This window comes from Nicotiana sylvestris, chromosome 2 (genome assembly GCF_000393655.2).
Source record: "Nicotiana sylvestris chromosome 2, ASM39365v2, whole genome shotgun sequence".
NCBI classification, from domain to species: Eukaryota; Viridiplantae; Streptophyta; class Magnoliopsida; order Solanales; family Solanaceae; genus Nicotiana; species Nicotiana sylvestris.
In genome coordinates this window covers 65718221-65790309 of record NC_091058.1, presented here as the reverse complement: position 1 = coordinate 65790309, position 72089 = coordinate 65718221, and the positions used below count along the sequence as shown (strand labels likewise).

The window sequence follows — 72089 nt, the reverse complement described above, 5'->3', positions numbered from 1 at the left end:
AGTATAGTGAACAGTACCCAACGCGTGAATAGTGCCCCCGACATTTTCTGGGCAGATTCTTAAGTTCTGAAAATGGGACTCGTCCCATTTTCCATTTTTATCAAATTGGAGCTCGGGGAGAGGCGATTTTCGGGAGATTTTTAGAGAAAATAATGGGGTAAGTGTTCTTAACTTAATTTTGGTTAGATTACCCAAATCTATTACTAGTTTTGGCATTTAATTGGTGATTTTAGTTGGGAAAATCTTGAAAAATCTCTTGGTTTAATTTGAAGATTTGAGGATCGAGTTGATGTCGGATTTTAGTAAAATTGGTATGGTTGGACTCGTGGTTGGATGAGGTTTCATATTCCGTAATTTTTGTTGGGTTCCGAGATGTGGGCCCCACGGGTGAATTTGAGTGCAATTTCGGATTTTTAATGGAAAAATGTATAATTTCATATGTAATTAATTCCTATAATTTTTATTAACTGAATCGAATTATTGTGGCTAGATTCGAGGCATTCGGAGGTCGATTTGAGAGATAAAGGCATCGCGAGCTAGAGGATTAGCCGGTTCGAGGTAAGTAATGATTGTAAATACTGTCCTGAGAGTTTGAAACCCTGGATTATATGTCGTTGTGTTACTTTGAGGTGACTTGCACGTTGGATGACGAGCGTGGGGTAGAGCACCGCTGGGAATTGTGACCTAGTCCATCCCGAACGAATATTTTAATGCGTATTTGATAGTTAATTGTTTGACATTATTATATTTTTGGGTTGTATGCTATGTTTGGGGCCTTGTGCCGACTTGTTGAGACCCTTAGGGGAATATTTACTATCTTTCCTCACTCTATTTGTTTGAAAGCATATTCTCAGTCATGTTTTACCTGTTTACTGCTCAAATCTGGCTTTATTACTATATTCTTAAAATGTGGAAATTGTTTTGGGCTGAGTTCCCTGTTTTACTGAGATAGACCGAGGGTCTGATTGTGAGATTGATGACTGAGATAGACTGAGAGTCTGATGGTGAGGTTAATGACTGAGAGAGGCCAATGGCCTAGTTGTGAGGATTATATATCTATGGATCGGGCTGCACGCCGCAACAATGTATGTATATATATATATATAGATCAGGCTGCACGCCGCAACGATACTTATATGGATCAGGCTGCGCGCCGCAGCAATATAGCGCCTGGGCTGTAGGAGCCCCTCCGGAGTCTGCACACCCCCAGTGAGCGCAGTCAACTATTTATATGGATCGGGTTATGCGCCACACCGATGCATGGATCGGGCTGCACGCCGCAGCAGTTACTTTGATTTCAGTTATTGTGAGAGATATATAGATCGGGCTGCACGCTGCAGCGGTTACTATATGGTACCAATTGAGCGTGAATGCTGAGTGCGAGTACTGATTGGTAAGAGTTGAGTCACACGTGACAAAGAGGCTATCCCGAGGGGCGATAGATATATACATGCATATGAGTGGTGTTTTGCCTGAGAGGCCTGTTTATGGATTTATTGATTTCACTCCTCTTAAAATGAGTTTCTATCGAATATGTTGATTTATTGACAGTTTTCACTCATCTTTATATTGAGCCTCTGTCGGAAAGTTGCACAAATGTTTTAAATCAACTTTTATTTAAACTGGGGTTTATGAGATGTTCAGAAATTAATCACTGATTTGACATTGGTTATTTCCACTGAGATTTTCAAGTTATGAAGTGTTTGTGATTACTGCTTTGCCCGAGGGGCTATTTTACGAACTATGCTTTGCCCGAGGGGCCGATTATGACTTTAATCTTTATTATTATTTTAAATGGTATTGAACCCCTACTGAAACTGTTGGAAGGTATTTCAAAGATGATTTTTACTAAAAGCTGGATTTTAAAAGGGAAGATTGACTCGTATTATAATTTGAAAGCATGTTGTGTTTATTGAACCCAGCGTAAATGTGGATTCATTGTTTCTTACTGCTCAGCCTTTATTTACTTTTATTACTTACTGGGTTGGAGTACTCACATTACTCCCTGCACCTCGTGTGCAGATTCAGGTATATCGAAACCCGGTAGCGGGTGTTGATAGCTCAGCCGCGGAGTCATCAGAGTTAGCAAAGTGGATGCATGACGTTCGTAGCACCACTTCCTTCCCCTCATTGTTGTTACTGTATTTAGTACATTTTTAGACTTTTTTTGTATTCAGACCTTGATAGTTGCTCATGACTAGTGACACCCCAATGTCGGGCTGGTATTTTATTCCGCATTGTTATTCCAGGATTTTATTATGAAACATTGTTTAATTTAAAGACTTAAAAATGACTCTTAATGTTTAAAGGGTTAAGGTGAGTGTTGTGTCGGCTGGCCTTGTCTTCACGAGAGGCGTCATCACGACAGGGCTGATTTGGGGTCGTGACATCTTTTTGATGGAAGGGAAGATGATGATTAATGTGTTAATTTTATAAAACTCCTCCGTATTAGTTTGATAGAAATAATATATAAGATAAGACCTTCGTGTTTCGTGTTCTTGTGACTTATTGGGTGAAGCTATATTATTAGCTTGTTATCTATAAATTGGTGAAACTTTTTATGAGTTGTGAAAATATTATCTCCTTAACTTGAAATTTTCGAAAATGTGGGGGACCATGGTGTCCTAAGTTATCTAGCTTGATCCTAAGAAGAGGGAAAAAAATAGAAAAATTGTTTATTAAAATTATACATTGAAACCTTACAAAAATGAGATTTTTTGTGGAAAAAATTTGTATTGGAAGATCAAAAATTTGTGTATTTCTGACTTCGAAAAGTTATGTTGTTTTGGGTCTCTTAGTCATTTGGGGGAAAACAATCGTTGAACTATGACCCATTTCTTACTGATTTGAGATATTTCTATAATTAAAGTTTTGCTTTTGTGGTTAGAAAATTTTCTTTGGTACTTGACTATGAAAGATACAAAAGAAACTAAATTCTTATGCGTTGAAAGATGTTTCAAAAGGCACTTGTTCAAAAGTCAAATTTTATTTGAGAAATACTATGAGTTAGTATTTTATATGTGGAGTTTCCACTGTATTAGAAGGATATAGTGATGATATTGAATCTCTGATTCAGATGAGAAAAGCTCAGTAATGATTGTGTGATCACCTTTTGGTGGGGTGTTATGGTATTAAAATTGCCTGGAATAGAGGTTGATTAAGCAACCTCTTGATGAGTTAAACCAACAATAATTATGTCGATGAATTGTGATTGCCAAGACGCAATAACCATTGTAATCTTTCAATGGGAAGAGTAGACACATTTTTTTAAGATATAATGTCATAAAGCAATTGCTTAGAGATGAGAATTTTTATACATATTATGTGTAGTCAAAAGAGGATTTAGCCGATCCTTTGACTTATAAGTGAAATATCGAGGGGTTGAGACTTTTGCCAATTTGAGATGTATCAACAATGATGGTAACCCAACCTATGTGATCGGAGATCCTATGAAATAGGTTCATATGGGTAATAACAAGTCATTAGTTGTAACGACCCGACCAGTCGTTTTGAACTTTTGCACTTTGATCGCCAGTTCTCGGGCATGACTTGCCCCGTGTAATGTATTATGACTGATATAGATCGTTGGTTTTGGTTTTCAGAAAAAATCAGAATGAATTTGAAGGAACAGTCTCAGTTGAAAGCTTTGAATTTGAAATGTTTGACTAAGAGTTGACTTATATGTATATGAGCTCGGATCGGAAATTTTATGATTTGTATAGCTTCGTTGGGTGATTTATGACTTAGGAGCGCGATCAGAATGCATTTTGGAAGTCCGTGGAAGGATTTGGCTTGAATTGGCAAAGTTAATATTTTGGCGAATTCCGGTTGATAGGTGAGATTTTGATCCGAGGGTCGGAATGGAATTTCGAGAGTTGATTTAGCTTCGTTATGTTATTTGTGATGTGTGTGCAAAATTTCAGGTCATTTGGACGTCGTTTGGTCGACTTTTTGATCGAATTCGAATTTCGGAAATTTTGGAATTCTTAGGCTTGAATCCGAGGGTGATTTGATGTTTTGATGTTGTTTTGAGTGCTCCGAAGGTTGGAACAAGTTTGAATTATGTTATGGGGTGTGTTGGCATGTTTGGTCGGGGTCCCATGATGCTCAGATATGTTTTGGAAGAGTTTTTGGAAGATTTTGCGGTTTTGAGCATAAGCATGTAATGATCCAAAGGTCCATTTTTAGTTCTAGAGATCGAAATTTGATTTTGAGACTTTCGGAATTTTGATAATGAATTATAGGACTGATTTGGAAAGTTTGGTCTAATTTCATCAAGTTGCGATTGAGTTTTTGACACGAAATATGAGTTAATTGTTTAACGAGCAAAATGGGTATTGAACTGAGCAAATGAGCTCCGAATTGAGTTTTGACTGAAGGGCTATGTTCGTATTATTATTTTGACTCATAGAAACAAGAATCATCGAATTCCGAGTTCGTATGATAGAGTTATAGCCTTTTTAGTGAAAAGAAAAGCTGCTGCAATTTTCTGGGCAGTTTCTGCATTTTTCGCACGTGTGAACAGTAACCGCACCTGCGTGAATAGTATACATGTACAGTGTCCATGTACAGTAAACATGAACATTATCCGTGTACAGTACATATGAACAGTAGGCCAGATACAGTACCCATGAACAATACCGTGAACAATACCCATGAACAGTAAAATGCGTGTACAGTAACCACGGAAATTCTAGATAGAATGTTTTCCATTTTTACCAAATTGGAGCTCGGGGAGAGGTGATTTTCGGGAGATTTTCAGAGAAAATAACGGGGTAAGTGTTCTTAACTTAATTTTGGTTAGATTACCCGAATCTATTACTAGTTTTGGCATTTAATTGGTGATTTTAGTTGGAAAAATCTTGAAAACTCTCTTGGTTTAATTTGAAGATTTGAGGGTCGAGTTGATGTCGGATTTTAGTAAAATTGGTATGGTTGGATGATGTTTCATATTATGTAATTTTTGTCGGGTTCCGAGACGTGGGCCCCACGGGCGAATTTTGAGTGCAATTTCGGATTTTTAATGGAAAATGTAGAATTTCATATAGAATTAATTCCTATAATTTTTATTAACTGAATCGAATTATTGTGTCTAGATTCGAGGCATTCGGAGGTCGATTTGAGAGACAAAGGCATCGCGAGCTAGAGGATTAGCCGGTTCGAGGCGAGTAATGATTGTAAATGATGTCATGAGGGTTTGAAACCTCGGATTTGCACATTGTAGTGCTATATTGAGGTGAGACATGCGCTGGATGATGAGCGCGGGGTCTTTTACTACCGGGGATTGTGACTTGGTCCATCCCGATTGATGATTTTACCGCATATTTGATTGAAACTTATTTGTTATCATCATGATTTGGGTTGATTGCCATACTTGGGCTTCGTGCCAATTATTTGAATCCTTTGGGAATTTTTATCACTATTTCCTCACTATTTTGACTTATATTTAAACTCAGTCATATTGATAATTATTGTTTTACAAACTCAACCGCTTTTATGCAGATTTGAAAACTCAAATGATATTTCTAAATGGTAGGGCTGAGAACTACTGTTTTACAAATGCCCGAGGGGCTTATGATGATTTCCGGACTGAGTGAGGCCGAGGGCCATATGTGAGGATATACTGAGTGATATGAGGCCGAGGGCCTGAGATACTATTTATGCCACGAGGTGGCTTGAGTGATGTGAGGCCGAGTGATACGAGGCCGAGGGCCTGAGATACTTTATATGCCACGCGGTGACTTGAGTGATGTGAGGATATGCTGAGTGATGATGCCACGAGGTGGCTTGATATAGCGCTTGGGCCGTAAGGGGTTCTTTCGGAGTCTGCACACCCACAGTGAGCGCGGATACCCATTATTCTGAGTGATTGATACTATGCCCGAGGGGCTAATATGAGTGATTGTGAGGTAGCCCAAGGGGCTGATACTATTATGAGAGTGGGCTCGAGGGGCTGTTAGTGATCTGATATTGAGCCCGAGGGGCTATTACTGTTCTGATATTGAGCCCGAGGAGCTGGTTCTGTTGATATTATGCCCGAGGGGCTGTTTACATTTCTATCATTTTTGTTACTCACTTGTAAACTACTTGTTTTACTTGTTGGAAAAAAGGGATTTTCACTTGATTTCTCACTGCTTTACTGTTTAAAGTGATTTTACTGCTTCATTATGGAATACCTTGTGTTTTTGCGTGATTTCTTGCCTTTAGTCTTTATTTATTATTATTACTCACTGAGTCGGAGTACTCACATTACTCCTTGCACCTTGTGTGCAGATTCAGGTATGTTTTGGCTGATCGGAGGCAGAGTTATCAAGGTTTAGCAAGGTAGCTGCCGGCGTTCGCAGCACTGCTTTTCTCTCTCCTCATTTCATTAGTCTGTATTTGTACTCTCAGTTATATTTATACCCTAGTAGATGCTCGTGTTGTGACACCCCGATTAGGGCTGTGTCGGGTTGTGCTTCCGTTAATTATATCATTAAATCATATTTAAATTGTTTATTAATGTTTAACTATTTTTGAAAAAGGCGATATGGGTTTGTTGGCTGGTCTTGTCTTCACGAGAGGCGCCATCACGACCGGCGCGGGGTTTGGGTCGTGACATTAGTTGATCAAATATGCACTATCAAATTATATCTCTTCCTATGGTGTGTGCTTGTATATAGTGCAAGACAACAAGGAATGTGAGGTTGAGTTATTAAACTCTTAATCCAATAATCCATAGTCTATTGTAGGTGGTGTATTGTGCTGCAAAATACACTTGATGGATGGACCTATATGAGTGCGGAATGGGGCCGCTCCTATGAAATTTGTGGTGAAATTTCTAGAGCACTCATGAAAAGCAGGCGCGCGCATGGCCTATTAGAGCAAAATCGCGATAAACAACAAAGTGTGTTCGGGTATATTGTGATAGATAAGACACTAAACTTACAAAAGAATTCTTGGTTCATAGAAGTTTTGAACTTCACCAATTGTTCTGTAAGTTTAATCTTATTTTATCTAGGTCTGGTTTATAGTCCAAGAGACACCAGATTCGACGCATTATGCTCATTTGTGAAACCTAGTAAATTATTTTATTATTTTACTATTTTTAATATTCTTTTTGAGATATGTGAAGGATTGATAGAAAAATATTTTTGATATCTCAAAAAGAATATTCCAAAACTATATCTTCTCTCTTCCATGTGAAGAAAATTATTTATTTTCCCATACTTGTATTCCATTATCCGGAGTCCCTACAATCTTTTTCTTTTAACCAAACCGCTGAATGTTTATGAAGCCCACAAATGTGATCTGAACTTGAATTCAATTAATTGACATTCAAGATGGTCACTTAAGAAGAAAAAGGCTGATTCGACCACAAAGTGGAAGGGAAGTATTTTTCCAGTAGTTGGAGAAAAAGATCAACCACTTTTATCTTTAGTTGACATGGTGATCTCAACTCAATTGGAATAACATATTCTCTCAGACATATGAGTTGATAGAGGAGTGGATGCAAACAAACTATTATGATATGAAGAGGATGGTTGAACATTATTCTACTCTTCCAATTATCTAAGTCTCCAAGGGCTGTGAATGTTTCTTCTTCCACGAGAAGGCAAGGACGAAGCCACATGGTCGTAAGGGTCTTTGTAGAAAATTTACACTGTGTATATAGTATATTCACATAAGGATGTAAGGTCTATGGAATGGTACGGTTAAGTCGGCTCCAATTTACAAGTTCTTCTTGATTTTCAAGACCGAGTCAAGCAACAAAGTTTAAGCTGTCAAAGCAGGGTATGCTCATTTTCTATCATTATTCTCTATGCATTTATTAGAACATTGGACAAATATTCTCTCACAAAATTTCTGTCGAAGCTTCATTTCTAGGAGAGGGATGGAGCTTTAAGGTTGCTGAACAAAAAAGCTGTCCTTCAACTCCTTTCTCATGAACTATACGTATGGTACACCTTCTATTTTTGATAGATTTTTTTATCTCTTTTGTTGTTTAAGAGTGCTACAACTTTATTATTAGGCCTTTTATTCTTATCATGAATAGTTTTATATTTTTAGACTACATATTTAATCATTGACCAAGCGATGTCAAGAGGAAAAATTATTCTTCTCCATTACATGTAGTAACACAATTGATTAGCAAGGCTTGATTTTGCTTAATTAGAAAAAGTAATGATATTAACTATTTGATCATATCCTGATTTCATTCTATAACCGCGCGAAGCGCGACATATTCACTAGTTTTAAATATATTTGTAACAACTAATTTGATAAGTTTAATCTGACAATTGAATAATAACTTCTACGTTACTTTTTGAGACAACAATAATGTTTAGCCTTAATGGCTATAATTTTCAAACGTCTCTTAACCATTAAAGCAAAATGATTTCAAAGGTTCCATCAGATGTTTACATTCTTTTGGACTCTATATGTATATATATTTCTTTGTACTTATTTTGAGTGGGTGAAAAAAGTAAATACTTTTCTACTGTTGTGCTAGGTTGTCTTTGTTAATTTTTGTTGTTTCTGCTTCTAGTTATACTAGAAGAGCTTGTTGAATCCTGGGGGATACGCCTAATTATATTTATCTTGGTGTGGGCGAAATATCCTTAAGGACAATGTCTTTGACACGCCTCAAGCTAAAACTTATTCTCCATAATCTAATATTTTTCCAACAAATGTTAGCTGAGTATAATAATCTCTAGACGGAAAGATGGATAAGGAGAAGACGGGTAATAAGATTTCTTTATCGATCTGAATCAGTAAAATCTTTTCAAAAACACTTCTCATTCATAAGTAGAATTATGGCCAATACTCTGAATCCCCCTACTGCACTGCTCCTTTGTCTCGCGTGTTTTGGATTTTTTCATCGCGCTCCTTTTGGTGAGCGATCGTATTTCTTATCTTTGATCTGGGAGAGACTAGGAAATTTCAATAAAAATTCCCACAGACGGCGCCAAATTGTTTGACTCAAAAGATATCGAAACCTTTTTGAACAAATCAATCAAAATTGAAAGGGTAAATCTTAGTCAGACATAATAAATTTCAGATCAAAGAGCTAGCAGTATGGATCATATGTAAGATGAAGAAAATGTGAATGATCTTATTGAGATTCAATATTGCGTCTCCCATCAATTGATGAGGAGACAACTTTACATATTTTTCTAGAGATTAATTCTTCTCTATCAAGAATATTAGGAGAGAGCTTTTTAGCTTTAGAGAGAGATATGAGGAGCCCCCCTCCTCCATTGAAAGCTTTCCCTTGCTATATATAGTCGTGGCACCCTTGCCCTTTGCTTGGCCCCACGTCCTCTTGCCTCTAATGTGTCTTAGTCGTGCTTTTAGGCGCCGCTCTTTCTGACTCGTCGGACGTTGGGAAAAGGTTATGGAAAAAGCTAGACTATCTTTCGCTGTCCGGTCACTTAGGCAGGACGTTGGTCAGATTTTGACCAATACAGTTAATCCATCCATCTATCGGGGTCGGCAGACGGATGATGATTGTTACGAATTCAAGCGAAATCTGACTTTTGACTCTTCGTTCCTTAGTTATATTTCTTGGGTTTTTGATGGGGTGGCGGCGTTCTTTCGATTACCATGGACCGTTGTGGCAGTTTTAGAACCGAAACTTCATTTGGTATCAAAGAGTTGTTTCGTGGTTACCGCCATTATTACACACGTTCCTGGGGAACTGAAATGTTTCGTGCCCTATCAGATTCGATTAGCGAATCTTGGGTTTTGTGCTCGGGGGATTTATGTCTCTTATAAATAGAGAGAGCTTATCATTCGATTGACACACTTCTTCCCCTTTTACTTGAGAGAACTCTGCAAATATACTTTCTTTCTGATACCTCAAGTTTTTGTTTGCTTTCTTGTTCACTGAAAATTTTTATCCCTTCTTTTTTTTTTTTGGTGTGCCTTCTGATCAAAATGGCTGGCGATTCTTCTCGCACCTATCTCCATATCACTAGTTCAGTACCGAAAAGTGTTGCTCAGGCCGCATGAGGGGTAGATGCGGTGGAAGATGAGGAGATCCCATCAGTGATTAAGATCCTGCCTCGCCCTGGGAGAGAGTCGACCGACTTCAGTACTCCCGCCGGGGTTAAACTGGAACCTATCCACTCTATTATGAGAGAAAGGGACATTGTAGATTTGAAACAAAGGTGTGGAATCCCTAATTACGTTGATATACGACCGATAGTGGGGAAAGACATAGTTCATTTCGATCGCCCCGGGTAATGCGTGTTCTACGCCTACCCCTTCCTTGTAGGGTACAAACTTCCTCTTCCTTTGTTGGTGGTGTATTTTTGCATTTTTTACGAGGTATGCCCCGCCCAACTTTCCCAGTATTTGTGCAAGTTATTCCTTATGCTGCATAAATACGCGAAACTCGCTGGTCGTGAGGTCACTTTGGACTATATGCTCAGCATCTTCGCCCCTAAACTTATTCGCGGTATGATGATTCACATGCGTCCTCCAGGGTCGAGGAGTTTGGTAGTGAAGATGGACGACAGGACCAACCGTCGTTTCTACGAGAATTATTTTTACGTGCGGACTGAGCACATTGTGGCGGACCCAATGGGATTCCCTGAGAAGTGGAACTTTGAGCGTAAGTTTTTGTATCTTTAGTCGGTGAGATGCCTGTCCGTTTTCTGTTATGGTACTAAACTTTATCATGTCTTTGTAGCTGAGAGATTGCCTTTTCCGCCCATCGAAAGTATTCATGACTGGATGGGTGCCATCCTTCCCCATACAGTGGGGATTCGCATATGGTCGACCTTTCATGACATGTTCGGACGCAGGCCTTTTACAGGTGAGATGCCGTTTCTGTCTGCTATTCTTACTCTCTTTTTACTTGGCTTCTTATGTGTCTTTTGTCGATGTCAGGGAGAGTTCGGAGAGCAAGGGCTCCTCCATTAGCTTTTTATCAGCCGACCTCATCTGCTTACCCTGTCGTGGTACCCATCGCCCGACCTTCATCGAGGGCTGCTTCAATTGAGTCTATGGCCTTGGTTACTCCTGCGAGGGCCACTTCTCAGGACGAAGTCCCGACCTATGTTGTTCGCCCGATGGGTGAATCACCATCTACTGGGGAAGAGACGGAGAGTGGAGTTTGAGACTGCTCCCCCAACAGTGATTCATCTGGATGACTCTCCCACGACGAGCTCTGGAGAGGGTGTTGTTGTGGCTCCCCTCGTAGGGACGAAACCGGCCGTTGCCTCGGCTCAATAAGAAATTCTTGCCGTTGTCGGTGATCAGCAACCTGTCGTGGTGGCGAATCAGATCTCCAGGGTCGCCGTCATAATTTTGTATGTACCTTCATCTTCTGTAGTTGTTCGTGCTCCCCCTTCGGCTACCGAAAGAGGGAAAGGCATGGTGGTCGATGATTATGAATCCGAGTCGAACAATGACCCTAATGATGTCAGGATGTTTGAAGAGGGCCTTACTCACTAGATGGTTCATGAGAGAGGCTCGGCTCGTATTTTTGAGATCCCTTCGGATACCAATCTCTTGGGGGACACGGAGGATCTGGTGCCGCAGTTCATCATGTTGTGCTCCACAGCCGAGAATGCGACCCTTCGGTCCGTTCTTGATGTTGATCTGATGGATGAGGTGGCCGCTATGGGCTTGAGGGTACGTTATGCTCACTTTCGCTTTTCCCTCGTCTTTCTTGATGATACAATTTTAACATGTCTTTGCATTTTTCAGATATATATGGTGGAAGTGGATAGCATTCGCAGGGCCAACATTCTGGCCAAGATTTTCTTGAAGATGTTGGAGAAGTATCATCTCTACCGCAACAAGTGTCGCGAGATGCATGAGCAGCTGAAGGGAAACCCCGGTAATTGGGCTCTTGGTGAGGAGTTGGAGAAAAAGGGACCAGGAGTTGATGCAAGCTATCCACAGCAAGAGTGTGCTCGAGGAGCAACTTTGAATTAAGGACGAGGAGCTCGAGTTGGGCAAGGGGTTCGCCACAGAATGTGAGCATCTGTAGGAGAGATTGAGATCTATGCAGGCGGAGATGGATCAGAACTTGATCAAGGTTGAGGCAATGAGCGTGGAATGGATGGGGAAATTGACTGCGCTAGAGAACAAGGTCGCTGGGTTAGAGAGCATCGATGGTGCTTGGTCTACGGCTTCGTCGAGGACGGTAGCCCTGGAGAACACCATTCGTTTCTTCCAATCCGAACAGGAGTCGGAAAGAGCAATGGCTACCCTCATAGAGGCAAGGCTCGAGGAGCGCATCAGCGAGATCGATCAAGAGGCATCGGTTCTGGGAGATCCGGCCGTAGCACTGGAGGCAGAAAATGGGCGACTGTTGGCCCAGATGGAGTCTTCCTCCACCGCCATACCTTGCCATATGCACGAGCTTTGGGTTTACGTCGAAGCCCAGCGGGATATATATAAAAGTTTTTGGGAGGCGAGTACTGTGACTGAGGCTACCTATGAAGAAGCGCGAGTGAAAGCACGGGAGGCTCGCATCAATTGTGGGTATGATGCGACGACGCTTGAAGCTAATGGGGGTGCAAATGATGGTAATAGAGGGCTTCTTGTAGATGGTGATAGTGACGGTGATGGCGGTGATGACGTCGAATAAAGAATGTTGTCCTTGCTTGTACTTACTTTCATTCTTCATTCTTCTTTCTTCCCCCCCCCCCTTTTATATCGTTGGCTTGGGCCATATGTAAGCGGCGATAGTCCGCACAATGACTTTGTATAAAGGAGAGTTATTTCTTCATTATTTGCCTTGTACTTCACCTTTATTCCAACTATTTATGGCTTTGGTGCATGATAGGCGCCTATATGGCGTGTCCCGGTTTTTCTTTCCTTCTATTCTTCCTGATGGCTTTTGGCCTTAGTACTTCGAACCAATCGAAATAATGGCTCATCATTATTCGATCAAGGTTGAAACCTTCTCTTTCTGGCGAAGGCCCCTGGCCTTAAAGGGTGTTATTTCGAACTTATCGAAATAGTAACCCATCGTCGTTCGATCGAGGTCGAACTCGTCTCTTTTTGGCGAAGGCCCTTGGCCTTAAAGGGTGTTATTTTGAACTTATCGAAATAGTAACCCGTCGTCGTTCGATCAAGGTCGAACTCATCTCTTTTTGGCGAAGGCCCTTGGCCTTAAAGGGTGTTATTTCAAACTTGTCGAAATAGTAACCCATTGTCGTTCGATAGAGGTCGAACTCTTCTCTTTTTGGCGAAGGCCCTTGGCCTTAAAGGGTGTTATTTCGAACTTATCGAAATAGTAACCCGTCGTCGTTCGATCGAGGTTGAAACCTTCTCTTTTTGGTGAAGGCCCTTGGCCTTAAAGGGTGTTATTTCGAACTTATCGAAATAGTAACCCGTCGTCGTTCGATCGAGGTAGAACTCTTCTCTTGTTGGCGAAGGCCCTTGGCCTTAAAGGGTGTTATTTCGAACTAATCAAAATAGTAACCCGTCGTTGTTCGATAAAGGTCGAACTCTTCTCTTTTTGGCGAAGGCCCTTGGCCTTAAAAGGTGTCATTTCGAACTTATCGAAATAGTAACCCGTCGTCGTTCGATCGAGGTCGAACTCTTCTCTTTTTGGCGAAGGCCGTTGGCCTTAAAGAGTAATATTTCGAACTTATCGAAATAATAACCCGTCGTCATTCGATCGAGGTTGAACTTTTCTTTTTTTGGCGAAGGCCCTTGGCCTTAAAGGGTGTTATTTCGAACTTATCAAAATAGTAACATGTCATCGTTCGATCGAGGTTGAAACCTTCTCTTTTTTGCGAAGGCCCTTGGACATAAAGGGTGTTACTTCAAACTTATCGAAATAGTAACTCGTTGTCGTTCGATCGAGGTCGAACTCTTCTCTTTTTAGTGAAGGCCCTTGGCTTTAAAGGGTGTTATTTCCAACTTATCGAAATAGTAACCGTCGTTGTTCGATCGAGGTCGAACTCTTCTCTTTTTGGTGAAGGCCTTTGGCCTTAAAGAGTGTTATTTCGAACTTATCGAAATAGTAACCCGTCGTCGTTCGATTGAGGTCGAACTCTTCTCTTTTTGGCAAAGGTCCTTGGCCTTAAAGGATGTTATTTCAAACTTGTCGAAATAGTAACCCGTCATCGTTCGATAGAGGTCGAACTCTTCTCTTTTTGGTGAAGGCCCTTGGCCTTAAAGGGTGTTATTTAGAACTTATCGAAATAGTAACCCGTCATCATTCGATCAAGGTCGAACTCTTATCTTTTTGGCAAAGGCCCTTGGCCTTAAAGGGTATTATTTCGAACTTATCGAAATAGTAACCCGTCGTCATTCGATCGAGGTCGAACTCTTCTCTTTTTGGCGAAGGCCCTTGGCCTTAAAGGGTGTTATTTTGAACTTATCGAAATAGTAACCCGTTGTCAGTCCCAGTTTTTGGAGAGCCAGATATCTTCTGGGAGAGTCCGAGTCCGTTTAGCATTGCTCGCAGTGGAGGGTACAACGTCGAAGAATGCGAAATGTTGCAGTTATGCTTATGTTCGATCTGTGCACAAATTGTAGTTTTCTTGTCTGGCTCCTATCTTCCAGCTCAAAGGTATCACCGACGGACGATGTCACAGTTGTTTTGCAGTAGTTTTTCGTCCTTTGATTGAGGTGTTTCTTTATTCGTTCGCCTGCGCGGCCATTGTATTCCTACTTGAGCATAGATTATGAGGCAAGTTAGAATGAAACTTTCCTTGCCCCCGTCTGGTGGTCCGATGGGGGAGAACTGATTGGTAACATCGATCACCTTGTTTGGCGTATCGATGGTTGATGGGGCGAAGGTTTCTAAGCTTGATTATTTTGTTTGGCTCTTCTCCACTGGCTTCGTTGAGGGAATTCAGGAGGTTGTTTGTGACACCCACTATTGCTTTTAGCCTTGCTTCTCCCTTTCTCGCCATTGTTGGCCTTTATGAAGCTAAAGAAAAGTAATTATTTCTTTCAAGAATCTAGATGAAATCTACGATTTCAGCTATAGAAATCCCCACAGACGGCGCCAAATTGTTTGACTCAAAAGATATTGAAATCTTTTTGAACAAATCAATCAAAGATGAAATGGTAAATCTTAGCTGAGTATAATAATCTCTAGACATAAAGATGGATAAGGAGAAGACGGGTAGTAAGATTTCTTTATCGATCTGAATCAGTAAAATCCTTTCAAAAACACTTATCATTCATAAGTAGAATTATGGCCAATACTCTGAATCCCACTACTGCACTGCTCCTTTGTCTCGCGTGGGTTGGATTTTTTCTTCGCGCTCCTTTTGGTGAGTGATCGTATTTCTTGTCTTTGATCATGGAGAGACTAGAAAATTTCACTAAGAAATCCCCACAGACGGCGCCAAATTGTTTGACTCAAAAGATATCGAAACCTTTTTGAACAAATCAATCAAAACTGAAGGGGTAAATCTTAGTCAGGCATAATAAATTCCAGATCAAAGAGCTAGCAGTATGGATCATATGTAAGATGAAGAAAATGTAAATGATCTTATTGAGATTCAATATTGCGTCTCCCATCAATCGATGAGGAGACAACTTTACATATTTTTCTAGAGATTAATTCCTCTCTATCAAGAATATTAGGAGAGAGCTTTTTAGCTTTAAAGAGAGATAGGAGGAGCCTCCCTCCTTCATTGAAAGCTTTTCCTTGCTATATATAGTCGTGACACCTTTGCTCTTTGCTTGACCCGACGTCCTCTTCAATGTGTCTTAGTCGTGCTTTTAGGCGTCATTCTTTCCGACTCGTCGGATGTGGGGAAAGGGGTATGGAGCGGGCGATACTATCTTTTGTTGCCCGATCACTTACGCGGGACGTTGGTCAGTTCGATCATGATGGTCAAATTTTGACCAATACACTTACGAATCTATTGCAATATTTAACTTCAATTTAATGAGCATATGATTTAACGCTCAATGGTCGCGCCATAAATCCAAAAAGCCTGAGATCAGATCTTAATTATGACTCACCTTCGGACCAAATTTCAAATTCTTTAAAATATAGAAAAATATCCAATGAAGTGTTTTTCTAATTGTTTTAAAAAAAAAAAAAAAAGATGTGGAGATTAAACATTGTCAAGTTCAGATCTGATTATAATAATGTGTAGAAATTTGTATGTAACGTTCATATTGTTGGTATCTCTATGGAGTCTGTTAGTTGGTGGTTTATATGAAAAAAATTAATGTATTTTACCGCTGGACCATATATTATAACCACCATAATAGAATATGGTAAAATAATTGAGATCCCTTCACTTTAATCAGGAGTGTTGGATTTAAGACTTAAAAATAAAAGACATATATGCAAGTGTTTCTTTATCCTTTTATTGATTCTATCCAACGCAAATCTAAATTAACTGACTCAATAAATTTTGAACATGAGATGAGTAAATTAAAAAAATATCAATCCCATTCCCTAAGTATGCACAAAGAAAGAATAAAAAATAATAAAAGTATTAATTAAAAATAAAAATGAAAGAAAGAGGAAAGAAAAATCATACCTATCTGTGAACACCATGTGATGCATCATAAGACAGCTTCATTCAAACAGTCATCGTTGGACTATACCAAGGCATTGACTTACGTTCATTTCTGATTTCTGTCTTCTTCAGACATCACAAGATATTCTCAGAGATATGCTACCTATTCAAATTGTTTGACAACTTGTTACTTCTGTTCAATTACTAAAGAACTAGGGTGAATTCTAAAAACCTCCCTAGAGTTAGGGGTGTTCATTAGAAGGGTGACAAACGAGCAGATTGAGTCGAAAATAAATAATGCAAAAACTATCCATATTTAATACCGATTATAAAAATCAGATTAACTATGACTTCTTGAATATATGATCACTTTTGGGAGAATTTCTAGTCTCCCAAACTTGAGAACCCCCAATTTGAGGCTTTACAAATGTAAAAGTTAAACGCATTGGTTATTCATTTCTAAGTGAATAATATGGTTCTTATCCATATTTGACCCGTTTTTAAAAAACTCATCATACATTCCATTTTTAAAATGAATAATATGGATGGATAACTGTTTTCTTTCATCCATTTTGCCACCACTAGTTGATTAGATAAAACTATTCTTAATAGGAGTAAACTAATCTCCTTTGTCCAATTATAAAACTCTCCCTTCAATTGCATAAACCACCAAACTATCTTTACTATAATTGCTGCATTCCATTATGTGAACCAAATGACCTATTAGTGTATTAATTGGTGGGAATGAAAATCGATTTACACACTAAAATAAAAGTTTGTGACATAATTTCAATGTTCTTGAGCTGAAGGTCTATCGGAAACAATCTCTCTTCCTTCATAAAGTAGGGGTAAGGTCTGCATACACACTACTCTCCTCAGACCTCACGTGTGAGATTGCACTGGATTGTTGTTGTTATAAAATCTTAAAGGGGATTACATAGTAACAGAAAATGTAGTAGACCTTTATGTGATTAGGCCAAATTATTCTTATTTTTTTTTAATAATAGAAATTATTTTAAGAGAACAATAATTTAATTTTATTAAGAAAGTTAGAGTGGACTGCAACCAAAAAGAATCAAGATCTCCTAGGATTCCAATTTAAGAATCTTTTTATGTTTATAATTAGACTGCCTAATGCCTATGATTGACCTCTATAATGACTGACAAATCATGAAGTTTATGTTAGTTCTTATTAACAGAACTTAATAACTCTAAAGTAATAAATTAATAATATAAATTGTTATTGGATCTTCTTTTTTTCCTTTATTGATAAATATATTAGAATGGTGACAGTTTGGGGATGTATGGTTAGCAAGTGGGACCTAATTTCTTTCGTTGTATAATTTAATTTTAGTTTAGTACAGTATAATATAGCAAAAGGCTGTCAAAGACACATCAGTTTTCAGTCAAATTATTACTCCATTTGCCTGACAAAGAAACAGTATCTGCTGGTACAATACAATAATACCCATCGTATTACACAATGTGGTTTAACTGTTTTCGTAACATTTGAATACGGTAAAAACCAGTCTGAGAAGATGGGTGAATTAGGAAGCAACGCGTATTAATTCAATCATGTTCACACAAAAAACAAATCTGTGCCGGATAAAATGTACATACGGGATACAAATATGTGGTTGGATCAGAAACAATTCAAAATATGATCGTTATAGAAACATTACAAAACACCCTAAGATTCCTCTAGCCTTTATTAGCCCTTATGACTCCACTGGTTAATTAAGATACGACATGCGGTTTAGGGCATTTATTATTAAGAACTTGAAAATAAGGTTAAGCAAAAGAATGATGAATCTAAATATTGAAAAGACGTTAGTTCTCCGCATATTATCTTAGGTCATCTCCAACCTTGCCCCATCCCCCATAATGGGAAAAATATTTGGAGGAATTTAGCTCCAACCCTCTCTTATTTTTGTCCCCAAAATGGGGGATGAATAGTGTTCCCTCAAATATGGGGTACACTATTCATCTCCATCATTACTATTCATCACTTTTTTATTATTATTTTATTATTTAATCTTTTAATTTATCTCTTTATATATATATATCTAATTACGTTTACGTAATGTTTTTATTTTATTAATATTATATCTTAACTTTGGTGTATAATTTTGATAAATTAATTTTCGTCCATTTATTATTTTTATGTAGAAATAGCAGTAGATAAAAATCAACGATTTCAAGAATTTTTATTTCGACATAGAAGAATTAAGGACAAAGATGCTCATTTTGCATTTCGTAATGCATTAATAGATCATTTATGAATACTAGAGGTTGAAGTTGAATATTTATCTAGTATTTCGAATGAATTTTATCGTTATGTAATATGTATTTAATTAATCTTGTATCGCAATGATTTCACTTTTATTTAAATTATTAGTTAATCTATAATAATTGCTTACAAATTATATTATTTAAAATTTTATGGAATTGTTTTAATTATGGAAATTACAAATTAATAAAAAATAAAAGATGGAATTTGTTTAATGAAAATTAAAAAATGAAATTGAACTGAAAAATAATAATGTAATATAGAAGAATTAGAAGAATATAAAAAGTTTGGGAAAAAAAATGGGGGAATAATTGGAGTAAGTTGTCCCCAAAATAAAAAAAATTCCATTTTGAAAACCAAAAATGAGATAAAGTCTGGAGATGCCCTTAGAACTTTTTCAATCCAAACATTGTATCATTATGTTAGAAAAAGTAAAATAAAATGGAGAAGCCGGGTAGAGTCAAAGTAGAAGTCCAAATCTCGATTTATTAGTCAACTTGTTTTGGCATCTTTGCAGTACTAAACAAATACTAGTATAGAAAAAGCGCAATTTCCCAAACAAAAATTTTCAAACGGTCAAATAAATAAAATAAACAATCCCTAACTCTCAAGTCCAGCTAATTAAATTTTAATAAAAGAGACCCAAGAACGCGAGAAATTACTCAATTTGTTTGATCAAAAAGTGTTAAGCTTTTTTGTTAAACTAAGAAAATGAGATAATAATGGGCAAATCCTAGTTAAATATAATAAATCCTAGATTTGAGATTAATAGACGTCAATAACTTAAAACTACATTCGAGGCTATTAAATACTAAGGGGGTGTTTAATGATATTGTCATGAATGAATGAGGGAATAATGACAAGCAATAAATATGATAAATGACAATAAATGTAAATAGAGAGGATGATTCACCCAATTATTCAATGAAGTGGATGATTCTCTCTCTAACAATGATGTAAAGCAATCAAACGTGGGAATATAGAAAGCTTTCTCGGATCTGATGTGAGAAAGCTTGGAACCAACAACAAATCGAATCTTTTGTAAATACAATGTTTATAGTTACTTGAGAGTCAACTTTTCAAGAGATAACTTATCATATAGAATATTACATGAATTTTCCTTCTCTCTCTATTCCTACTTATATGGGACATATCCCTTACCTAACTGAGAGTATAACTGCAGAGAATATTCTGTAGAATATTCCTTAAAAATATCTTATTACTAAACTAGCCGTTTGGGTCGATCTGAGTACTCAACCTCGACCCTAACTGCTCAGCTCGCCAATATATTACTTCTTAAGCATGACCTCAGAGTTATCCTCTCTTAGATAAGATTCCTCCGATCAAATTTTGACCCATACAGTTAGTCCATCCGCCTGTTATGGTTGTATTTGGATGAGCTCAATGGCCGGACTTCGTCAGTTGTAATTTTGAGAAATTTGAGCACGTTGGCCGAGGAATGACCCTTTTATGGTAAGGTGATGACATGGCACTTCAAGAGCCACATCTAACCGTTACGTTAGTTTGAAATTACGTCGTTTCATCATGCGTCATTATGGCACATGTTCCCAATACGTTACGTCGTTTCTCGCGCCTCTTCCGTTTCGAAATTAATGTGGCGGCGTTTGGCTTTCTCGATCAGGGTGCCAATATTCTTATAAATAGGGATGGGAACTCCTCACTTGAGCTGCTGCATTTCTTAAGCATTTGAAACCCAAGCTTCTCCTTCTTCTTCTTTAAATTTCTTGCACCTTTATTTCTCCCTTTCTTTAGCGTTTTCCGCCATTGTTATCTCTTTCACCTTTGTACTTTCTTCTCATATACATAATCAGAAAAATGGCTAGTTCATCGTCTAATCTTGAGGGAGCCAATGATCCTGTAGCATTGGGTGGAGACATGCCTTCTCATGAAGAAGGAGCAGCCATTGTAGAAGATGAGAATTTCCCCACTATGAATGAGATAATTCCACGTTCGGGGGAGGATCAGCTCGGACTTTAAGAACCGACCTAATGACGATCCTGAACCCATCAATTTTGAGATGGATGCGGAGACGCTCGTTGCTTTTAGGGCTAAATGGAAAATCTCGAACCATGTCAAACTCGTTCCTGCTGGTAGCAATGTGGTGCAGATACATCACCCAGGGTACTGCGCATTCTATGCATACCCATTTGTCGTCAGCTATACACTTCCTCTTCCTTCCTTGGCGGAGGACTTCTGTCGTTATTATGGTGTATGTCCGGCTCAGCTCTCCCTGTATATATACAAGCTTTTCCTTATGCTCATCAAGTATGCGGAGCTGGCCAACCATTGGATTTCTCTCAGTCATCTGCTTCACCTCTTCGCCCCAAGTTTTCACAGGGGTATGATGATACACCTTCGTCACCGTGGGACTGGTGGTGAAGATGGACATAAAACTAATCACCGCTTTTGGGCCAATTTTTTCTACGTGAGGACGGAGCATGTGGTGTCGAACCCCAGCGGATTCCCCGAGTAGTGGAACTTTGCTCGTAAGTATTTCTCCCAAATGGTTGTTTGTCGTTTCTTTTTGGTGATCTGATCATTCTCCCTCTTCTTTTCTCTTTTTTTGTGTAGCCGAGAGGGATCCTCCTTTGCTAGTCACCGACATTCGTGACTAGGTGAGCCAAATTTTGCCTCATACGGCGAGGATTCATGAGTGGTCGCAGTTTAATGAGAGGTTTGGTCGCAGACCTTCGACCGATGAGTCATTTTGCTTTGACCTTAGCAATTTTGACCTTTATACCGTCCTTTCTTTCTTTCCGTTTTTTATTTAAGTCTTTCTTTGCTGGTAGGTCGAAGGGATTCGAGGAGGGCGAGGGCTCCTACTCCTGCTTTTCGCCAATCAAGTACTTCGATCGAGCTTGCTGTGGCTGCAAGCGAGCCTGCTCAGATTGTTCTTACCCCTCGGACCCCAACCTCACATGGGCCTAGCCGCCAAGCTGCTGCCCCGCTAGTGGAGATTTCGAACTTTACAGTGTTTCATTTGGTGGATGAGTCATCGCAGGGCGAAGACGAAGAGGCTCCATTAAAAAGTGAAGGATATAAGTTGACAGCGGAGTGGTCGAGGTTGAGGAGCCTACGGGGGGTGAACCCGAGTTGACCACGGCTGAACTGGGGGTGATACAGCTTTGGCCGTAGAGATTGTTCTTCCTTCGGATGTGGATATCACCTCCGTAGAAGAAGGGGGGACCAGAGGCAGCTGCGGTCATTCCGATGAGTGATCTGTCAATGTCAGGGCAGGCCGACATTCCCTCTTCGGCTGAAGAGAGGGCAAAAGGAGTGGTCATAGATGATTACGAATCCGGTTCCAATGTTGATCCCAAGGAGGTGAGAATATTCGATGAAGGGCTTGCCCTGATAGAGGTGAGAACAGATGGATCCTCTCGCTCGATTGTAATCCTTTCGAACTGTGACTTGTTGGAGGATACGGTGAGCATGGTCACTTTCTTTGCCCCAGTTTTCTCCGCCGCTGAGAATAGGACTCTTCAGGCGCTCAAGGATTCCGACTTTTCACTGGGCATATCTAGGATGGCTCTGAGGGTGAGTTTCCTTCCTCATTATTTCTGCGTTTCACGTCTTTTTCCTCTTTCTATATTTACTAATTTTTGGCTTTTTCTTTTTCCTCTTTTTTTTAGACTTTCATTTTGGAGATCGAGAGCGCCCATCGGGAAGAAAGACGGAAGGTTATTTTTCAGAAAATGGTTTCGAAGTACCTCCGGTATTGTGATAAGTACCGTGAGATGCGTGCACGGTTCAGAGCAAGCGGCAACCTCTAATCCCTTAGAGTAGAGTTGGACCAGAAAGACGAGGAGCTTGTATGAACTATTGGCAGTTGTAGTGAGCTCGAGGGGTTATTTAGGGTCAAGGACGACGAGCTCGAGGTGAGCAAAGGGGTCATGGACGAGTGTGTCAACCTTCAAGCGCAGGTGGCGACCCTGTGAGCCGAGCTTGAGCAAAGCTCAATTAGAGTTTCCAACCTGAGTGGTGAGTTGACTGAGAAAATGGCAAAGTTGGAGGGGATCGAGGAGCCCAGGTAGTGGCTTTGGCAATGGTAGCGACATTAGAGGACTTTATCCACATCCTCAGGTCTGAACGTGTAGCTAATGTGGAAACGGCCACGTTAAAGGAGGGGCGGCTTGATGAGAGAATTGGTGGGGTTGAGAGAGATGTCTCGAGCCTAAGTGATCAGGTTGTCACCCTTGAGGCCGTGAAGTCACGGTTGTTGGCTCGTCTTTCCTCCTCTTATGCTTTTGCTTTCCCCGACATTACTTGTCATTTATACGAGATGTGGATCCATGCTGAGGCTCAGCTGGACATATATAGGAACTTGATAACGGCGGAGAAGGTTCCTGAGGCTAACTTCGAAGATGCCCGTGTTAAAGCACATGACAGGCTTGCTTGTGGTTATGACCCTGCCACGTCGGGGACCGGTGATGATGAAGAGGACTTGGATGGGATTACATCTGATGCTTGGTATGACGATGAGCATGCTGATGGCGCAAGTGATAGTGGAGATGGTGTTGTTGGACCAAGCGATGAAGGTGGCGATGGCACAGGCGAAGATGATGTAGTGTGATATTTTTGTACTTAGTTTTTGTTCTTTCTTTCTTTCTTTCTTTCTTTTTTTTGTGGGGGGAGTCTTCCTGGCCCTTTGTAAGATATTTTATTTTTTGGAATGGGATGATCATGACTTTTTGTTGTATGTTTTTTGGCCCCTCTTTACTTTTCTTTGAATGTTTTTCTTTGGAAGAGCTATGTTGATACCTGCTATTTCGAACATAGTCGAGTATATCTTTGGTTGAACTTGGGTGAAATCCCATATCGTACTTAATTTGAACGAGGTTGTAAATTGAACTTAAGTCAGCATGAGTTGAATTCAAGTGTGATCGAATATGAATTCGAGCGAGGTCGAATGCTTAATTAATTTGAACGAGGTTGAATGTGAGTCAATTCAAGCGAGGTCGAATGCTGACTCTTAGTTAGTTCGAACGAGGTCGAATGTGAATTAATTCGAGCGAGGTCGAATGTTAATTAACTCGAACGAATTCGAATGTGAGTCGATTCGAGAGAGGTTGAATGCTGGCTCTTAGTTGATTCGAACGAGGTCGAATGTTAGTTAATTCGAACGAAGTCAAATGTGAGTCGATTCGAGCGAGGTCGAATGTTGACTTTGAGATTGGCATAATGTAAAACCTGGCAGAGAAATGAGAAACTCGTGTGTTTGCGTATTTTGTTTTGTTTATACATTCATTGGAGAAGTTTACATGTTTTTGCTCTGTTCATGCATACATTGGAAAAGTTCCAGTCTATCTAGTCCCTTCATTGGTCGGCCTGGAGAAGTAGTTGAGAGGTCGAGCAATGAACTTATATTTAACTTCGAGACGCCCTCTTCGTCGCCTCGTTAAAAACCTCCCCGATAAAACCCAATTGGGACAAAACTCAGGTGAGGGGAAAGGAGTGTGACTCGGGAGACGTCTATCCTTAGAAATTGAAGTATTTGAGGTAGGCGACGTTCCAATTGTTTGGTAGTAGTTTTCCCTCCATTTTTTCTAGTTGGAACAACCCTTTGCTTACTGCCACCGTGATTTTGTATGGGCCGTCCCAATTGGTTCCTATTTTGCCTTCCCGTAAATCCTTGCTTGCCTGTGTTTTGGCTTTGATTACATAGTCTCCAACTTTGAGTGGTCTGACCTTGGTTTTTTGTTGTAGTACCACCCTGCCTGTTGTTTTTGAGCTACCATTCTTATGTAGGCCATGTCTCTTCGCTCTTCGGCCTCGTCGAGGTCTTGCCTTCTGCTTTCATTGTTGTTTGGACCCCTCTCATTTGAATACCTTAGACTTGGTTCACCGACTTTGACCGGTATTACTGCATCAGTCCCATAGACTAGTGAATATGGTGTTTCTCCTATGTTTGTTTTCGGTGTTGTGCGGTATGCCCATAGCACTTCTGGCAACAATTTCGACCACAGTCCCTTGGCGTTTTCGAGCTTCTTTTTCATGATGTTCAATATTGATTTGTTGGAGGACTCTGCCTGGACATAGCCCGCAGGATGATATGGTGTGGAGAGTAATCTTTTGATGTGCCATTTTTCGAAGAACTCGACGGTCTTTTTCCCAGTGAACTGGGGTCCGTTGTCACAACTAATTTCTTTGGGAATGCGAAAACGGCATATGATATTTCTCCATATGAATGTGATTACTTCTTGCTCACGTATTTGGGCGAATGCACCTGCTTCTACCCACTTGAAAAAATAGTCAGTTAAAACTAAAAGAAATCGTACATTACCTCGTCCCGCTGGGAGGGTTCCGACGATGTCCATTCCCCATTTGATGAAAGGCCAGGGCGAGGTGAATGAGTGGAGGTGCTCGCTTGTTGAATCATGGGGGCATTGAGCGACATACTCAGCAATGTTCTTCATATCGTTCCACATACTCAGCAATGTTCTTCTTCATATCGTTCCACCAATACACATCCTTAATGTCATGATACAACTTTGTCGACCCAGGGTGAATGGAATACCATGAATAATGTGCCTCTGACATAATCCTGTCTCGTAGCCCTGATACATCTGGAACACACAAATAACCCATGTATCTGAGAACCCCATCTCCTTTGAGTTCTAACAACGACTTCTTCTATTGTAGAACTCGCTTTTTCAACTTGACTAACTCTGGATCCTCGTACTGCCTCTCATTTACTTCAACTATGAAAGATGATTTTGTAATGTTTTGGAGTACAACTCCTCCATTGCTAGAGTCTACTAACTGAACCCCTAAATAAGCCAATTGATGAATCTCTCTTGTTAATTATATTTTCTCGGTCTCTACATGTGCTAAGCTACCCATAGATCGATGACTTAAGGCATCTGCTATAATATTAACTTTCCCTGGATGGTAGAGAATGTTAATATCGTAATCTTTCAATAGCTCAAGCCTTCGCCTTTGTTACAAATTCAACTCTTTTTGCTTGAAGATATATTGCAGGCTTTTATGATCTGTGAACACATCAACATGAACACTATATAAATAGAATCACAATATCTTAAGTGCATGGACAACCACAGCTAATTCGAGGTCGTGGGTCGGATAATTCCGCCCATGCTTCTTTAACTACCTTGAAACATATGCAATTACTTTCCCATGTTGCATCAGGACACATCCTAACTCGACACCTGAGGCATCACAATACATGGCATAACCATCTGGACCTTCTGGAAGTGCTACAACTGGCGTTGAGGTCAACATATTCTTTAGCTCTTGGAAACTCTGCTCATAGGCCTTTGTCCACTGAAACTTAGTCGCTTTCTGCGTCAGCTTTGTTAATGGTGCTGAAAGAGAAGAAAAACCCACTACAAACCTCCGGTAGTATCCTGCTAAACCTAGAAAGCTATAAATCTTTGTCGGAGTGGTAGGTCTAGGCCAGGATTTCACAGCCTCGATCTTCTGAGTATCTACCTTTATACCTCCGTCAGATGCAATGTGCCCCAAGAATGCTACAGACTTCAATCAGAACTCACACTTAGAAAACTTAGCATACAATTTATTATCCCAGAGGGTTTGGAGTACCGCTCACAGGTGGTCCACATGCTCATCCTCTGAACGTGAATAAACTAGAATATTGTCAATAAAGACTATCATGAACAGGTCTAAATATGGTCGAAATAGGCTATTCATCAAGTCCATAAATATGGCAGGTATATTCATCAACCCGAAAGACATGACAAATAACTCGAAGTGGCCATATCGAGTCTTAAAGGATGTCTTGGGAATATCTTTTTCCCGAACTCTGACCTGGTGGTACCCGAACCTCAAATCTATTTTTGAAAAGCATCTAGCTCCCTGCAACTTATCAAACAAGTCGTTTATCCTTAGAAGTGGATACTTATTCTTAATAATTACCTTGTTCAGTTGCCTATAATCGATACACATCCTCAGCGAGCCGTCTTTATTCCGTACAAATAGTAATGGTGCACCCCACGGTGAGTTACTAGGTCTGATGAAACCGTTCTCCAGTAAATCTTTTAATTGCTCCTTTAACTCCTTCAATTCGGCAGGTGCCATTCTATACAGAGGGATGGATATTGGTTGCATTCTCGGAAGCAAATCGATGCCAAAATCAGTCTCTTGCTCTGGAGGAACACCTGGAAGTTCATCTAGAAATACATATGCGTACTCCTTTACTACTGGAATAAACTGAAGTGTAGGTATCTCAGCATCCGTATCTTTAACTTGCACAATATGATAAATGCACCCTTTTACGATTATTTTCCTCGCCTTCAGATAGAAAATAAACCTGCCTCTGGGTGTCGCTATATTACCTACCCATTCAAGGACTTGTTCACCCGGAAAATAAAATCTAGTTGTCTTTGCTCGACAATTAACTGTGGCATAACAAGCTTCCAACCAATCCATGCCCATGATAGCATCGAAATCCAACATCTCTAGTTCAACTAGGTCAGCTAAGGTCTGACGACATAAACTGATACCGTACAACCTCGGTAAACGCGTCTAGCGATAATCGATTCTCCGACTAGTGTAGATACCGCAAAAGAATCACTTAGTATTTCAGGCACTATACCAAATTTCCTCGCGGCAAATGGGGTAATACATGATAAAGTAGATCTTGGGTCTATCAAGACATAAACATCGTGAGAACATATGGTCAACATACCTGTCATAATGTCTGGTGAGGACTTTTGGTCCTGTCGATCTGCTAGCACATAGATACAATTCTGGTTACCACTTGAACTGGACCCTCTACCTCTGCCTCGACCTCTACCAGTCGAAGACTGAGACTCATGCCCTGAAGGGTGCACGGACATAGCTGATCATGTTGCTGAATTTGCTGGTTGCGCCTTACCCCCAGAATCTCTATTTGGGCAATCTCGCATCATATGCCCTGGATGTCCACATGTATAACAATCATCGGAACCGGCTCGGCATTGGACCAAGTGTCCTCGACTGCATATGGCACATCGCGGCGAAAATGGTCCTATCTACCTCGAACCTCATTGTCGCTGCAAATTTGACACCTGAGAGCTCTCACTTGGTCCTAACTGAGTATAGCGGTCATACTTGTAACCCTATAGTTGAGGTGGTGGAGGTCTAGGTGGCCGTTCGAAGTACTGGGGCCTATAACTACCATAAGACTGCTCTTGAGACCTGGCAAATCTCATCCTCTTACGCTGCCCTGACTCAGTCCTCTCCGTACCCTGCTGCCGATGCCTACCCCTCTCTATATTCTGGGAAAATTCCTGAATCTGGTAGATATCCATACTATCCTATAATGCAGTGGTGGCATATGCCTCGATCAACTCTGGGGCCAACCCTGCTATAAACCTATGGATCATGTCCCGCATAGTAGCAACTATGGATGGTGCATATCTAGCCAATGAGTCAAACAGAGACTATACTCTCGAACAGTCATATTGCCCTACTTGAGGGCTAAAAACTTATTGAATCGAGCTTGTCGGATCTCTCGCAGTAAGTACTGGTCAAGGAAGGCATCTGAAAAATTCTCCCAAATAGCATGAGGTGCATCACGTCCCCTAGACCTTTCCCATCCCTCGTATAAAAGGATGGCTATATCTCGAAGTCAAAAAGCTGCTAACTCAATTGCCTCTTTTTCCGTGGCATGCATAACCCGAAAGATCCTATAAAGCTGATCTATGAAATCCCGCGGGTCCTCCCTCTGATCTGTCCCCGTGAACTCTCGGGGATTTAAAGTAATAAAATCTCGGACACTTGAACTCCTAGATCCCTCATAAGGTTCTGCACTAGCGGATGCCCCAGCCTGTTGCTGGGTAGCTACCAATTGTGCCAACAAATGCACCGCACTTCTCAAGTCCTAATATGATGGAAGCAGAGGGGGAACTGGATGTGCGGTCTCCCTAGGAATCTCCTCAGGTGGCGGAGGAGCCGATAATTGCTGGGTAGGGGTCTCTCCCTGGGACTCCGATTGGGCTCCATCTGCTGGGGGTACCCTGCTAGTCCCCTCGCCTACTACTGTTTCTCTCCTCTAGCTAGTTGTAGTCTTCCTAGTTACCGTCATATGTGCATGCAAACGTCAACACGTAAGTTTAACTCAAATTTTCTATAACTCAGTGTTATTACAACACGATTTAGATTTGAAAGAAGGGTAACCAACTCCTAAATTTCATGTAGTCCCCTGCTTATATAATGTGGTGCACCACACATTTATAAACAAGACCCTACTAGACACGGCTTGTAGACTCCTTAGGAATAAATTGCTCTGATACCACTTTTGTCACGACTCAAGCCTAGGGGCGAAACCGACACTCAGTTCCTTACATATCTTTGCGTATCACTTGCGACTAAGAGTCTCTGAACATGTAATGTCATACTTTGGCCATGGGCCACATTACAAGATAATGTGCGATGCAAAATATAAAAACTGAATAGAGACTAACGCTGACTAAATGTCAACATAAGGCTAGGCCGGCAAGGCCGTCATAATTACTACAACTGACAAGCCAACAAAATATACATACAGGGCCTACAGGCCCAACATACTGCACTAACTAACAAGATATATCTACAAGCTTCTACTGATAGATGTACTGTAATCGAAATAGGGCCCCGACCTACCCATATCCTATCTACATATATACACAAGATGCACACCAAAACTTTTAGACCTGGCAACTCCGAAGGACGGGGAGCTTACATAAAGCTGAAATCGGGCAAACACCTACTGGGGAGGTCTACCCGTATGTCTGTCTGAACCTGCACGCATGAAATGTAGCACTCCCAAAGAGGGACGTCAGTACGAGATAATGTACTGAGTATGTAAGGCAATATACCGAAAGCTAAAATTGAATTGATAATATAATAACTGTCACACCTCCTTTTTCCGCGCCCGAGGGCGCAGGGGGAGTTTTTTCCAATTAAAGGACAATCGAAACGGGATTTGTTTATTTATTTCAGAGTCGCCACTTGGGAGATTTAGGGTGTCCCAAGTAACCAATTTTAATCCCGAATCGAGGAAAATAATGACTCTATATTACAGTCTGCATACCAGAAATCCGGATAAGGAATTCTGTTAACCCGGGAGAAGGTGTTAGGCATTCCCGAGTTCCGTGGTTCTAGCACGGTCGCTCAACTGTTATATTCGGCTTGTTTATCTGATGTTTAATACAATTATGAACCATGTGCAAATTTTATCTTTTAACCACTTTATTAATTATTATTATTAGGAATGTGAACGTCGCTTAAAACATGTCTTTGGACTGCGTCACATGAAATGCACCCACAATCCGGAACATATCTTATTTGACGTTTTGGGATTTGGATTTGGGTCGCATGAAATGCACACCCCAAGTTTTAAGAAAGTAAATTATTAAACACGCGCCTAAAAGACTATCGCGTTATTATTTTTGGGAAGGCCACGAAATTCACTAAGCGGCCCTCCTGAATTCTAAGTAATTTAAAACAAGTATTTACTGAGGGCCCCGCAATTTGTATTTTTATTCGGCGAGGCTCATCTCATTCTTATTTTGAAAGGGCATCCTATAGCAACTACGTTTCTTGTCGTGTTTGTCTCTATCAATCGAAAGCAGGAGATAGTCCTAATTAATTAATACTCGCAAGTTATTTTATAACAGAATTCGGAAATGCTAAAATCAGGAACAAGGCTGCGCGCACAGTCAGTCGAATAAATAATCACGGGCCCAAATCCAGCCCACGCGCGGTTGGCCAGACCTGGGCCACTGCTCGCTCGATGCGGGCCTGCCTGGTCTGTCTTCGACCTGGGCTCGACCTTCATGAGGTTGAGGCCCTGGATTTGTGTTCTTTATCTTGAAACATGGTTTTAAGAGTTATGTATGGCAATTCATTGGAAAGGAAAGAACTTAATTTACAGTGTACAAATTTCATGCTTGGACTACATTACAGCATATATGGCAAAGTAAACTAAATCTGAGATGCAACCTAATTCATTGAGACCACTTTTATCTAACAGCATACATATACAACTATCATTCGATACCCTATATTGACATCAACTAGGCTTGTAAGCTAACTTCAGTATCCCAAAATATGAGCTATTAGTCATTATATGACATTCAACACAACAGTACATGTATATAAACAACATTTGCAGATCTTCTCTTTTACACTCATTGCTCAAACTTTCGAGTTACATTGGTAGTGTAATTGTGTACCTGGTATAGAGGACAAAGAAGGAAGGAATGATCAGCTGGGTAGTATGCAGTAAACACAGCAACAACAGATACACAACAACAACCAAATAGCCACGAAGATGAAGCTCACACGTTGGTCGAACAACAGACAAATATTCCCAGGAAGCAAGATAGGAAACAAGACCAATCGAGAAAAGAACCAGAATGTTTTGTGCTATAGCCAACAGAAATTCAATAACCACCAAAGCTCAGCACACAACCAGCACAGTTTCAAACAATCAGGAAGACTACAACTCAATGTACAGCACACAAAACTCAATGTAGTAGCAATCACAGCTGAAGATACACAGGCTTCTCTTAATGGAACAGTAATCAACCTAGTTAGGATGACCAGCTTGATTTCTTATGCAGTTTTGGACAATGTTCAGTTACAGTATTTTCTGGAAATTTCTTTCTGTTTTTCTTCACTTTTCTTTAACTCACAAAATCCCTCTCAAAACTAAAATTTCCAGCCCCTCCTTATGTTCTAAAATGGCCTATTTATAAGGCCAAATGAACCAGTACAGCTGAGCTGCCTGCCCTGCCAATTGGCAGAATGCCCATACCCTTTAAGCCCATGCCTAAGCATCTTTGGTGCCAGCCCCTTTGTTCCCCACGCCTGGTCTTTGTTTAATCAAGAGTTATGGGCTCGTTTTATTTATTCATTTTAAGCCCCATACTCTTATGTCTTGCTCCCCATTAGTATTAGTTTAATCTTAATTAGTACCCTACTTGCCAGCTTCATTTAAACTAACCTTTTCTGCCTTTTTCAAACCCCAGAATACCCCTGCTTGACCTTGATTATTACTGCCCTGCCTATTGCAGCATCAGGGCATTTTTGAACTGATGGAAGTTCAAATTCAAGACTGCCTGGACTGAACCTTTTCAGTCAGTTTCACAATGCAAACAAACCATTTCAAACAATGCTGGGGCATTCAGTCAATAGCAAGGTTCAATTAGTCATGCGACATTATTAGCTCATTCGACTCATTAGTTATAGAAAACTGATCGACGACATTTATCGAGTCGACTATACTAATCATAACAGGTAATAATCAGTCGCTCACACAAACAATATGTTCAGGGACCTAAAGGGCTTCGGACAACTTGGTCAGTCACTAGGAACCTATATAAGTTTATTCATGCGACGACTATACTAATCGGACATGCTTATCATAGGATACATTTAAATCATACACAGAAACCAATCGACCAAATAAAAGGTCTTTACAGAGATGAAGAAATCCGAATGAAAAATAACAAAAAATAACAAACAAACACAACGAAACATGCTGACCACTTAATCAAAACTAACACAAAAGAAAGGAAAACTTACCGAAAATGTTTAAATCAAACAGACCCAAATCTGATTCAACTTCGAACTTTTGAGGCCGAACAAACTTTAATCAGGGTGTTCTCACATGAGAACACCTTGATTAAGGTCTATTAGACCTCAAACCCATGTCCAAACCGGCCGGATTCCCCAGGTGCATGTGTTCTAAAGTCTGGATTTCCAGATCTGATTTTTAGGGAGTTGTGGGTAGATTCGGACCAAACCAAGTTTGGTTTGGTCACGAGGAAGGTCAGGGGAGTGTCTGGTATGAAGATGGGATGGTTTGGCATAGATCCGGGTTCGACTCAAATCTTCAAATGAAGATTCGAGACGAACGAAAGTGATTCGAGGCTCGTGGTTAGTGGATTCGTGTTCAGGACAGTGAGGTGGTCCTAGGGTGTTCAGGAGGTGGTCACCGGCGTTCGTGCCGCCGGCTTTTGGTGGAAGGGAAACTAGGGCGGCGTTAGGGTTTGGGGGTTTCAGGGTTCGGGGAAGGAGATGACTGAAGGGTGGGGTTGGTGTAGGGGGCGTGGGGTGAAGGGCTGAGTTTATATATGGGGAGGATGATTGGATCTGAGCCGTTGGATCAGATGATCTCAACGGCTTAGATCTGATACTGAGAAATGAGACGGAGTCGTTTGGTAGTTAAACGGGGTCGTTTGGTTTAAGTGAGGGGTCGGATCGGATTGGTTCCTGGGTCGGGTTTTGAAGCGGGTTACTTGATAGAGGTCCTGAGCCGTTGGATCGAGAGTTTGAACGGCCCAGATTGATTTGCCTGAAACGGCGTCGTTTCAGAAGAGGCCTGGGCAGCCGGACTTGGGCTGGGTCTGAGTGCTGGTTGGGCCTATTATTTTGTTTAATTTCTTTTGGCCCAAACCAATTTCTTTCACTTTTGTTTTCTAATTTCACTTTTCTTTTAAAACAAAAAATAAAAATAACAAATAATAAAATAACGAAATTAAAACTAAGCAACAATGCAACATTTTAACACAATTATCACAAAAATATTAGCTAAAAACCTAGAACGGACGATGCACACATATGTATATATATTTATTTTTTTTGAATTTTCTTTTACTGACCGAATTATGGTTTAATCATCCTGACACACATGTTTGGTATTTTGTTTGCCAATGATTAAATGCAAAAATGGACAGATCCACAAATGACTAACAACACATGTCATGAAAACTTCAAACATTGTACAGCGAAACCATTTGTTACTATTTTTATTTTCTTTTGGAGCGATTGCTCGTAAAGCAAAAATCACGTGCTTACAATAACCGAAAACAACTGGGGGTCAAAGATAATCTGAAGATATGCTCACATGCTGATACTGACTCTATTCTCTTTATATAATAAGTAAAATAGATGTTCGGCCTTATATATATATATATATATATATATATATATATATATATATATATATATATATATATATATATATATAACTGCTCTGCCATAGTAGGCTCGCTCATATGTGCTCGACCATACTAGGTTCTGTATCTCGACCATGTTGGGCTCGCTCGTAGGCGCTCGGCCACATTAGGCTTGGTGTATAACTTACCATCTGATCAGAGGTTGCCCAATAGGGGTCTGCCCATCGATTATAGCTTGATGGTAGTTGAAATACATTAATATTGTATATATTAATTTTCTGCTCTCTTGATTGGAAGAAGAAAATACTCAATTGAATATGAAGTTCCGATGCTATAAAAAATGAATTCATTGAGGATAATAGCATTTTACTTGTATACAAAATGTAAGGATAATTGCAGAGTGCAGGTCATTTATTTATGCTTGAATAGAGATACAGATAAATGGTTAGGTATGAATTATCACCATTTGTATGATAATCTCTAGTTTTCTGGTTGCTACTTTAAGCATGTTTCGGTTCTGTCAAGAATGACATTAATTAATAGTTCTTTCACTTGATCATACACAACGTGCCATTGAAACTTAGGAAATAATTGAATCATACATATGTTTCAAACATGCAAAAGTTATGGACCAATTCAGATAACAAACACTTTTAATTACGTCGAAAGAAACTTGCGAGACTAGCAAAAATATACATAATTCAGGGATATGAATTTTTCTTTATGCTTCATTATCAACTCGTGTAACTACGAGATCATGCCAAAATGAAAGAAAGCTAAGCCTAAACTTCCTCGGAGTAGGGAATATAATATTCTTGGAAAAGATTGCACCATACTTCTTTAGAACCGTAAAATTTTGCGTTGTTATGGTTCTAACAATTCTCGTTGGAATTGTTTGGTTGCAAGAATTTTATTGAAATCTTGCTGGATGGAGTTTGAACGTAATGTCTATGAAATCAATTCTAGTTTGAAAATGTCTGGAATAGGATTTTAGGAAGAAAATCAAATCTTGGAATGTTATGAACTAAGTATTATAAGGTCTTACACTTACTTACACGTAAGTGTCTTGTAACTTTAAATGAACACTAAGCCACTATGACTAAGGGGTCGTTTGGTAGGATGCATTAGATAAAATAATGCATGCATTAGTTTTGTGTATTAATAATACCATATTTGGTAGATATTTTGAACCTATGCATTAGTTATGCAAACATTACTTATACATCCTATTTGGTATTATCCTATGCATAACTAATGCATAAAAAACCATGATATTAGCAATGCAATGGGTTTTAATGCATGCATTAGCTTAGTTAAAGACAAAATTATCCTTCAAAATTTATGCTTGATTAAAATATGCTAGTTATTATATTAAATGCAAGTTTAAAATAATCCAAGTAGTGAGAAATAAAATTATAGCTCTAGTAAATAAATAAATACTTAACATATTCCTTTTTTATATAAATAAATATTTAGTTCTATATTACAATATATGTAGACAAATCAAATATTTTTTTAAACTTTTTCATATAAAAATATTTTTCAAAATATGTCTCTTTTAAAAAGTTAGAGTGATGGACTGGTTTTGAGGGCATTTTTGTAGACAAGCAATTCTTTTAGAAATTGTGCAATATTTTAATACATCAAACCAAACAATGGATAAGAAATACGTCACCATAACTAATACCAGCATAACTAATGCAAGCATAACTAATAACAGCATTATTCTTATGCACCCTACCAAACGACCCCTAAGTGTCATAGTCCATAGTAGTGGCTTGCTGCCACGTGGGGGTAAGGGTGGGAATTATTAAATTTTTATCCACTTATTAGGTGATTAGGTAATGTCCCGTTACCCGGTAATTAACCAATTACCCGCATAATTAAGAATTATCTCAAATTACCTAAAAATACTACTCATTTTTAATATACTTTATACATCATATTATCACAGTCATAAGGTACCTCGTATGGTACTAGTCCATAAATATCGGGTATTATAGCTCGGACCGTATTTTATCCCACATCAACAACCTTTAACGAAACTCGTTTTCTTTAGTTCGTATACTCTTTACCTTCATGGCACTTACCTATTGCTTGTTATAAATAGCATAAATATTCTAACCTCAGGATAATCTCATCCCCGAGTTTACGTCAATTAACTAAAGACGAAACTTTAACGTACGAAAAACGCGAGATGCAACATTGAGCCCTTCGCCAGGCGATTGCTTAATGGTGAATATGTCGTTCACCCTCGCCTCTAATTTTTTGTCCCCCGCATGGGTGGTGATGAACTTGTCTGCTATTTCCTCGAACGTTTCTATGGTACGCGCAGGTAACTGTGAGTACCAAGTCAGGGCTCCTCCGGTCAGGGTTTCTCTAAACTTCTTCAGCAATATGGATGATACTTATTCTTTTGCGAGGTCATTACCTTTTACTACAGTGACATAGTGGGTCACGTGATCCTCCGGGTCCGTCGTGTCGTCATATATTTTCAAGTACGGCTGCATTTTGAACGTCTTTAGTATGACGGTGCAGCCTTGTCGCTATATGGTTGCTCAACAAATCGGCCGGCATCTCTTTTTGGCAGAAGTTTTCGGGCACCCGGTATTTTGTCTACCCTTTCTTGGTGCTCTTTCATTTGGCTACGGAGCATCTAGTTCTCGTTCTCCATTTCTTCCATTTTCCTCAAAATAGCCGTGAGGGTGTTATTACCTACATCACTAACATTGTGAGTAGTACCGATGCAGGGAAAGCGTTTTGTTCATCAGCTGCTGATGTGACACCAGCTCTTGTTTCTTCCCTATTCGACCTCCGAGCGGGCTTGTCGAGGAAGTCGGTTAGCGTATTTGTCAACCATGCCTCAAGTAACTTTTTCACTGTTGGTGGTGCCTCCTCTGTCGTGGATGTAGAGGCGCCCTTGCCGTCCGAGGTCGTGACGCTACTGAGAGGTGGAGACGAGCTGTTTCGCTTGGGAGAGGTGTTTGGTATTATATCTTCACCCTCCGCTTCGTCCACTTTGTTAATGGTGCCGATGAGATTGGTGGTGAGGTCGGCTATCAGATTAATCCAAATAGAGATGATGATGAAGAAACTAAATTTTAACTAGAAAGGTGGATTCTGCAATAAATGTAAATAGAGATGATGATTAATCCAAATATTCAATAAGGTCGATGATTCTCTCTCTGACAATGATGTAAAGCAATCAAACGTGGGAATATAGAAAGTTTTCTCGAATCTGATGTGAGAAAACTTGGAACCAACAACAAATCGAATCTTTTGTAAAGACAATGTTTGTAGTTACTTGAGAGTCAACTTTTTAAGAGAGAGCTTATCATATAGAATATTACATGCATTTTCCTTCTCTCTCTATTCCTACTTATATGGGACATATTTCTTACCCAATTGAGAGTACAAAGAATATTTTGTAGAATATTCCTTAAAAATATCTTATAACTAAACTAACCGTTTGAGCCGATCTGAGTGCTCGACCTCGACCCTAACAGCTCAGCTTGCCAATATATTACTTCTTAAGCATGACCTCGGTCTAATCAGCTCTTAGTTATCCTCTTTTAGATAAGATTTCTCCGATCAGATTTTGACCCATACACAAATAAAGATCAAAACAAGACGTTTGCGGTTAAAAAATATTTTACCAAAGAGGAAACAGCCAACAATCATGTGAATGTAATAAAAAAGTTTTACGCGGCAGCTTTTTGATTTTGATCTTACTCTTCACGGTATGGAAGTGAGTGGATACCAACTGATGAACTGATCTAATCAGATGATTCAGATCACCACCCATATGGTTTTCTTACCTAAGTTCACATTAATATTAAATTTTGCGAAAAACGTTAAAAAGACTACTGTGTTTTTTGTCAGTTATATTAATTTGGTTTTAACAACCTTTTCTTTTTTGCAAAAAAAGTTATTCCTTAATCATTAGGATTCTCACTACCAACTAAATGGTTTAGATGCATGAACTGTTCTCCCTCTAAACTTAACTAACCTCCACATTTATCTTTTAATAAGCAATCTTGAGTTGAAATATTTCAAATCAAAACTCATAAAAGTCTATTTAGATTGATGGCATTGTTGAGTAAGTTGAGGGGTACTATAAAGAGGGAGCTAGGGCCAAAAACTGCTCTTAACTTATGTTAGTTGTAACTAATAAGTAACTAGAAAATAATCATTAGGATAGATACTCCAAAAGTCAAAGATAAACTTCTCTTCTTTCAAATTTGATATACACATTTCCTTTTTTATTTTGTGGTAACATAATTTTAATTTTTTAATAAAAAGGAAAATTTCAAAACATATAAATACTCGTTAAAAAAGAAGTTACTCCTTCAAAAGATCGATATTTATTCGTCTCTATGCAAATTTTCTCTCGTCCAATTTAAACGATAAACAAAATAGCTCAATAGATCTTGCATTCTGTTGGGGGAAAAAAGAGGTATATATCTTGCATTCTGGTTCTTGTCCTTAGATATCGCTCTCAAATAAATTAGAACATGGTTTCTTTAGAAACATATATCGAAAGAATTGAGTGAAGCTCAAATTCTTACCTCATTTCTCCATCTTAAATTAAAAAAAGAAAGCACAACAGATCTAGTGAGCGGTCAAAAAGGGGGTGATCAAAGCCATGAAAAACTAAGGTTCAAATTAAATTTCAATCAGACGTTAGATATATATTTCTTTTACGGTTATTTAAGTTAATTTTTTTATACGACTAAATTTTAATGGACATAATTATTCAATACTTATAGTGAGGGCATTTCCAATCTTTACCCCATTTTTGGTCCCCAAAATGGGCAAATCTTGGGGACAACTTACCCAACCATTTCCCCATTTTTCTTCCAAAAAAAAAAATCTTTTTTATATTCTTCTCGCTCTTCTATATTATATTATTATCATTCATTTTAATTTTATTTTTAAATTTTCATTAAACAAATTCCATCTTTTATTTTCATTCATTTGTAATTTCCATTAAAACAATTTCATAACATTTTAAATAATATAATTTGTAAGCAATTATTATAGATTAACTAATAATTAAATAAAAGTAAAATCATTGCGATACAAGATTAATTAAATACATATTACATAATGACAAATTTCATTCGAAATACTACATAAATATTCAACTCCAATCTCCAGTATTCTCCCATAAATGATCTATTCAACTTTACCATAGTGTCAATTTTATGTATTTTAATTTAATGTATTTTTAATTTTCAATTTTCAATTTTAGCAACATTTAATATTTTATATTTATACCATTAATTTTTTGAGATGATTATATATTTTTTGTACAATTATAATTTATAATAAAATTAACTTATAATTTTACATAAAAATAATAAATGCACAAAAATTAATTTATCAAAATTATACGCCAAAGTTAAGATGTAAAATTAATATTATAAAGATATTACATAAACATAATTAGATATATATAAAGAAATAAATAATAAAATATGCATGAATAATAACGGGGAGAACACTATTCATGGGGCAAAAATAGGTGACGGTTAGAGCAAAAACGGGGAAGGTTGGAGATGGGATGATGAAAGACAATACATATGTACCTGGTGGTCTAGATGCGCTCAAGTTCATCTAGTGAAGGATATACTTTGAAACTTCTCATCAGTCACTCTTTTCACATTGAATTTTTTTCGCTCTTGCCTATCTCATCCTAACACTTGTCTTTACAACAATAGTATATTAATAAAGCATAGTACCATACATAAAATATTAACAAAAAATAACGTAAAATATATCATTGAGACTATCAAATTTCAATCTCCAACGAACCCCATCTTTACCAATCACCACCTTTATAAATTAAAAACCTAGTTGGCCATTTCCCTTCAGTACTCCTCTCACACCCTCTCCATTTACCCATTTCTCAAACCAAAACTTGTCTCACCTATCCATTTTGTTTATTTAATCCTAGCTAGCTAAAAATTCTTCATTATTGCATAAACTAGAAAACCAAGAAAATGACACAAATGGGACGTCAATGGTGGCCGAAAACCACCACCGGAGCCACGGCGGTAGGCACCCTTTACGGCGGTGGTCGCACCACCAGAAGTTGTAGTTCAACATCATCAGAAAGTAATGCTGCAACAATGAGCTCATGTTGTGGGCTATCAAGATTAATGAGGAAGTTGAAGAGACGTAGCAATAAAATGTTGAAAACAGCGGCGAGTAGTAGTACGTATAGTAGTCGACAATCATCGTTCCAATGTCGGTATGATCCACTTAGTTATGCATTGAACTTTGATACTGGAAGTTTATTGGATGAAGATTATTACAAAATCTGTGCTTTTTCTTCAAGGTTTGTTGCTACACCAAAAGCTGATCATCACTGTCAAAGTTTAATGGCTGCTGCTTCCCACTAATTATATAAAGATCTAGTGGGGAAAAAAAAAAGAAAATTAAGCAAAAGAAAAAAAGGAAACGTATGTACCATTTTATCATATTATTTCTTTTAAACTTTTTGGATGAAAATGTTGTATACGGCTTATTAATTTGAGGATAATTAAGAAATCCCAAGTTTTGGAGGAACGTAAAGGAAATGTCTTCAATCTTTACTTTGTTTCTTGTTCTTCTCTTTAACTTATATTATGTATATGAAGTATATTTGACTACGTAAATGATATTCTTTTTAGATAAATTCGAATCGTCTTCTTTAACCCAAAAAGAAAAACAAATCTTCTTTTAGGTTTTTGTGTTTTGATAGACGAAAACAATCGACTGTAAGGGTGCAGAATCCACAAGCATTAATTGGATTCTATTACGGAATAAAAGGTTTTACACAGTTAAGTTAAAATTATCTCAGGTTAATGTCTAGACTAAAATTTAATTTGTTGATCTAGAAAATAAAGTACACCATATGGTGTAACAGGTTAAAATACACGATAGTGTCTGTATTAATTTAATGTAAAATGTAGTGGTGGTTTTGTACTAATGACTGCAGTGGTAAACAAATATTTATGGGTTAAAGTTGGGAGGGTAATATGTAAGCAAGCGTATATCTACCTTGTGAAGATAGAGAGGGTCTATCTCTACCTTGTGAAGATAGAGAGGTTGTTTCCGAAAGAACTTTGCTCAAGCTCTACCTCGAATTTGTTTTTCATGACAAACTTGCTTTATACCTTTATAAATTCCATAAAATTAGCTAAAGAACTTTTTAAATAACAATTTGCTCATTTAGTTTTCTGTGTTGGAGCGTGAGGGATGGGGGTGGCTACAAATATTAATAAAAAGTGTGCATGCATGTTGGTTTGTACAATTGTGTGTGTGTGACAAAGAAAATGTTTGGTGAGCATGTGAAAGTTCCATGTGCTACCAATTCCAACAAATGTAAAATTATTATTAAGTGTACTATGTTTCAAAGGTCAGAATTCCGTGAACAATGGACCACCAAACATGGTGTTAACAAAAAGGTTCCAGCAAGGAAATCACACTTTAAAATGAAAAATGGAGTACTCATTAGTACAATTCTTAAATAGTCACTAGTAGTTAATAAAACAGGCTTTTGGTTTTTAATTTAGGATTATATAAGCTAATATAAAAAATGAATATGAACTATATTCCGTCTACCCTCCTGTGTCTTCAAAACAATAAAAACCACTAACTAGATTTTAGATTTCACTGTACTTCCAAATTAGCCACAACATCTCTACCTTCTAAATCAACAGTGATAAAAATAGGAGAATTGTATATTCCAGACACCACTTTGCATAAAATACATACAAGCAAAATTTGCTAACATGAGCCTCATTTTGACACTTAGGAGGTCCTAAATCAAATGCTGAATCCAGCTCCCTAGGGTAAATAAGTCTTACAAGGTCAAAACCTTGTGACTCTAAGAACAACGACAACATTATATGCTAACTTCTACATTTTCTCTTTTCTCTTACACAAGCTTTACATAATAATTGGTCTAACCTGTACTGTATTTGCTACTTTAACTGCATCCTGCCCTACAAAAACTAAGAATAATGGAGGCTTAGAGACTTTCAGTTACACGGCGAGAGATGAGTACAATTAACTCCCCATAGGAAAGAGCTATGGTTCACAGTCATCTGTCCGATGATCCGAGACTGTCCCTTCAGATGATATTTCCTCTATGTCCACCTGTCCAGCCCGGGCAGGATCTGACTGAGTTTTGCTAGAATCCCCACTATCAGTTTCAACTTCTTTCTCTGCCTGAATTGGACACCATGTACTAGGAGCTGAGACCTGATTTGTTTTCTGCTTTCCTAGTGAATCTTGGGTGTCAGACGATGCAACCTTATCAACAGATTTAGGGCGAGGGACCATATTTTCAAGTAAACATGAACTAGTAGCAATAGGTGGACCTGGTGCAACACAGGATGCAACCAATTGAAGCACTTCGGGTGAGGGAGACAATCCAGCACTCGTCTTTTTTAGGTGAAATGTATTAACTGAACTAGTTGAAGGGTTGGCATATAGACTTAGAGGAGGCATATTAAGGTTAGCTTCAACCGAAGGGAGTCCTGAAGTTCTGGCCATCATTCTAGAAAGCAAAGGGAATGATGGATCTTGTTGACCACTCATTCCAGCGATACCCTCACCATGTAAGCTACCCTGGACGTCACTAGTTCCTGCAAAATCTTTCTGGAACTGCCTCATCACTTGCAGTCCGTGTTTCTTCTTCTTTTTCTTTTTCAAGCTCAGCCGTGGGTCCCTGGGTCGAGATGGAGGTGGAGAAGGAATAACAAATGGAGGGAGGGCGGGCTTCTCCTCCCCATATAGCAAGCGAACTGATTGAGCAATTGCAGAGACAGTTGGTGGTAAATCCGGTTCAGGAGGTTTTGCTGGAGTATTCACTGCTTCACGAAGCCAATGTGGTAGCTTATTCTTCGGTGAACTACATTCTGCCACTTCCTTGCCCTTTGATTGAGAAACATTCTGACCTTTATTAAGTTCAGGCAGCGATGGAAGATTGCTGGATTCACCACCTCCCGCATTGTTATGTGAATCATGTGAGATATTTGATGACCTGTCAAGAAGGTTAGGCAATTTAACAAATCTGCTTGCACCAATGTCATTCTCCTTTTGCAAGTCAAACCTGTTCTGGCCACCCAAACCAAGAGGACCCAAGCTACTGCTGCCCAACGAATTCAGCAGAAACGGCGACTCCATAAGAGAACCTGAGGATGGCCCTGGTCTGTCAGAGGGTCCCACATTAAAATCTCGAGGAATGTTCACCCGATACTTGTCAGTGCTGGGAGTTGGAAGATGTGCGAACTGATTGTTATTCAGACCAAGTTGCTCACCACGAGGTTCCAGATTTGGGAAGCTTGAAGACAGATCACCAAATCCCAATTTCATATCTGTTAGGTGTGTTGGAAAGAGCTGCTCATTTAGCTTACAACCATGCAATGCTCGAGCCATCATTGCATCAGAAATGCCAGAGAAGAAGCTTGATTTTCCCACTTTGGTAGGCTTGGATGGTTTAGGTGCAGGTACTGGTGGCCCCTCCAAGATCTTGAGCTGCTCTTCTTCCCACCTAATTGACAAATCTTCAGGAGTTTTATACTTGGAAAATCTTAACTTTGGATCTCGTAGCATGGCATCCCAATTGCCCCTTCCATATCTACGTACACCAATCCAGAGATAATCCAGTTCATCTTCAGACCAAATGTCCAGTTTGTTTCTCCTTTTGAGTAGGTTGCCTGATCCTGATCCTGATCCCAATCCTGACCCAGTTCTCAGCATAATGTTTTCAAGAACCTTCCTATGTTTTTCGGGAAATGATGATGACGACGCCATCTGCCCTAACCCCAGTACTGGAGGAATCTGTTGCTCTTGTGGGTTAAACCTAGATGATTCATGAGGTGGAAGCTTGAGATTGGGCAAAATCGGCAGTACAGGATGCTCACGGATAGACTCATTCACATCTGCAAATCTTGATCCCAAAGACAAGCTGGGAAACAAGTCAGAGGGTGGATGGGGCATGTTCATGGCAGGAAATGGGTATCTTGGTAAAAATGGCTCATCAAAAGATTTGGGCAGTCCTGTCTTTGCTTGAATATCGGATAAAGTAGCACCAGAATTCTTGAAATTACCAGCAGAACGTCTTTCTGGCATAACAGATAGAGGATGCTGCAGAAAAGCCAACATTAGGAATTTACACACGCATTATTTTACATTTTAATATGCATGAAAACACATTAGACACGAGAGAGAGAGAGAGAGAGAAAGAGAGCATACAGGATTGAATGGAAGATAAGAATCAGGTAAGCTACTCTTTGGAGGCTGTTGTGAAGGATCGAGGGGAAGATCTGGCAATTTGAATCTCCCGGAGAAGCTTTCCTGGCATTTAGCAACCATTTCAGTTGAAAGCTTAGAGCGAGGCGCAATATTTGGGAACTCCAGTCCCAATCCTTGCCTGTGTTGCCGGTTGTTTGACTTTGAAAAGTTCCTCTGTGGTGCTTCCACCTGATGAGCATTAGGAGCACATAGTCCCAGAACCGGCAAAAGGTGCTCATTAGCCTCTGAATTGATGCAGCTCATCTCTTGTGCATGATTACTTAACTGGGGAATGTCTGGAAGAGGATGACCACTTGTCTTAACTAGAACATCTATGCTATCGTTCAATTTATGTTTCAACTTTCCCAACCTTAAGGTTGAGTCAGCCATGTTTTTCTGCGCCTCCGATAATTTAAGACAGCTATTGTTATCCAAGTTCATAGATGCATGTTTCTCTTCACTGGTTTGCAACGGTACATTTATTGGATTCACATCATGAGCTTGCGGAGGAAGGAGATGACAGAGAGACTCTTGTCCAGCCAGTCCTTCCATGGGGCCAGACGCTTCAATTGCATTTCTCCGGGCCAGCCGTTCTTTTTGCCTAGCACGAAGCTTAGCACTGCCCAAAGCAACAAAAGCAATCACATAAATATTGTCTTTCTAAGTTCATAATTTACAGATATAGCCAAGTTTTTCATATAATGCTGCCACAAAGAAGTGAAATTCCGATATCGTGCATGCTACTTTTTTCCCCACAGAGTCGTAAAGAAAATGTTTAATATTCAGAAGATGGTAAATAGAACCATCTCAATACACTAAAGCAAATCTGTAACCATTTAGTTGCTGATAAGAGCCCAAAGAGTATAACTCACTATTTTGCCTTCAATGCTCGTCCTGCTGCACTGTATTCTCGTTCTGGTTCAGGCTCAGGCTCCTGCTCCTCTTCCACACCACTCTGTAGTTTCAGTTATTGGACAAAATTAGTGATCTAAAACGATGTCCTAATGAGACAACTACAGAGCGACTCCCTCCTAGGGAACAATCATCCATATTAAATTCATTATTCTTCAAAAGAACAAACTATATGCTTGTGGAATCACAATACTGTAATTGGTAGTTGACGTCGAAATTTTAAAGATTGAAGACACTGATTCCGAACAATTTTGAGGGGATGGATTGAATAATTTATCTAAACAAAAGATAAAGGTTCAGATTATAAAAGTCTGCATTCCCCAAGTTATCACTTTACTGCTCTAAACATGAAATACAAATTTACAATATGGAAGTACCTCATTTAATGTTTCACTGGGGGGTAAAGCATATGCTTCCCTGTAAGAAACAGCTTTCCTTAGACGCTTGCCTCGACCAAGAGCTGCTTCCTCCTCACTCTGATATTTCTCCCATCTACAAGCACAAGAACGTGATGAAAGTGTCCAAAAGCCGCAATAAAGTTTACCACTTCAAAGGTAATCATTTAACATGGTTTTGAAAACTTGCATTCTTAAGTACTAAAGTTTGACTCCTGGGCATGAATCACTGATTCAGCCATCAAAAGCAGCAATCATGTTACTGAAAGATTTTTGTCAAATTACCAAATATTTTCGTCTCCTTGAGCCCAATATCCATTTCCTGTATAAAAGCACCACTACTATCTTTCAAGTGTTGAGAACGCAGAAAAGTTTTCTGGTACTACATCAAGCTTCTAAACTGTTCCAAGCATGTGCAGTTTAAAAATTTACATAAACCAAGATGGAAAAATTCTAATACTTCTTTCTGTGCTTTGCTCATTATTTCTCTCTCCGAGAAGAATCGTCGGCCAAAAAAAAGGGGGAAAAAGACTCCAAGACAAGTGAAAACCATCTTGAAACAACCTCTGGAAGGTATAGAAAATGATTGTAAAAGTTTTACCCATGGTTGCAACAATGCTGCACCACTAACACATCCATTGTTTCAAATACAAACACACTGGTTTCTCTCATTGTCTATTGGAAGCCAGTACTAGTGAATCCTACAAGAGTTGAATCCTGTACTTGTCTTGTGACTGCCTGTGCCACCATTGTTTCAAATCTGTAATATCTTCCAATGAACATGCAAAGTGGATCCTATAAGACAAAGCAACCTTTTGTGCCTTCTACAATGTGGAAAAGCAGCATAGCATTCAATAGCATGTGGAGCATTAGTGTCATAGATAGGCGGGTGATTGTCATCAGTCTACCTTTACCAGCTTCCTCTAATAGGAGTATAACTTGTAATAAGTGCACTAGAGAAGAACGGGAAAGGTTTTACATTGCATCGCGAATTTGAAGAAACTTTCTAGAAAATGTATTTTATGAAGATTTAGAAGATTGTGATGGAGGGTTTCTGGAGAACAAAATCTGGGGCTCACTATCATCACATGCCTTATAAACAATGCCCAAAATCAAGCGCTAGTAGAGAAGCTGAAATAGTTGGTGGAAGCGATTGGCCTTGGTAACAAGGACTGAGCTTTGTGAACAAGAAACATAGAGAGCAACCTCAAGAAAAGTCTTTGTAATTATTCTTTTTTTTTTTTATTTGTAGTCTTTGTAATTATTCTTTTTAATCTGCTAAGGTAGTAATTGAAGTAGTCAAAGAGCTTCCGTTCATTAATTACTAGAAAATAGAGCTAGCTCACCGAAAACAATTTTGCAAGAATATAACTATCAATTTTTTTTTTTTACAAGAATATCTTTAGCATAAGAAAGTGAAGCATTCATTAAAAATCCATTCACTGTAGGATTTCTTTTATTTGGACAACTGGTTAGACGTGTTGTCATAGTTACTTAATGCAAAGCAAAGACACAAATATAAGTATATAACAACAATGCCTCAATCTCCAGAAGTTGGGGTAAGCTTATGAAAAGACTCCTAGCAAATATTGGACCTATTGTAATAAAATGATCTAAGACGCAATCTCAACTTAGTACCACCTATATAGATCTTTTCTTTACATTATGCCCTATTCTTTGCTAGGTTTGCATGGATTCCAAGAAATTGTAGGTCTTTCGAGACAATTCCTTAACCACATAAATAGAAGACAAATCCAAAACATTATCCTTTTTAACCTTCAAGAAATTCATATATAAACTATGTTAGACATTTATTTATCTTAACATACTCATACCAAACGGGTGTGACAATGGTATACTTTGTGCAGATTCTCCAATATAAAGAAAAAACTGCACATATTGTTGATACTTGTGCACACCCGCATGGAATAGATATGCATAGCTGAGTCCATATAGCATAGTATACTATCAAACAAATACAAATAACGTAGCAAGAACAATACCTCACTCTTAGAAGCTTGTCCCACTCATTTTCTTCAGTGCTACCAACCAAGTTATCCTCTCTCTTCTCTACATTTTGTACACAAGTGTCTTCACTCACCACCATATGAGATGCTATTCCAACTTGCTCTTCTGCACCTTCCTCGTTCCATTCCAATGACTAACAAAAGAGACAAAAGAAAACACAACAAGCACAAGAAAAGATTCAGAAAGTCATTGGAACGATCTTATAATGATTGTTGTTCCAAAGAACTAGCACAAGAATTTCCAAAGCAGAAAAAATTACTTCCTTATTTCTTCATAAATAAAAATTACTTCCTTGTTGAATCAGAAAGCAGAAAGAAATACCTTAGAATTTTTTTTGTAAATAGCATGTCATGTTAAAGACAAATAGAATCATAAATATTTTTGTAAATAGCATGTCATGTTAAAGACAAATAGAATCATAACTGTGTAACTATAGAATACTAACAAGCACAAGAGGGTGGTTAAATAAAGAGAAAAGCTTTAAATTCACGGCATGGACTGCCAAAAAAAGCTCATTTTACAAAGATACAAAACCATAATAAATGGAATGTGTGACAGTCATTACATGCCATACCAGACCAAAAACCAACCACATCGCCATAAATATCCAACCTAATACATAAGAAACATAACAAATTTCATTTCCATGCAGAGCTCTGTTAGAACATTTAAAGTTAGTAAAGTGATTCTACATCTTTTTTAGCATGTATATCCATCCAGTGAAAATTCACAGTAGCCCATTCAAACACAAACATATTTAATATTAATACAGCTAAAACATATACCACTTTAATTGCTTTTTTTTAGAATTAGGATATACCCACTTTAATAGATTTATTGTTACTTAGAATCAATTGTACCTTATGTGCTATGGCAGTCTTCATCTTCAAGGATAAACAGAACAAATGAAGAAACTTTACGCTTGTAAACAATGTAGAAAGAGTCTGAAACACAATTTAATTAAGGGGAACTACAGTTTCTATAAATTCAGCATGTTTTCCCCAGTAGGTTGAATCAGAGAAAACTTCTGAAGAGCATTTAAATTTGAGAAAATCTCACTTTATACCCATCAATTCCAAATTATTTACCCTTTAATGCCCAGGCCCAAACTATTTACTACTCCTACCCATGCGCCCCAAATTATTTACCCGGTTTTTGTATAAACTCTTCCACAAGTACAGTGAAACAAAAAAAACCAAGAAATAGCAAAGAAAAAGGTAGCCATGGATTCGGAAGAAGGAACACAACAACCCCAGCTAGTTCTTGCGCACAAGCTCTTCCTTTCGACACACCCAAATGTCAATGACTTGGATAAAGTTCGCCTCCGTGAAGAAGACTTGGACAAACTCTTCCATTTCCCTTATATCCTTCTTCAAAAAGAAATTAGATCTGATTATCTGAAAAGTTGACCTCTGGCTAGTTTCAGTTCTGCTCCACTTTTTCTTGATTGTTCTTTTTCTAGCTCTTGCTCTTGCCTTGGCCCTTGAATTTAAAATTTTTATTTTGAAGATTTCTTGTTTGATTCAAAGTGGGTGTTGTTAAATATTGCTTATAGTACCTTCTGGAAGTTCATACTGAAATTTGATAGCATTTGGAGCTGAATTGATGTGATTGAGATCGAATTTTTCAGTTGAAAATCGAGAAGAACACAGCTATAGTATACCGCTACGGTATACAATATGATGTCGGAGTATATAGCTATACTGCAACAGTATACTAATATAGTATACAATATATTGTTATAGTATACTGTAATAATATGCAATATATTGTAACAGTATGCTATAATAGTATACAATATACTATAATAGTATACTTATTACACGTAAATTCACTTGTCTTTTCCCTTTTAATTTGTTTCAAGCTTTTACTCAGCGTGAGGGGCAAATTGAAAATGCAAAAAAAAAATATTATTGTATGATATATAATGTAACAGTATACTCTTACAATTAGATCCTTTTAGAATTTTTTGAATTTTTTATTGACAAATGATATTATTTCAGTTTAATAATTAAATTAAATTTTTTTAACTCTTTGCGTACAATTGTATACCCTGTTGGTATAGCTATATACTATATTGGTATCATATGTTAGTTAATATTTTTTGATTGTATTAGCTACATTTAATTGGTACACAATTTGATTTTTCTTTAGTAATAGTATAAAAAAAAGAATAATAAAAAATAGTGAAAACAGTAAATGAAATTAGATTATGAAGAGAAAAAGAATATAAAAAAAAGAAGCTAAATGAAATTAGAAAAGGAAAAAAGAAAAAAATAAGAAGAAACCGAGAAAAAAGAAAAGGAGAAAAGAAAAAAAGAAGCATAGAAATAAAAAAGAATTGGAGAATAAAGAAAAATTCCCCACAAAAACTATTATGGGTAGGAAATGTAATTAGTTTATGGGTAGAAAAACAAATGGATAGACAAGGGTAAATAGTTTTGTCTTTGTGCGTAACTGTGTCAAAACCCCTTAAAATTTTAAACAACTCAACAGGCCAAAGGCCAACTTATGGAGTTAGAACACAAACTCTAAGTTTTCTTTCACATCAGAAAAAATGAAAGCTACAAAACCCACAACAAATACAAAGACTGTTTCAGCGATGACAAATTACCTGCTGGATGTTTCCAGAGAAACTTTTCTACTTAAGATTGGCTGGAAAAGTTATAATTCAGATTAAGTTGACATTGCTAAGTTTTACACGCCAACTGTAGTTTGGTCATTTAGTAGCTTTCAGCAATAACAGCACAAAATCTAGTTATGGGTCTTTAGATAAACGATTTAAAATTTTTCTAGTATATCTGAAACAGCCTCTCTACTCCTTCGGGGTAGGGGTAAGGTCTGCGTACACACTACCCTCCCCAGAACCCACTAGTGGGATTACACTGGGTTGTTGTTGTTGTTGTTGTTGTTGTTATATCTGAAATACGTATTTTGGAAATCAAGAGCTAGTTTCCTTGGAGGCTTTAAGTCCCTAAGTAAGATACGGTTGCGTCGAAACTTTTGTCAAATGGATTTCATGAGAATTATGCTATGGCGTTTATGTTTTTTCACTTTCTCAAATCTGTTTCAGCTCTCTTTAATTCATGCTTCTTATTTATCAAATAAGTTCAATTCCTACTGCTGTCACTATGATGAATGAAAGTAATAAGCCAAATATGACTAAAACCCTAAATTGTAATCATGGACCCTCACGGTTGCTCAGTTTACAATTTCCAACTGTCCTTAGGTGCCCACTATCTTTCCTCACCGTTTGAGCTACAAATCAGGCCCTAATTTTCAATCTTCCACTTCTGAATAATAGAGTTGGAAAAGTCTCACTTGTCTGGCATCATTTAAGAAATATGCTTTTTCGATAAGGCGTTTAAGGTTTAACAGAACTGTGGAAGAGCTGTGGTTACCTTCACTGAACCAAGCATATCATTCTCCAGTTCTGCCTCATTGTTATCAGCCGAATCTGACTGAAGATTTGAACGGTCAAGCAATTTCGAAATGGCATTTTCATCCCAAACAATCTTAGTGCTGCCTTTGGTGCACTTATCTTTATACACATCACCCAGGCTACCAGTCCTCCTGCGCTTATGCTCTACTTCAGGAACTGTTTCATCTCCAACAGCATCGTTTTCTGACATGCTAGAGGAATCAATGAAAAGTTCTTCTGTTCCCCATCGAAGGATGTCTTCAACCTCCTTTTGGGATCCTGATTTGTTCACAAAAAGCTGATCAAGCATCAACTTCTTCTTCGCAAGCTGAAGTATCCGTTCTTCAACACTGGCACGGACTACTAGCCTGTACACTAGAAGTCTCTTTGACTGTCCGATACGGTGAGCCCGATTCATCGCCTGGATATCTGCATGTGGATTGAAGTCAGAATCGTAGATAATAACAGTATCCGCAGTAGCCAAATTGATCCCCAGTCCACAAGAGCGTGTTGATAATAAGAATACAAATCGACTTTTGTCCTGATTAAACCGCGCTATTGCTGCTTGACGATCAGCCACAGCAACAGAACCATCAACTCTCTCATATGTTTTTGGCCCAAACTCAATTGCCAAGTAATCCTCCAGAATATCTAGAAGCTTCGTCATCTGTGAAAATATGAGGACTCTGTGACCTTCTTTATGCAAACTTTTGAGCATAGAGTGCAGAAGAGTCAGCTTTCCAGAAGCCTTTATCCTCATTTCATGAAGAAATTCTAGTGATCCAGATTCAGGCTCAGTTCCTGGTATGAGATAAGGATGGTTGCAAACTTTTCTTAACTGCATAACAATATTCAGCATCGATTGTTGTGCAACTCCCTTCCCAATGTTGCGAAGAAGCTGATAGTTCTTTGTAAGCATTGCACGGTAATATTCTGCCTGAATTGAAGATAACTCAACAGGAACCATTCTTTCAGTTTTAGGAGGAATATTTTGCATAGCATCCTTTTTCAGCCTGCGAAGCATGTGCGGAGCAACAAGCTTCTTCAATTCTTCCACCTTTTCCGCCGTTGTAAGATCATTGAACTTCTCTTCGAATGACGATAGTGAAGGAAATGAAGATGGCTGCAAAAAATTTAATAAGTTGTACATCTCGCCAATGTTGTTCTGAAGAGGAGTACCAGTCAATAGCACTCGATGCTGGAACGAGAACGTGTTGAGCATGCTAAAGAGCTTACTACTAGCATTTTTAAGACGGTGTCCCTCATCAACCACAAGAACTTCCCAGGGAATCCCACGCAGAAAAGTGGAATCAACGAGAACCATTTCATAAGTAGTCAAAAGAACATTAAATTTGTACGACGTCGACTTCTTACTCAGATTACTTCTATCAATTGCATGCCATTCAAATTGGCGAATCACAGCTCTTGCTTTAGCACTCCCATGGTATTCTACAACATTTAGGTGTGGAGCCCATAACTGAAACTCTGCCATCCAGTTTGGCATTGTGGATAGAGGAACCAAAACTAAAGAGGGAAGCGCAGCATTGAACTCAGTATACAATGATGATAAGAAAGCAGAAGCTGATACTGTCTTCCCAAGCCCCATCTCGTCAGCAAGAATAACATTTTTGGATTTATGCCAGCATTTGCGCAACCAATTTAAGGCTTCCATTTGATGTGGAAATAATGCGCCTCCTTGCAGTTCTTTAGGCTGCTCTGTCAGAGTGACTATATCATTCTGATGGAATTCTCTCCTTTTGCTCACTACATCATCCTTGGTAGCATTTCTAGTCAATGCTTGGGATTCAAACTGATTGAATTGATCAATCAAATGAGATGATTTTGCAATCACAGGTTCTTCTATCTTTTCCCAGGTACATTCATCATAAGGAAGGCCAGTCCATCTCACAAAAACTTCAGCTGAACCAGCCGTACCTGGTCGAGTTGCAATTATCCGCTGAGGCATCTTCCACCTTTCATCACAAATATTTATTGTTGCTGTCCCATACTTTGCCTTGTAGTTGTCCAGTTTTCTTTTTGCCAGAACTTTCAGTTTAGATTCTGGGACCCAAGAGTTATGAATATGTGATTTTCCAACCCACTTAACAAGATACTCATAAAAGACATTTACACCATTAGAGGGTGGCAGCTTACCCAAGACAGTCTCCTTACTTTCCTTCAAAGAGCTGGTATCTGTAGTAATCATTTCATCTATCCCCTTGCCATTTCCAACTTCATGAATCCCAGATGTGACATTATCCTTCGAGTTGGCACGGCCATTATAGTTCTTCTCAGTGGAGTCATTGCTTTCTCCAGAAGTATTCTGCAAATTAGCCAGGTCATCAGCATTCACAGCAGTGTCTTCTTCATTTGTGTTGGTCGCACCTTCAGATACTGAACCTTGAGGGTCTTCCTTCAATGTGCCAGTTCCTTCTTTGCATTCTTTGCTACCCGATCTTCTGTACACTTGAATTTTATCCTTTCTGATATCATCCTTTGAGCTCCTTACTTCATCAGTAATGTCCAAAATTTCCCGAGAGCCACTGCCCGAAAACTGTATACTTTCCTCAACTACGGGCACATCACAACTGGGTTTTCCATCATTTACTTTCTCTCTATCTTCTAAACTTGCTGAATCTTCCAATGGAGGGTCATTTGTGTTCACTCCGGTGATATCATGAGAACAACTATTACTATCAGCTTGCACTCGACACGCCAGAACCCTATCAACCTGCAATTAAGCATGCGTCAGAAGTAGGAAAACAGTTTATCATCAATAATCTCGGTTTTCCAGCCCTTTTATTAGGAAATTCCAATAATTACATCAAAGAGTGACAAAAGGAGCAGAAGATTCTTATTAATAATTGATAATAAACCTATAAGTCAGTGCTTGGAACTAGTACCTGTTGAAGATCGAGACCATTATTATCATAAATCAATGGTTCACTAGCAACTTTTCCTTTTTCACGAGACAGATCTGATGGCTGAGCAGCCTCTTCAGAAACCAACTGCATTAGCAAAAAAAGAAAAAAAGAATCAACAAAAGAAAAAATATGAAGTTAGTTTTGCATATAATAACAGTTAAAGCAAAAGGGAAAATAGACATATCAGAAAATTCTCGTTTCCCTTCCTTCTCTTTTTTGCTTTTCTTTTTTTGGCTTTTTACTTTAATTCGTAAAACATATTAATCCACGCCCTTCAAACAAAACTGTTATTATTAGGAAAGAATCCAAAAAGAAACTACAAAGCTCCACTATTTCTTTTTATTTTTCTGCCTTCTTAATTCTTTTATGGGTAAGCACTCTCCATTAAACTCAAAAAGAAGCAAGAACTAGGAGTACTCTATTGAAGAAGTCAAGGACCGCTGCTGATAATCCCACAAGTACAGGGAACTGAGACGTCGTAATTCTTCCATCAGGTTATTACTATTCCCTTTTTGAAAAAGTTCTTTCTTCCAAGATAGAAATTTAATCACATGCAAAAGTGGACATGCACATTTACACATAATAGAAACAACATCAGAATAAGCAAATAATTGTCCCACATGTAGAAGAAATAAATAGAGTAAAATAGTCTGGAACTGAAAACATCCCACACTAAAAAAAAAAACATCTTTTTTAATAAGTTAAGAAGTTTTGAGAATTTATTTTGGGGTCATTATCGTTCCACTAAACCCTAGAAAAACCACGCAAATTCCAACTTTTGTAACCCAGAACCTTGATTTTTGTAACCCAAAACCAGCTTATCCACTATAGAAAAATCGTTTCTGCCTTTCTAATTTAATATAAGTGCTACATCACAGTATATGCTAATGTCCGCGCATCAATTTCTCTTCTTTACCGTGAGAGTTCTCTTCTAGAAGAATAACACTAGACGATACCACCTCATCTATTATCCATCTATCAAGCTTGAATCCCCAGAAAACATTTATTCAAAATCTGGACGATCATCTTACGAAGTAGAACCCACATTTTCTCCAAAAAAAATGAATTCATTCCTCACTTGACTTTCTTGGCCCCTCACATTACCTAACTTGTTCAGAAACCCTTTAATAGAGTTGCTCATCCTGAAAAGAGGAAAACTATTGCTGTGCGGCGCAAACGTACATGGGATAGTTAATTGAATATATGTACTGAGGAGGGCTTTTTGAGTTTTTACCAAGTTCAGCATCTACTCCATTATCAAGTTCACCACCTTGAATACCTTTACAGTAATGCCTTAGTGGGCCATTATTCCTTCCCTCTCAAATTTGACAACTATACCGCAAATCTTATGATCTTGATTACGAGCTAAATCATTTTCTTATTTTGCACTAAACATAAAAATTACATCCTTCCTAACGCAAGTAATAAATTGTTTTCAACAGAAACATCATGAATATGGTGTAGAATCAGACTCGTCTCCTCAAAAAGCACACATCCTTATGTAAACTACTATTACCCTTACTAGCCAGTTAACGAGTGAATTGTGACAAAAATGAACTGAAGCCTAGTGTAGTACTCCACACTGCCTATAATACCCATCCCACAAATGACCTCTAACATAGAGAGAAAGACGCCATCAAAACTATGTTTCTCTTTTCTTTTTTTTATAAAGCAAATAAATTCTATTGATGATGGGAAAGCCCCGTATACAAGCCCTATACTAAAAAAAGTATGAACATAACACCAAAGAATGTTCTCAAAGATCCTCTAACTTAGACAGCACATATCTTTTGTTAAAAATAGATATCTTCAAAATTTATACTTTTGGTGTAGGAACAACATGATAGAAAATGTGTCCCAGTATATTGATTCTTTGCAGCTTCTGAGGATGAATTAGTGCCAGCAATCAGCAGTACTGTAACTTTTGCTTGTTGTTTGCAGTACCTTCTTGGTACTTCATCTAACTTAGAGAGAAGAGAAGTTAGCAAAAGTCAAAACTATGTCTCTCTCTTTTTTTGGGGGGATAAAGTAAATAAATCTATTGATGATGGAAACCCCATATAATACCCCCCAAAAAAAGGAGTAGAGAACCTACACAAAAACGGTTCTCTACAAGAGAAAACCTATCTTGATACAAGTAGGAATTTTCCATAAAAGGTCCGAAGAGAAATACTGCCATGAGATTTTTGCCAGTCTTGCATCAACTCAATAGCAAATAAGTAGTAAACAGGAAGTATAAGGAACCTCAAAAAACAACCTCCAACCTAGTGATTCTACCCGTCCTTGCCATCATGCACAATTCCTATAATTTCCAAGAAGCCTACTTCTACTATCTACTCTTATATCTTGAAGTTTAGAGCATGCTCCTAATCAGACAGCTTCCTATAGCTGTCTCAGTTAAATCCCCTTCAGAGCTTTACTCAACTGATGGCAGACCCAGAACAACGCAATCTCTGTCAAAGAACGTATACTATCAGATTAACTATTATCAATTAACTAGACATGATGGTCAACATTAAGGTTCGATCCCTCTTTGGTAATAATTCTGCATGCTCCGCAACGTTGAAGGCCTTAATACATAACTACAGTCTCCTCTCTTGAAAGTAGGTTATCACAATATTTCAGCATTCATATCTTACCTTAAAAGGATAAAATAGACTGAGGACATTCCCATTATTGCATGCCCGTTTTCTTTTTCTTTTTTATAGTCTTATTGCATGCCAGTTTCGAGACATAGAAAAAGCAACAATAAAACCTATCGAGCAAAACCTGATGAAGAGGCTTCAGTCCATGTAATAGCTGTCACTTGAGCAACTTTAACGCGGAGGACATCAGACACTTGTTCTTAATTTGCATTATTACCAGAAGTCTATGGGACATGTTCCAAAACATTTTTGGGTTACAGTGGATTGAGCTACTTAGCATGAAGGATGCCTTAATCAGTTGGTGCAGTTGGAAGGTGCAAAATCAAGAAGAAATATGTGGCAAGCCATTCCTAGTTGTATACAGAGAGGGGGTGGAATCTGAGATGTCTTGAAGGAACCTCAAATTCTATTCCATCCCTAAAAGTTAGATGTCTTATTAATTTGAGTAGTTGATATTATTTTAGTAAAGCACCTTATGCAAATCAACTTTCAGAATTCATGGGTTCCTTGAGTTTAGTATAGGAACCAAGCATCATAGTTTTTGTAATACTGCATCTTCTGGATGCCTTCATTTAATAAAATATCATACCTTATTAAAAATAATTGAAGTCTATTGAGCAAAAACTATTCAGATTTGAGAAAGAATACGTAACAGAGGGATTGTACCTCATCTTTAAGTTGGACTTCGACCATATCTCTCCTGTCCCTTTTTGATGGAGCCACTGAAGGCTGATGATCAAAACGCTTACGTTTTTTCTGCAATTTGCTTGACTTTGAACCTGACTTTCTAGAATTATCAGCAGCTCGCTTTCCCTTGTCAGTCCTAGATTTGCTCTGACTGTCAATGTTGTAAAAATTAGGTTTTCTTTTCCTGTCTTTCCGAGAAGCAGCCTCCGACACAGCTACAGGTTCATCACCTGGAGATCTATCACTAGAAGGTAAGTCAGGCTTCTTTTCAGAGGCTTTTTCATTTTTCTTTGAATCTGATAAATTCAAAAAGGGTGTCGCTTCATTCATGGAAGAGCTTGACTTGTCCAATGGAGTATCTGCAGAAGGCACCTCTTTCTCCACTGGTGTATCAGAATAAGGCACTTCCTTCTCAACTGGAGTATCTGCAGCAGGAGGCACCTCCTTTTCAATATCAACACCTGCGTACGATGACTTATCATCCGCAGCACCATGCTGGGAATGATGACTTGGTTTAATATCAGAAGAAACATCATTGGGCGAAGTGCCCAGCTTCTCCATTGGGTTGCGATGTGATAAAGGTGTTTTTTCTCTTGCCGAGGATCTTCTCTTACCAGGAATGGAGCTTTCAAATATTAGGGATACCTTGGAGATTCCAGATGATCTATTTTCATTTTTTGCTTTTCCACCTGTAACCTTCGTTCTTGCTCGTTTGGTGACAGTATCTAGGTGATTAACAGACTCAAGGGGATCCTTCTTCTGATAACAACTAGGACATTCCCACTTTCCGGTCGGTATACGCTGAATAGATACAAAAATTTATCAGTAACAAAAATAAAGTGGATGGGATAAAATGAAAAGGAAAACTCAAATTAATACATGAAAGATTTAAAAGAAAAGTAAATCTGCCTTAAAATAAAGTAACTACCAAATATACCTTTAGAGGAGGATCCAGACACTGAAGATGGTAGGTTCGCGGACAGCTTTCACAACAAAGCAAATTTCCACCAAGATCACAAACAACACATTCATAATAGTACTGAATGAGAGCAAAAGAAAACAAGAGTCAAAAGCAGTTCGAAAATGCAAATGTATAGAAAGCGATAAAAAGCTCAGTTGGAAAATACTTAAATCACACTGCAAGGCAATAAATTCTCAAATAGCACTATATATTTTGGCCTTACTGTCCTGGCAAGACTATAGCAAAGCCAACAGCGAGAGCTTAAAGGTAACATGCTCGTAAAGAATGAACAAAAAACTGAGGACAACAAAAAACTTTAAGAACAGCAAGCTAAAGAAGCATGTTGATCTCTTGATCAAGGAGTAAGTTTCATTGGAAATTTTCTTCCTGAACTACAGCTCAAGTCTTGTTTTCCATGTACTGTCGCAACCATAAATTGAAAAAGAGATTAAGTAGATCATAAAGAACATACTAACCCCATCATTTCCTTTCTTCTTGCTAGAAGAAGAACGACTTGAAGTGATTTCGCTCTTCACTCGACTTTTGGATGAGTTACTTGACGATAAATCCAAGGGTTTTGAAGCCTTTTCTTTGCCATTCGATGTGTCAGGTCCAGATGGTAGTTTCCGACGCTTGCGTTTTAAGACCCAGTCTCCGTTAAGCATTTTACTGGACAGTGAACCGTTTTCTTTCATCATTGCAAGCGGGGTTGTACATCTCATATCATGACCTCCAGGCATCAAATGTTATCACATATTCCTGCAAGGTTTGTTGCTAAGAGCATTAGATCATAAACCTCAAGAACAAAAATACAACACCTTTCAGAAAAAAAGGTAAAGAAGGAAGATTCGAGCACACTGCATGAACCGAAAACATAGTAGCTATTCAAATAGGCAAAAGAATTAGTACATTTTAGTCTACATTTCAACAAAGCTCCCTAGACAAAAATCTCGCTTCTATTTTGTCCCTTCTTCTATTTTTCTTTCAAGAGGACTTCTTCGACGCTCTTAACACTATAAAAGAAATGGAGAAAGACACTTTTTTAGGATGAACATACCATACTGTGCTGGAGCTTTCTAAAACATGCATTCACATAGATTTCAACTTAGTTAACTGATTAAATACTTCATTCACTGAAAAAGTAAATCAGACACTGTTTTAGTTGCAAATAATCATTTATTACGTACATGGTACTAGCATGTGAAGACCTAGCATAATTAATGTGTAAGAAAGAAGAAAGAGGGTGCAAACCGGAATGCTGCCATTATATCCATAAAACTCATCTTAATTAATGTGTAAGAAAGAAGAAAGCTCCCTCGAAATTAAATGGTGGAAAGAACACAAGAAATAAAATCATTGAGAGCACTAAACATGGACTGATATGAATACACTATGTTGACTAATATAACAAAAAGCAACGCATATCTTTCAGAAACTTTCCGAACTAGGACAAAAAGAGAGAAGTAGCTGAAAACTTTTGTAAACTGAAGATGCACATAACGGGATATGCGAGCACAACATCGTTGAGATGCAACACGGATCAGAAATGAAGATTCAACGAATATCAGAAATTAAACTTAGTTAACGGGCAATTTAGATAATTAAAAATGCAATTACGTCACTATTACTCAGAAACCACCAACTTCCAGGACAATCAGTTTGACAGCTATAAATATAGGTATATGGGGAAAGGATTTAAAACCAAGGCCTCAAACAGAATCTGATTACAAAGGCTTATTCCAAAGTAAGACAGGTTACGAGACACGGAAAATTAGACGATCTGCTGAATATATATGTGTGGAAAGGATTTAAACCAAGCCCTCAAACAGAATCTGATTACAAAGGCTTATGCCAAAGTAAGACAGGTTATGAGATACGGAAAATTAGACCATGTGCTTCACTTCCAACTAAGACCTACGCATTTCATTCATATCAAAGCTATTGACGTAAAAAAAAATTAATATACTACAACTTAAGTCAAAATTCAACCAGTTAAAGCAAACAGCATAATTGCTATCAAGGAATCCTTAATTTCTATTTTAATAGACCTTTGAATCAAGTTGAAACCAGCCATACAAATGCTCATAGTCACTCGACTAACTAAAGCCATTTGGAATTATTAAAGCAATAAGGATTACATTTTCCTCTTTATCAATTCAGCAGAACAAGCCCTTAATCAATGTGCTATAGTAAAAAACCATCACATGCATGCACAGCTGAATTGAACCATAAATGATCATAACCTAAGCACCACAGAGGCACAGACATTCAGCTCTTTGCAAAACCCCTCAAACCATTTCACTTAGCAACGCAAAAACACACTCTAAATCACCAAACATCAAAAGTACAGCAAAATTGTAGCTAAAAACGCACAAAATTTCCCACCAATCAAGCAACACCCACATCAAAATGAACAGCAAAAGCACACAAGAATCAGCTCAAATTACATTAAAAAAAAAAAAAAAGGCAACCCCACATAAAGAATGAGACCTACCCAGATAAAGATTAGCACATACCAATCTTTTCTATGGATCAAAAACTCAAAAAAATTCAATCTTTCTATATAAGGAGCTGAATCAAGAACCACAAGTAAAAGGGGCAAAGGGAGAGTAACCCAATTTAGGGTATGAGGGAATACAAGCGCGAGAGAAAAGAGAGAGAAAGCGGTAGAAGGCAGACAAAAGATATAAATAGAGCGTGAAAGCGAAAGAGAGGTTTTAGAGAGAGGAGAGAGAGTGCATCCAAATACGGATTCACCGGGGTTATAGGACTTTGGGGGTTACACATCATAACACACAACACAACGCAACACAAACACACCCAACACCAACACTGACATAGGCAGGGGGCAATGGGGGTAGGTGGGTAGGGGGGTTCTTTGGGGTGGTGGGGTTGACTGGGGCTTTGTGGGAAGCGAGCCAAGAGACTTTTCCACTCAGAACATGCCACGTGGAGCCCTGGACGCTTGTCCCCATCCTCTCTCTTCACACTTTTCTCACTTCTCTTCATTCTCTTTAGACTTTCAAAAGACTCTGAAGATGTTCAAAAGAGATTAACAGAATCTGTTGAAGTATGCTTGTAATCCCATGTTTATATATGTTTCTCTCATTTCTCTCTCCTAAATCTAAATGTACATTCAAGATAATACTATTATTATTATATCTCTCCTCTTTCTAGATACGTATAAAGTTACCTCCTTTTTCTCTCTCTATATTTCTTTTTTTTTTTTTTCCATTATAGCCGCCATCAATTCTTCTGTAAGGCATTTGATGAAAGTGTTTTTGTTTCTGCAGCCTTTTATTACTTTTCCTGTTTCTTTATTTATTGTTTTAGATATAAATTTAAAAATATATCTCCTGAGTAGTTCTCATGATACTTTCTTACCTTTTATATATAGTTAAAGAATGAAAGTTACATATTATTAGAGGAGCAATGTAGATAGATCTTTTTGTTATCTATGATAGGTGTTATTTATAGAAAATATAAATACTGGTTTGAAAGTGACTGCATACTGCACACTTGTTCGCTCTACAATTTGGGCCTTTTTTGGATTATGATTTTTTAACCAAAATAAAAAAAAAAAGGAAAAAAATAGTTTTTCTTTTTAAAGTAAAAATTCTTGAAATTGTTCATTTGGAGGTTCTCGGTAATGTCTTAAAATGAACAAATAAAGTTATTTGAATTAGACAACTAAAATTCTTATGTAAAACAACAACAATAAATGGAATTCTCACAAGTAGGGTCTGACATGATAGAGTGTGTGCACACCTTACTCCTAAATTTATTGTAATTGATTAGAAGTATCTATTGATAATGAGTTAAATTTGTTATAAGAATCAACTGAATTGTTTAGTCAACTTCCTAAAATTATATTTCTTTTTATTCCCTTTTTTTCTATAAAAGTTATGATATAAATTTGGAAAAAAAATTATGGCATACTAGTGAAATATAATAGCATTCATTTATGAATTACGATGTAGTTAATTAAGAAAAAAAATTATATATATAAGGAAAATAAAAATTGTTTATATTACTCAATATATAGTAGCTCATCGTAATATATCTTGATCATGTAAAAATCATTATTATTAATACAACAACAACCCAGGAAAATTTCACAAGTGGGGTCTGGGGAGGGTAGTATATACGCAGACCTTACCCCTACCCCAAAGGGATAGAGAGGCTATTTCCGAAAGACCCTCGACTCAAGATAATAAGAAAAACAAGAAAAACAAAAAAAAACAAAAGGGGAGAATATTAATTTCACCATAGAAATCATAGGAAAAATAGGATCCTAAAATGCATAAGAATAATACAAGGCATAAAAGATGGCTAGTAAATAGATCTAGCACCGAAAAGAGAAAATATTAAGACACGACAATGCCCCTAGTAATTTTCGATTAAAACCTTACCAGACTAGGCTCACAATGGAAAAAAGTAACGCAAGACTCAACTAGCTCTTAGCCTACAACTGTAATACTCGACCTCCACAAATTTCTATCAAGTGTTATGTCCTCGGAAATCCGAAGTCTCGTCATATCCTGCCTGATCACTTCTCCCCAATACTTCTTAGGCCGTCCTCTACCTCTTCTCGTGCCCTCCACAACCAGCTGCTCACACCTCCTCACTGGAGCATCTGGGCTTCTCCTCATTACATGCCCGAACCATCTGAGTCGCGCTTCTTGCATCTTGTCATTAATGGGAGCCACATGCACCTTCTCCCGAATATCATCATTTCTAATCTTGTCCATTCTGGTGTGCCCGCACATTCACCTCAACATTCTCATTTCAGCTACTTTCATCTTTTGGATATGTGAGATCTTAACAGGCCAGCACTCCGCCCCATACATCATGGCCGGTCTAACCACCGCTTTATAGAACTTACCTTTGAGTATTGTTGGCACTATTTTGTCACACAAAACTCCGGATGCTAACTTCCATTTCATCCATCCTACCCCAATACGGTGTGCGACATCTTCATCAATCTCCCCTCCCCATGGATAACTGACCCAAGGTACTTGAAGCTTCCTCTACTTGGGATAACCTGTGATTCAAGCCTCACATCCTCGCCCACTTCCCCCGGCTCAGTGCTGAAAATACACTCTAAGTATTCCGTCTTTGTTCTACTCAACTTGAAACCTTTAGACTTAAGAGTATGTCTCCAAACTTCCAGTCTCTCGTTAACACCGGTTCGTGACTCATCGATCAGAACTATGTCATCGGCAAATAGCATGCACCATGGCACCTCCCCCTGTATATGGTTTGTTAACGCATCCATCACCTGGGCGAATAAGAATGGACTGAGCGCAGAGCCTTGGTGTAACCCCATTTCAACCGAAAAGTGCTCAGAGTGGCCTCCTACCGTCCTAATCAGAGTCTTAACCCCATCATACATGTCCCTAATACATAAGTAACAAAAAAAATAAAAATCTTAAACAATGCATAGCTAGATTTTAATGAAGTTCCCTTGTAGGCATAAATACTAACGGTAGTAAATGGTTAAAGTTATCAAATGAACATAAGAATTATGATTACTTCTCATTAATTTTCTTCTCATCATGCACATATTAGTCAACATGAAAGGAAAAAAGCTCTTTGATCTTAAGTAGTTACTCTTGAATTGTGGAAAAGTATGTTAATATGGATGGGTTATCACAAAAGAATTGAAGACTGGGAAGAAGAAGTGAATTAGCTAATCAAGAATATGAGTAATAGAAATCCAAAGAGAGCTTTACTAGAAATTGTGTTTGTTGCTGCGGTGTATAACATATGGATGGAAAGAAACAACAAAAGATTTCAACAATGCAAGAAGGCAATACAAGACAGAGCAAAAGAAATTGCTGTCCAAATTCAAGTAACTGGACAAATGAAACCAAAGTAGAGATCATTACTGGAAAGATTAAACAACTATCCTAGTTGTGTATAGGATAGTGTATACATTGTAATAGATAGCAACAGAAGAGTTGTATAGGTTGTTTATGATTTGTTTTGTTTTGAGATTTGCTCGAAAGTCCATAGAAAGCAGATGGTGTAACTTTGCAAAAAAAAAGGTTGGAATCAAAGTTATAATTTCGACCAAAAAAAAAAAGAATGTTATAAATTTTTAGAATAGTTTTAAATCTCGCAAACCTTATTTGCAAAAGAAGTAAATATACATGACATATGTTGTGTTTCTCAAAATTTGAATGTCATAATAAAGGCAAATGAATACTGAGTGAATTCCCTTGGTTACTTACATAGTTATACACTTTGGGTGAAAGAAAAATATTCACATCTAATAATACGCTTTAATCTCAATATCTAAGTTAACACCATTATTCCCTTTAAAATACTTTTGAAATTCATATGTTTTTTTCCAAACATGATTTGAAATAAAAGGTTCATAATAAAATTCTCCTCGCTTGTATTTTCTTTTTCAAGGCGTCAAAGAACAAAAGATATGCCGGTTAAACTTTAGCTGTCAGCCCTTTTTTTGTCCATGTTAGCTAACTACATTTTATGTTATTCACATAATTTGAGATATTAAATTAAAAATTATAATAAAATGGCAATCAAAAGTAATACGTTCACATTTGCTATAAATGACTTAAACCAGACATTAATTATCATAATCAATAATTATCACCCATATGAGAGACTACAATCACCTACATGAAGATTATATGCAATATGTAAAATTAGTCAATATATTTTTTTTTACTTATTTAATATCCGTTTATCTTGTTACTGTTCAAAATGTGGTTAAGTTGCTCGAAAATATCAAATGTTTGCGGGTAAGGGATGGAATTTGAAGGCTTTAAAATTAATAAAATGATAAATACTATGATATGCACCTCTTGATAATAAAATTAATTGATTCTTCAAGTATCATTCACGACAAGATTCTTGTAATTCATATATAACTTCTTTACTGAATATTAACTTTGTCCTTCATAAATCATTGTGTGAATTACTTTACACAAATTATTATAGGCTATTAATTATTGTAGAGTTTATGTTTAAATATCATAACAAAAGTTACCTTAAGTTAGTTTTTATACGATTTTAATATTTTATCTTCAATTTAAAATAATTTCTATTATAATAACTATACTTAATGATGTTAGTTTTCTTAAACTAAATTGTTGGTTTATATTTACGTTCATATATTGTGCTAATTGTATGTGTTGGTATATATTATATGCAACACAAAAGTGAAACCCTAAGCAACTGAACTCGAGGTTAGATCTTGGGCCCATACAAGTTAGAAATTGCACAGGAAAGATTTACCCAAGTTGCAATTATCGATTTTCACAAGTTGAGTGTGTCTAATGGTTTGAGGAGTTTGAGAATTCTAAAAAAAATAGCATTTAGTTTTATACTTATAACTTATACATTGTTGTACTGATCACGCCCAACTATACCTATTAAAAGGACACGTGGACGTTACAAATATAATCTGAGTATTCAGCCCAGAGTCGAACCCACAAGGAATCAACCTATCAATTACTTTCGTTGGATTTACTAAATTCTACGGAATCAACTTCCCAAACGTTGTCAATAACAATTGATGGTGTTTCTACTAACTAAGAATGAGAGTAAATAAGCAACTGAAAACTAACTATGATTAAGTTGTAACCAATTAAGAAAAGGTTCTAAGGTTATGATTTCCCCTATTGATAGAATCTCTTCCGGTTATGTTTCACATAGATTCACCCAATAATTATCTCTATCAATCATGGGCACTCTTATTACCATAAATCTCTCCCGAGTAATCACGATAATTTACTAAACGCACTCTCCCGAGTTACGCTAGCTGGCTTTATTTATTACATCTCACTTTAGATTACACTCAAGACTTCGTTATCCCTAACCCCGCCTTTAAACCCTCAGTTATTGATCCCTCATATACTTTGGGAGTGGTGTTGTTCAACAATTACCTAAATATGCACTCTCTCCCGAGTTATGCACACTAAATAGGCACGGCTAATTGAGGATCTTGTCAATTAACTACAATAAACACGTAGTTGAACAAATAGAGATTAAACTGGCAAACTATATTAACATCACAAGAAGTCCATCCTTCAATAAGTTCCATCAAAACCCTAGACTAAGGAATTAGCTACTCATGACAAAACAAGATAAAACTACTAAATCATTCATAATGGGTAATTGCAAGAAAATAAGAGGAGATAGAAAAACTCTAATGTTTGGTTGATCTTCTCACATTGTTCTTGCCTTCAAAATAGTCTAAAAACAAGCTTCCCCATGTCTTGGGCAAGCTTATAAAGTTTATAAGGGTTTGGAACAAGTTTTCCCTGATTTATACTTTGGTCCCCAAACTTTCTGGCACGTGAACAGTTCACCGCAGTCGCGGCTGGACCGCGACTCGACCGCGGTAAACGCTGAGCATTCTGCCTTAACGCTTGATATGTCGCGGTCGCGGTGGAATTTGCTCAATCCATTTTCTTGCTTCGTTGTGCTCGGGTACTTCTTGAGTGGGCGTTTTCTTCACATTATTGCCTCCAAAATACTTCGTGGTGCTTCCTCACTTAGAATATTCCCTGCGAAACAAAAGAATACCATTTAGAGCATTTTGTTGGCAATTTGCCTATAAAACAAGAATAAAGCATGGTAATATTAAGGGGTAAATATTATCTGTATAGCCTAATATCAACACCCCACACTTAAATTATTGCTAGTCCTCTAGCAATCCACCACACTCTATCAAAGTTCCTTCCCTAAGCTCTTCCCCTAACGACTCACACCTTGAACAATTTACCAAAGTTGCACCTAGTAGTGAACAACCTTTACCTCAAAAGTCGAATCTCTCGTACCATGCAACATTCACACTTACTCAAACTACTCTATACAAGAGTCAAGACTTACCTTTCTTTTGTGAATCACATGCCCTCACATCACACAAGAGAGTAGTTCCACATATAATGATATTTAGAACAATTAGGAACTTAGATAGACAAAACTCGCTCACTCTCAAAAAGAATATTCACATGCCACAAAGATGCACCATAGGCTTGCCCGTAGTGTACTACTCTACTAATCGAGCCCACTCAATCTAAGATCAATAGGACTTTACTTGGTTGTAATGTAGGCTAAAGGACGAGTAGGATATATTTGGGAATGGTGACTAACCTCCCTAAGCACTTTTAATACAATTACATTAACCTTTGAAACCATACTTATGTCAACCAAACACTCCACCATTTTTTTTCATTTACAACATCCCCATCCATTAGGTGCCATTGTAACAACCACCACTTATCAATTACTACATTTACTCACTCATTTTTTTTTGTGGTTCTTATTCTTTTACTCTTCAAAACTCTGCACCTTTTCTCTATTTCAATAGTTCCACTCAAAAATCAAACCACCATCTCATACTTTTGCTTTTGCATAATTTCAATACCATTCAAGTGCTCAATTGGGAGGTAAAAGGGTTCAAACAGAAGGCTATTCAAACAATTGGGTAAGGTTCGCAATGTGGTTGCCAAAGAAACAGGCTTATAGGCTCAACGGGGTTAACTAAGAGGTATTACATTCAGGCGGGTTTACTTTATATGTCTGGCTCAACAAAGAAATGTCTATATCACTTCTAAGACTGAATGAAACTACTATTTCGCTTTGCAAACACACGGGACAAGTTCTAGGCATCAAATATGAATCATGGAATGCAGTAAAACTCTCACACACATGACTCACTCCGAATTGATTTATCAAGACATTCTCTTTTGAGTGTTCAAGTTAGATACAAACATACAATTTTAAGGCACTTTAGAGAGATCCAACCATTGAGACTAGGCGTTACACTCTAGTGTCGATTGTGTTCAGGTGTACTAACGCCCAGGGATTCTCTTTCTATTTTAGCTCTTAGCCCATCGATGCTAACTAAAACAAAAATAAACAAAATTACCTATACCCGGTTCAAGCTAAACCCTTGAAAAAGAACCGTGGCCCAAAAAAAAATCAAGGGAGAGTTACTACACTACCTAAAAATAAAATAAATAAATAAAATCTTTTTGGTATTTTCTCTAGACTAACTTCCCTCAAGAACTGTTTCAAATATCCATTATCAAGAAGAGTCCTTATATTCTTCATATTTTTTCTCGACTTAGTCCCTCAAGAACCACGTCGAAAGAGATCCGTCGTCGGGACAAGTCACTTGCCTACTTTAACTTATCTAATGAGACTATTACTCCAAACACCAAAAAAACAATTAAAGCAAAACATAAACAGAAATCAAATAGCCAAATTGTTACAACTACATACATACATTGAAGTATCCCCCACCTCACACTTAAAATGTAGACATGTCCTCATAGCATAAAAATTTAAATAACCGTGAGGTAAAGGAACTTCCCTGAAAGATCACTCCTGATCGGATACGGTGTCTGGGTTCACATTGCAAGCATGACCCAGAGCTTTCAGCCAGCTTAATAATTTCTTCTCCGACTTTACCTGCCGATCGGCCACTGCATCTACGCGAGTACCTAATTCAGTGACTGAGGTACGGAACCCAGCCATCTCCTACTCCAAAGCTGTCATGCGGGTACTCTGGCGGGGCTGTGATGGGACTGCCTCGTCAACTCTCGGAGGTGGTGGGACCTCAGCTGTTGCAGCATCATCATCATCGGATTCATCAATATTCACCACCGGCTCTATCCCAATTCTGATTTTTCTTGCCAGAAACGGGGGTTTCGGTGGCAATTTCCCATCAACCCTAAGGTCTTCATGGACTCTAGCAAGACAGCACAACCTGGTGACTAGAGAAGGGAAGTAAAAGCCTTTGAGTAACTCAGGTGATCTAATGAGAATCTCGTCATGGAGGAGCCGGGCCACATCAAAATCCCTATGAGTCATAAAACAGTAGATTGCTGACGCCCGTGGTAGATTGACATCAATCGTGTTGCTGGAGGGCAACAACCGACTGTTGATAATAGTTAGCCAACAATTAGCCTCCCAATTGAGAGACTAGGAGCTAAGTGTGATCCTGGGTTTTATCCATATAAATTCTCTTTCTGGCACACAGATAGTTTCAAGAAGAGTTCCCACAAGGCACTTGATCGGCTAAAGGTATGATAAGCATCAGCTTCCCCCCTGAACATTGGCAGTCGGTACATCCTGCGGATGGCTTTGATGGATACATTTACCCGGATATTGCGCACAGTAACAACCCCATTCTCATGCTCCAGGCAGTTAGCATAGAACTCCCTGACCATCTGAACATTGGCCTCCTCCGGAACCTCGAAGAAGATGTCCAGCTGACACCTCCTCAACTCATTTAAGATATTCAGGCATTCCACCTCTAAGGCTTGTCGGTCGATATGCACCTCATGTAGCAATTTCTTAGTTGTCTTTGCATTGTACCTATGCTCCACCGGTTTGGAGACAAACCTGTTGTTGTCAAACTGTGGTGCACTGACTTGACCCCTAGCTCTCGAGGAGCTTTCCGGTCCACTAGCAGAGGACCCAGTGTTGTGTCTCTTCCTAGATGGATTCATTATACCTGTCAAACAGAGAAACGTCTATTAGTGAGTGTGTGAAATGTGTGACCATGGATGGTTACTCAGTGTCACATTAGCCCTTATAACTCCATTGGGGCAAATTCCCAAACATCTTGTGGGCAGGACAATTTCACCATGCCCATAGCCCATATAGATACAACAAAGCTTCCCCAAAATCAACGATTCTACTACACCATCATACCCCACACTTAAACTGTGCAATCACCCAGAAACCTCCACCTTTCCACCACATTATACGCACAACCCCTTCACCAATAAATCTAAGACGAATTTCAAAAGAAAACAAGAAGAAAGCTAACAAAAATCTACCAAATATTACTACACAATTACAAACATTAAACTACATAATAACTAAAATAAAATACAAAAAATGAGGGAAGGAAGAAGAGACATACCTTGATGGATGAGAGAATTAGAGGAGTGGGGATGAGGGAGGTATGGGGAGTGAAAAAGAAGAAGAAAGAAGGGATTTGGGGGGTTAGGGTTTAGAGAGAGAGGAAAATTAGAAAATAAAGAAGGGGGGGATGTTTTATTAAGAGGGGGGGTTCATAAAATATATAAAATAGAGGAGAAAGAAAAGAAAGAAAAATAAAATAAAATAAAATAAAAAAATATACCTGGTGTCCACCGCGGTCTTACCACGATCGCGGTGGGTGAAATAATTCAAGGCAGAATGTTTACGTATCACCACGGTTCTATCGCGATCGCGGTGGGTTAGACGACACGAGGCAAAATGTTTACGTCTCACCGCAGTTCTACCGTGGTCGCGGTGGGTTGGACGACGCTAGGCAGAATGTTTGCCTCTCGCCGCGGTCTTGCCACGGTTCTACCGTCGCGGTGCTGCCCAGTTTTTTTTTTGAAAGTTACCTACGAAAATATTAACAACAACATTCGTGGGTTGCCTCCCACGCAGCGCCTGATTTAACGTCATGGCATGATGCAGACAAGCGCATTTAAGGCTCGTTCGACCTCTGAGGTTCCGTCAGGTGGATTTCTGACACTTTCTTTGGTTCTTTCATGCCTATGTATAGCTTTAATCTCTGCCCATTGACTCTAAATGTGTGAGCGTCTTTCTATGAGGCAATTTTCATAGCCCCTGAAGGGAATACTTCGACCACTTGAAATGGACCAGACCATCGTGACTTAAGCTTACCAGGGAACAATCGTAATATTGAATTATAGAGCAATACTATGTCCCCGGGTGTGAAATGTCGCTCAACAATGTTCTGGTCGTGCAACCTCTTCATTATTTCCTTGTACACCCTTGTGCTTTCAAAAGCAAGGTGTCGAAATTCGTCAAGCTCATGCAATTCAGTGATTCTCGTTGTGCCCACAGCCTCAATGTCTAGGTTCAGCTATTTCAGTGCCCGCCAAGCTTTGTGTTCAAGTTTCACTGGCAAGTGGCAGGCCTTCCCAAACACCAACTTGTATGATGACATACCAATTGCTGTTTTAAACGCAGTTCTATAAGCCCAGAGTGCATCATCTAGCTTTTTCGCCCAATCAGTTCTTGTGGCGTTTACAGTCTTAGTCAATACACTCTTTATCTCTCTATTAGACACTTCCACCTGTCCACTGGTCTGCGGGTGATAAGGGGTAGCCACCTTATGGCATACATCATACTTTGCTAGCAACTTCTCGAAGGCTCGATTACAGAGTTAGTGCCTCCGTAACTGACAATCACTCTCGGGGTCCCAAAACGGGTGAATATGTTCTTCTTCAAAAATCCCATCACGACTCTTGCATCATTAGTGGGTAACGCTACAACTTCTACCTATTTGGACACGTAATCAACAACAACAAGTATGTACTTATTGCCAAAGGAGCTGACGAAGGGTCCCATGAAGTCAATCCCACAGATATCAAACACTTTCACTTCTTGAATCGGGTTCATGGGCATTTCATGACGACGGGAAATGTTCCCAGTTCGCTGACATTCGTTGCAGCCCTTCACCCACTGGTGCACATCTTTAAACATTGTTGGCCAAAAGAAACCGGCCTCTAGCACTTTCGCAGTTGTCCTAACTCCTCCAAAATGCCCTCCATACATAGATGCATGACATGCTTACAAAACAGAAGATTGTTCTATCTCAGGGACGCACCTCCGGATCATATTATCAACACATATTCGAAACATGTAAGGTTTATCCCAATAATACATACGACAGTCACGATAAAACTTTTTCTTTTGTACAGAGGAAAGGTCATAGGGAACTATACCGTTGGCCAGGTAATTTGCAAAGTCTGCATACCATGGCACTTCCCCAAGACTAGTAGCGAGCAGCTGCTTGTCCGGAAAGGTTTCCAGAATGTCCTCAACCTCAACTGAGTTTTCAGCTCCCTCAAGTCATGATAGATGGTCAGCGACTTGGTTTTCTGTTCCCTTACGGTCATGAATTTCGAGGTTGAATTCTTGCAGTAGTAACACCCAACGAATCAGGTGTGGCTTAGACTCCTTCTTCTCAATCAAATACCTGAGAGCTGCATGATCAATGTATACAATTACCTTAGAGCCAATCAGGTACGATTTGAATTTTTCGAAAGCAAACACCACAGCCAACATTCCCTTCTCTGTCACAGTGTAGTTCAACTAGGCTCCACTCAGTGTTCTACTGGCATAGTAGATTAGATGCATTAGC

At 38.4% G+C, this 72089-nt stretch overlaps 2 protein-coding genes across 3 annotated transcripts; one reads left to right on the top strand and one right to left on the bottom strand.

The window, feature by feature from the left end:
- The first annotated feature begins 39471 nt into the window (after positions 1 to 39471).
- LOC104212180 (uncharacterized) lies at positions 39472 to 40304 on the top strand. The gene has a single exon (XM_009761388.2). It carries the CDS (start codon positions 39671 to 39673, stop codon positions 40070 to 40072), a length of 402 nt encoding a protein of 133 aa, XP_009759690.1. The 5' UTR covers positions 39472 to 39670; the 3' UTR covers positions 40073 to 40304.
- A 1070-nt stretch (positions 40305 to 41374) lies between these two features.
- Positions 41375 to 61091, bottom strand: LOC104212182 (protein CHROMATIN REMODELING 4). Of its 2 annotated transcripts, none has more exons than XM_009761390.2 (11): positions 60445 to 61091; positions 58405 to 58687; positions 57905 to 58006; positions 56947 to 57768; positions 53615 to 53719; positions 50692 to 53442; positions 47266 to 47423; positions 45245 to 45359; positions 44828 to 44910; positions 43917 to 44574; positions 41375 to 43808 (listed from the first exon to the last, which is right to left on the bottom strand). In XM_009761390.2, the coding sequence occupies exons 2-11, from the start codon at positions 58666 to 58668 to the stop codon at positions 41745 to 41747; spliced, it is 7122 nt and encodes a 2373-aa protein (XP_009759692.1). In that variant the 5' UTR covers positions 58669 to 58687; positions 60445 to 61091; the 3' UTR covers positions 41375 to 41744. The 2 variants fall into 2 exon arrangements, with proteins under 2 accessions (XP_009759692.1, XP_009759691.1); XM_009761389.2 differs by having other exon boundaries at positions 60423 to 61090.
- Positions 61092 to 72089: the final 10998 nt, after the last annotated feature.

Excerpts from the sequence above, each read along its gene's own strand:
- LOC104212180 (XM_009761388.2), top strand. The coding sequence starts at position 39,671 with ATGACACAAATGGGACGTCAATGGTGGCCGAAAACCACCACCGGAGCC.
- LOC104212182 (XM_009761390.2), bottom strand. The coding sequence starts at position 58,668 with ATGCCTGGAGGTCATGATATGAGATGTACAACCCCGCTTGCAATGATG. Across the intron at positions 45,360-47,265 it reads GACAAGCTTCTAAGAGTGAG|ATGGGAGAAATATCAGAGTG; the intron begins GTATTGTTCTTG and ends TTGTGCTTGTAG. Across the intron at positions 43,809-43,916 it reads CTTATCTTCCATTCAATCCT|CATCCTCTATCTGTTATGCC; the intron begins GTATGCTCTCTT and ends GCTTTTCTGCAG.